This window comes from Streptopelia decaocto (genome assembly GCF_964273445.1).
Source record: "Streptopelia decaocto genome assembly, contig: HAP1_SCAFFOLD_138, whole genome shotgun sequence".
Taxonomy (NCBI): Eukaryota; Metazoa; Chordata; class Aves; order Columbiformes; family Columbidae; genus Streptopelia; species Streptopelia decaocto.
Window position 1 is genome coordinate 173586 of NW_028116027.1, and position 69600 is coordinate 243185.

At 53.4% G+C, this 69600-nt stretch overlaps 3 protein-coding genes across 3 annotated transcripts; 1 reads left to right on the forward strand and 2 right to left on the reverse strand.

Annotated features, from left to right (window-relative positions):
- Positions 1-5021: 5021 nt before the first annotated feature.
- LOC309452439 (la-related protein 6-like) lies at positions 5022-6923 on the forward strand (the record flags this gene model as incomplete). Its single annotated transcript, XM_082077063.1, has 5 exons — positions 5022-5188; positions 5440-5650; positions 5950-6036; positions 6148-6682; positions 6799-6923. The coding sequence occupies 5 exons, from the start codon at positions 5022-5024 to the stop codon at positions 6921-6923; spliced, it is 1125 nt and encodes a 374-aa protein (XP_081933189.1).
- A 2362-nt stretch (positions 6924-9285) lies between these two features.
- Positions 9286-41083, reverse strand: LOC309452440 (uncharacterized protein; the record flags this gene model as incomplete). Its single annotated transcript, XM_082077064.1, is given in 29 exon segments — positions 9286-9319; positions 11451-11600; positions 12246-12374; positions 12458-12646; positions 12939-13034; positions 13036-13061; positions 13064-13066; positions 13569-13727; positions 13803-13868; positions 14264-14380; positions 14479-14631; positions 14726-14767; positions 15367-15512; positions 15515-15806; positions 16035-16168; positions 16171-16212; positions 16215-16476; positions 35703-35804; positions 36270-36425; positions 36694-36870; positions 37313-37454; positions 37767-37921; positions 38116-38265; positions 39226-39315; positions 39639-39759; positions 39851-39930; positions 40067-40192; positions 40390-40469; positions 40963-41083. Coding segments are annotated over 28 exon segments (3435 nt in total). The 3' UTR covers positions 9286-9319; positions 11451-11521.
- Positions 41084-59013: 17930 nt separating this feature from the next.
- LOC309452441 (olfactory receptor 14A16-like) lies at positions 59014-59970 on the reverse strand (the record flags this gene model as incomplete). Its single annotated transcript, XM_082077065.1, has 1 exon — positions 59014-59970. One exon carries the CDS (start codon positions 59968-59970, stop codon positions 59014-59016), a length of 957 nt encoding a protein of 318 aa, XP_081933191.1.
- Between the last annotated feature and the right edge of the window lie 9630 nt (positions 59971-69600).

Genomic DNA, 69600 nt, shown 5'->3' on the forward strand with positions numbered 1-69600 from the left:
TGCACAGGGATGAGGCTGAGATCCAGGGACCTGGCCAGCAAGCGGTGGAACAGCGGGACCTGGCCCAATGCGTGGATGTTCCAGTGGCAGCACCAGCACCTGCAGGACTTGAAGCCACTGAGGCTCGTTTGGCAGGAGACAATGAGGGACAGGCCAGCACAGCCCCTCTCGTCCCAGCTGCAAAGGACGAAGAAGAGAACACGGTTTCTCCAATGTCTGCAGAGCATGGAGGAGAGACCAGCACAGACATGGCCTGCCCAGCGCAGGGCCCAGCTCCACGGCGACGGCCTTCCCGGTTCCGGAGGGCGCTGCGGGCTCTGCGCAGGGCTTTCCGCTGCAGCTGCACCGCGGGACAGCAAGAGGAGTAGAGCCCGGCTGCCAGCGCCACGCGGGTGCCTGCGCAGCGTCCACGCCAGGGATGGGTGCATGGACAGTGACCGCGGGATTCACCTGCCCTGAGGACATGGTGCTGCCAGCCTCTGCTCGGCCTTGGATTGTTTTTAGAAATCATTAAAGCCAATAAAAAAATGACAGTTTTCCCCCTGTGCTCATCTGTTCCTGCTCCACCTCGGGACAAAGAAGGCTGCAGGAAATCTCTGTCCTCGGGGTGTCCCGGCATTGGTTGCGGGAAGCCCTGGGCTGGTGCTGCCGCAAGCCGGCGGTTTGGCTGGATCCCCCTCAGGCTCCCTTCCCACCCGCCTGTCTCCAATTCCAGTCAAGGACTTGGAACATTTGCGATCTACTGCCGACTTGGCCTGGTTGACCTGCACCGTACGGCATCCCCTTCGTCTCACAAGGAACCTCCCCATTGCGGGGGTGTTTCGGAACACCTCCATGAGCCAATTGCCCCTCCATTTTTAAGTCCCTCGCCTCCACGGTGCTGGTGCTCTTCCATCAACGGCAGCAAGTGCAGCACTGTACCCTGTTAGTGAGTCCGTCCCGGCAATGCATAATCTTGGCTTTCGTTCCAGTCCCACCATCAGGGCATTCCCACTGCCCTTGGTCTCTCCTTTCACAGCCATGTCAATAACTTGCCAGGAGCAATCACAAGCCTTGTGTCTCTCATTCTCTGGACCACCACACAGCCCGGGGATGCCAGCAGCGCTTCCCTTAGGGACTGCTGCATGGCAGGGTGCTGAGCTCTTTCATGGATTCTCTGAATTAGTTTCACTTGATTTCTTCACAGCTGATGAGAATTTTCTCTGTACAGCCCATCCAGGGTCCCTTGCCCTAGAGACTGGAGGTCGTAGGTGTGCTCTGCTTCTCCTAGCCCAGCTGTGGGGCCCAGGAACAGCTGCACTGTGTGTCCTTCTGCACTTGCCTGACTTTTTTTCCTCCAAAGCTCAGCTGTTTGCCCCTCTCCCACAGGCTCTAGTCCCTGGAGGCTCTGCACTCCAGGTGGAGCAGCAGCAGCTGGGTGTTACACAGTATCACAGTATCACAGTATGTTTGGGATTGGAAGGGACCTCAAAAGATCATCTAGTCCAATCCCCCTGCTGGAGCAGGAATGCCTAGGTGAGGTCGCACAGGAACATGTCCAGGCGGGTTTTGAATGTCTCCAGAGAAGGAGACTCCACCACTTCCCTGGGCAGCCTGTTCCAGTGCTCTGTCACCCTTACTGAGAAGAAGTTTTTTCTCAAATTTAAGTGGAACCTCTTGTGTTCCAGCTTGATCCCATTACCCCTTGTCCTATCATTGTTTGCCACCGAGAAGAGCCTGGCTCCATCCTCATGGCACTCACCCTTCATATATTTATAAACATTAATAAGGTCCCCCCTTAGTCTCCTCTTCTCCAAACTAAAGAGACCCAGCTCCCTCAGCCTTTCTTCGTAAGGGAGATGCTCCACTCCCTTAATCATCTTTGTTGCCCTACGCTGGACCCTCTCCAGCAGTTCCCTGTCCTTCTTGAACTGAGGGGCCCAGAACTGGACACAATATTCCAGATGTGGTCTCACCAGGGCAGAGTAGAGGGGAAGGAGGACCTCTCTCGATCTACTAACCACCCCCCTTCTAATACACCCCAGGATGCCATTGGCCTTCCTGGCCACAAGGGCACAGTGCTGGCTCATGGTCATCCTGTTGTCCACCAGGACCCCCAGGTCCCTTTCCCCTACACTGCTCTCTAATATGTAATCTCCCAACCTATACTGGAACCTGGGGTTGTTCCTGCCCAGATGCAGGACTCTACACTTGCCCTTGTTAAATTTCATTAGATTATTCCCCGCCCAACTCTCCAGCCTGTCCAGGTCCCGCTGGATGGCAGCACAGCCCTCCGGCGTGTCAGCCACTCCTCCCAGCTTGGTGTCATCAGCAAACTTGCTGATAGTACACTCAATTCCCTCGTCCAAATCGTTAATGAATATATTGAATAATATTGGCCCCAGCACTGCCCCCTGAGGCACTCCACTAGATACTGGCCTCCAACTAGACTCCGCACCATTGACTACCACTCTCTGGCTTCTCTCCCTAAGCCAGTTTGCAACCCACCTCACTACTCTATTGTCTAGACCACACCTCCTCAACTTAGCTGTGAGGATGCTGTGGGAGACTGTGTCAAAGGCTTTACTGAAGTCAAGGTAGACAACATCCACCGCTCTGCCATCATCCATCCACCTTGTTACAGTCTCATAAAAGGCTATGAGGTTGGTCAAGCATGACTTACCCTTGGTAAAGCCATGCTGACTGCCCCTAATAACCCTCTTATCCTTGATATGCCTTGAGATGGCACCAAGGATAAGCTGTTCCATTACTTTCCCAGGGACAGAGGTGAGGCTGACCGGTCTAGAGTTACCCGGGTCCTCCTTCTTGCCCTTTTTGAAGACTGGAGTGACATTTGCTTTCCTCCAATCCTCGGGCACCTCTCCCGTTTCCCAAGACTTGGCAAAGATGATGGAGAGCGGTCTAGCAATGACTTCAGCCAGCTCCCTCAGCACCCGCGGATGCATCCCATCTGGACCCGTGGATTTATGGATGTCCAGACTATTTAATTGCTCCCTAACCCAGTCCTCATCGACTAAAGCAAACTCCTCCATTGACCTGGCTTCATCCGGGGTCTCAGGGGTACAGGGCTCCCCAGCACAGCCTCCAGCAGAGTAGACAGAGACAAAGAAGGCATTCAGTAATTCTGCCTTCTCTGTATCTTCTGCCACCAGGGCACCCACCCCATTCATCAGTGGGCCTACATTGCCTCTGGTATTAGTTTTATCTGCTATGTATTTGAAAACATTCTTTTTGCTGTCCTTGAGCCCTCTCGCCCGCTGTCATTCTAAGGAGGCCAATTTCATCCCCAAAGGGCTGTGGGGCATTGGAACAGGCTGCCCAGGGCAGTGCTGGAGTCGCCATCCCTGGAGGGCTGGACAGATGGACATGAGGTTCTCAGGACATGGGGCAGTCCAGGACTGGGTTATGGTTGGACTCCATGATCTTGAGTGTCTCTGCCAACCAATATGATTCTGTGATTCTGTTCTCCAGTTCTCTTGTTGGCTGCTTGAGCTTTTTCACCCCCTGCTGTAATCAGGTCACACCAGGGTTGGACACGAGGAGCTGTGAAACCTGCGTTGCGGTGCTGGACGATTGTTGGTGGTGAGTACAGCGCTTGGGTCACCAGAGCTGTCCCTTCATCCTCCTTCAGCAGCACTCAAGCAGTTTGGAGGAAGCCAATCCTCAAGAACTCGCTGGGAAAGGCCAAGCCAGGAAAAAGGAAAGGTTGATTGCAGGAAAGTATGAAATATATATGCAGGGAGCACTAAGTCAGAAAAGGCTTCCCACGGATGCACGAGCGAGGTGCCCTGGAGCTGTGCAGCACTGTGCGAGGAGGACAGCCCATCCAATGGACCAAATTCCCGGCTAAACCTGAATAGCAAGAAATGGGTATCAAATGCTCAGGCCTGTTCAAGGATTGTTGTGGTCCCATTTCTTCTTTAGTCACTAAAAGGTGTCGGGCGGATGCTGCGGCACTGGGGGGAGATGCAGGGTCTGGTCTGATTGAAGTGGTTTTGGCCGGGGATCCGGTGCGTGCAGGGAGGTGCATTCACTGCAAAACGGCGGCTGTTTTTGGGGGTGAGACCAGAATCCATGGAGTGGGAGATGGGGCTGCAAGAAGCATCTTGTAATATTGCTTCCAGACTGATTGTGGAGGATGGGAGCAGGACACAGGGACGTGACCAGCGACGGGTCCTTCCTGCTGGTAGAGCTCAGGAGGGGGAAGGTGTAGCCTCAGCCTCTCCCTCTGCACCCTTTTTCGCTCTCCCTCTGCATTGTGCCAGTCGTGCAGGGGTGGCTGGACCAGCCTGAGCCTCTTCCTTCAGATGCCGAGTCTCAGGGCCCAAACAAGGGGGTTATTTCCCCCTGGGGGGCTCAGCAGCACCTCCTGACCCTGAGCAAGAGGTGGTGGGTGAACCATCCCTGAGACATCCCAGGCCAGGCTGGACGGGGCTCTGAGCACCCTGAGCTGGTGAAGATGTCCCTGCTCATGGCAGGGGGGCACTGGGGAGCTGGGAAGGTCTCAACCCAAATCATTCTATGATTTCCACTTCACAGCAGCAGTTCACTGTTGTGCCGGGTGCCGATAGCTCTGTCTCTGCCCCTCCACCTGCTCTGGGTCACCGCAGGCCGGCCCGGCTGCTCCCAGGCTCAGCTGGGGCTGTTTAAGCCCTGACAGGTCTCACCTGGAGCCTGGTGGGTCCATAAGCACCCACTGGGCTCTTTGTGGGCAGCTCCCCTTATAAACCAGCAGCCTGCTTGTGCTGAGGGCTTTTTCTTTCTTTCTTTTTTCCCCCTTTCTTTTTCACTTTGTCTTTCAGGAACCTCACCTTGGAGATGGGGAGGGTTGGGCTTTGCTGCCTGTGGGTCTCTAGGATGCAGTATCAGGATTTTCTACCCTTCCCAGCACTGCCAAGCAGGTAAGGACACAGCAATGAGCTGCTTCTGCTCCCCCATGGCTGGGCTGGGCTCGGGGGCTCTGCAGTCAGGAGGTGTCCCAGCTCTGTCCTCCTCCTGTTTGCCATCCCAGATGAAGGACGATGTCGTCACGTAGCTCTGGAGTGGCCCTGGGGCTTGGTTCCCAGCCCAGCTGCAGCAACTCTCTGATAGCGCAAAGAAACTCTGTCCTGGCGCTGAACGTCCGTGCGTCCCGGAGCCGCTCGCTCACCCTGCTCAGCCGCGAGGGATTCGGCAAAGGCTTCAGCGGGTACGTGGCTGTTGGGATGTGCACAGGGTCTCACCTCGTGTTTGTCCCCAAGGGAACGTGTCTCCTCTCTGGGATGGGTTTAGATTCATGGTCTCAGCACCGGGAGCCTCGCAGGGTGCGGGCTGCTGTTCCCCTGTGTTCAGGGCAGAGCTGGTGTCCCTGGTGTCCCTACTGCCCTCATGGCAGAGACTGGGCAGTGCTGACACCCCAAAGGCCACCAGCTCACGCCTGTGTCCCCGCTGCTCTGCCAGGAGCTTCTGCAACGTGAGCGATGTGTTGGGGGCTGATCTGTTGGACCGCAGCTGCTCCATCCCCGACCCACAGCTGGTCCGGAGGATCGTGTCCCAGGTGGAGTTCTACCTTTCCGATGAGAACCTGGCCAAGGACGCTTTCCTGCTGAAACACGTCCGGAAGAACAAGATGGGCTTTGTCAGCATCAAACTGCTGACGTCCTTCAAGAAGGTAGGTGGCCCCTGGTGCCGGCCAGCGGGGCTGGGAAGCGGCCTTCATGTGGAGGGTGTCCGTGTGTCTGGGTGTCCTCTGGCTGCTTCTGCTGGGGTGTATGGGGAGGTCCAAGTTGCCATTTCCAGAGTCCATTGGGAACGTTCTCCTGCAAACCCCAAAGATGCTCATGTGGCATGGGGACGTTGCTTTGCTGTGGTTTCAGGTTGATGGGGTCGCAGCCTGCCCAGACAGCAGGCTTAGGGTGGTCCCTGCCTGAGACGCTCATGGGGACGTGGTGACCCCCGTCTCTTCCACGGGTGAAATACCTGACGCGCGACTGGCGGCTCACACTCTACGCCCTGCGGTTCTCGGAGCTGCTGGAAGTGAATGAGGAGGGCACCAAAGTGAGGCGGCGTGTCCCCATCCCCGAGTCCCTGCTCAGCATCCCCCCCAGCAAACTGCTGCTGGCCTGGGAGCTGCTGCCCCGCGAGCAGGACGTGCTGTTGCCGCTGCAGAAGAACTTCCTGGAGACCATCATGAGGATGTTCAGCCCCTTGGGCGCCATCGCCTCCATCCGCATCCTGCGCCCGGGCCGCAAGCTGCCCTCGGATGTGCGCAAATACGCGTCGCGCTTCCCCGAGCTGCTGAGCCGCTGCTGCGCGCTGGTGGAGTACGAGAGCCCGGAGAGCGCCCGCAGAGCCCTGGAGGAGCTCGGCCACCCGGGCGGCCGGAGCATCAGGGTGGTCCCGCTCAGCGGGAAGGGCTCCAAGAAGAAACCGGAGGCGGTGGAGGAGCTGGTGGATCAGCTGGGTTTGAAAGCGCAGGCGAGAGCCGTGACATTCCCCTACGGCCTCGATGGCTCCCTGCTCGGCAGCGCTCAGGAGCTGAACTCAGGTGCCTCAGCGTTGCCATCGCTCCTCCTGAACAAGGAGCCCTCGGAACCCACCTGGTCCAGCAGTGACTTCAATCCCAGCGACTGGAGCGACACCTTCACCGGATCGCTCCTCTGCAGCGACCTCTTCCCTCCCTTCGACGCCAACGTGGGCAGCGGCAGCTGCTCCAGCCCCAGAGCCCCCGCGGTGCCTGGGGCAGCGGGGCGCCCGCCGGGGCCCCCTGGGCCGGCAGCTCCTCTCGGGATCCCAAACCCCGCCCTGGGATCCCCCCAGAAACAACCGGGGGGTCCGAGCTCCTCGGGCTCTGCGACGGGGTCCTGCGCCTGCCCTGCGGCCACAATGGCACCGGCGGCTTCTCCAGCAGCATCGGGAGGGGAGAGCTCGTCCTGCAGCGCTGAGGCTTCTCTACATTTGGGTTTGGGGATTCTTTTTTTCTCCTTTTCTCTGTGCCCCCCCAGAGCTGTGGTGGGTGCTGCAGCTGCTCCAGGGACCCGAGTTTTGGGCCAGGGTGAAGCTCGGGGTGCTGAGCGGCAGCGGGGGCTGCACCGGCACCAGCGTCCGGGATGGGGACTCAGTGCAGCTGCTGCCGGCCGGACCCGCAGAGCTGGGTCGCCGGGTGCTCCATGGGCCCCAGGTTGTGGAGCTGGGGTGGGAAATGAGCAATAAAGGGAGATGAGATTTCCAGGCAATTTCTGGCCAGTGTAGTGATAGTTTGGTTGGTTGCAGGACCAAGGAGTGGAAAAACAGCTGCCCAAGGTGCAGCCAGACAAGGGCAGGAGGGTCCCTGCCCTGCAGTGCCTCCCTCGCCATTCTGGGGCTGATTTGGGGTTATTTTGCTGCAGCAGGGAGGCAAAGCTGGGTCTGTGGTTCCCAGTGCCCCTTCACCCCACCCCACACAGGCGTAGAGCAGATCCAGAAAAACAGCATTTAATGGAAAGCGAAAAAGAAAAAAGGTCCCATGAAAGCCACGCCAGCCCCCCTCCCCCCTAATGCAGCATCCCGCCCTCCCAAACCCCTCCAGACCCCCCCCCAATGTAGCATCGTATCCTCCCTAACCCCTCCAGACCCCCCCAATGTAGCATCGTATCCTCCCTAACCCCTCCAGACCCCCCCAATGTAGCATCGTATCCTCCCTAACCCCTCCAGACCCCCCCAATGTAGCATCGTATCCTCCCTAACCCCTCCAGACCCCCCCCCAATGTAGCATCGTATCCTCCCTAACCCCTCCAGACCCCCCCAATGTAGCATCGTATCCTCCCTAACCCCTCCAGACCCCCCCAATGTAGCATCTTATGCTCCCTAACCCCTCCAGACCCCCCCAATGTAGCATCGTATCCTCCCTAACCCCTCCAGACCCCCCCAATGTAGCATCGTATCCTCCCTAACCCCTCCAGACCCCCCCAATGTAGCATCGTATCCTCCCTAACCCCTCCACCTGCCTCCCTAATGCAGTATCCTGTCCTCCCTAACCCCTCCAGACCCCCCCAATGTAGCATCGTATCCTCCCTAACCCCTCCACCCGCCTCCCTAATGCAGTATCCTGTCCTCCCTAACCCCTCCAACACCCCCCCCCCACCCCGAACCCCATCCCCTGCTCATGTTCTAATCCCCCCCTCCCACGCCCGTCCCACGCTTGCTGGGGGGCTCAGATTCGGGGCTTTGTCCCTGTTCGTGGCCCCGTTTGCAGCCCCGCTGCTCTGCTGGGGCAGCCTGGGACTGCGGCTGCTCCACGTCTGCCCTGCGCTTGGTGGGGGGCTCAGACTCAGGGCTGTGCCCCCGTTTTTGGCTCCGCTCGCGGCCCCGCTGCTCTGCCGGGGCAGCCTGTGGCAGCTCCACTGTTGTGCTGCGCTTGCTGGGCGGCTCGGGGCTCTGCCCCCGCTCGGGGCTCCTTTTGCGCCCCAGCTGCTCGTTGGTCGTTGGCAGGTGCTGGGGCAGCGCCAGTGAGCTGGAGTCCCGCTGGGGCACGGCGGCCATGGTGACACCGGGCTCATCGCGCCTCGGGACATTCTGCTTCAGGGCATCTTTTTGAAGGCTCTTCTTGGGGTCCCCAGGGGCTTTGTTGCTGGGGGCAGCCGAGCAGCTGGGGTGGACATGGCCGCCCGGGGTTGTCCCCGCAGCGGTGGCCTTGTCGGAGATGCTGAGTTGTGCAAATTGCATCTCCAGGTTTCGGATGGCAATGGGCAGCACCGGAGTGACTGCGGCCACCGCTGTGCCCTGGTGGTTGTACCATTGTATGCGGAAGACACGCGGGTCGAAGCAGCACCCACATGGTGCCCTCAGCAGCCCTGTGAGGGGGAGAGGGAGTTGTCACGGGCTGGGGGGACCCTCCATGGGCTGGTCCCCATCACCAATGTCCCCTGGGTCTGCTGGTGGCCGGGACATCCCCATGGGGTGAGCTGCTGTGCAGGGAATGGGGCTGCAAAGCGGGAGGAGACTCGGTTCTGGGAGGGGAAATGGGAGAGATGGCCCCGGGTACTGGGGAAATGCTCAGAAAACAGGATTTTCTGGGCACACATGACCCAGGGCAGGGGTGGTGGGTGCTGGGAGTGCCCGGGGTCGGGGATGGCGAAGGGGCCGAAGGTGCCGGGGTGTCCGAGCAGACGGGGAGCCAGGGGTGCCGTACCTGCTGGTGGGGCCTGGCGGGGCGCCCGGGCTGCAGGGCTGGGCTGCTGCTGCATGGTTGGTGGGTGCAGCGGGGCTGAGCTGCAAGAGAGACAGGAGCCATGGCCGGCGCTCGTCTCCGCTCTTGCCCCCATGAGCGTCCTGGGCTGCAGGGGTCGGGGTGGGTTCCTACCTGTGGGAAAGAAGTTTTGGGGGAGCACAAACGGCTGTAGTAGCTGCAGGACCAGGGGAACGCGGGAGCTGTTCGCTCGGAGCACCGTGGTCGCTCTGACCATTAGTAACTAAGGACTCTTTGGGGTGTCCCAGGAAGGAATGTTGGGGCTCCCCGTGTTCCGCCCCAGCCCAAGAGCCTCCCCAGCTCCCCCTGGGCAGGGAAAGGGTTCAGGGGGTTCGGGGGGTGGTGGGTACAAATGCTTTTTGCTTCAAATATTATTTTCCCGGGGGAAAAGGAACAAGTCGATGCAGCCGAGCTGTGTGTGGGGACCAAGCTGCACCTTGTGCCACACAGTGAACACGTTTGTGACCATTGCCTGTGCTTCTGTGCACTGCAGTGATAGTGAACACGTTTGTGACCATTGCCTGTGCTTCTGTGCGCTGCAGTGATAGTGAACACGTTTGTGACCATTGCCTGCGTTTCTGTGCGCTGCAGTGATAGTGAACACGTTTGTGACCATTGCCTGCGTTTCTGTGCGCTGCAGTGATAGTGAACACGTTTGTGACCATTGCCTGCGTTTCTGTGCGCTGGAGTGATAGTGAACACGTTTGTGACCATTGCCTGTGTTTCTGTGCGCTGCAGTGATAGTGAACACGTTTGTGACCATTGCCTGCGTTTCTGTGCGCTGCAGTGATAGTGAACATGTTTGTGACCATTGCCTGTGCTTCTGTGCGCTGCAGTGATAGTGAACACGTTTGTGACCATTGCCTGTGTTTCTGTGCGCTGCAGTGATAGTGAACACGTTTGTGACCATTGCCTGTGTTTCTGTGCAGTGATAGTGAACACGTTTGTGACCATTGCCTGCGTTTCTGTGCGCTGCAGTGATAGTGAACACGTTTGTGACCATTGCCTGTGTTTCTGTGCGCTGCAGTGATAGTGAACACGTTTGTGACCATTGCCTGTGCTTCTGTGCACTGCAGTGATAGTGAACACGTTTGTGACCATTGCCTGTGTTTCTGTGCAGTGATAGTGAACACGTTTGTGACCATTGCCTGCGTTTCTGTGCGCTGCAGTGATAGTGAACACGTTTGTGACCATTGCCTGTGCTTCTGTGCGCTGCAGTGATAGTGAACACGTTTGTGACCATTGCCTGTGTTTCTGTGCGCTGCAGTGATAGTGAACACGTTTGTGACCATTGCCTGTGTTTCTGTGCGCTGCAGTGATAGTGAACACGTTTGTGACCATTGCCTGCGTTTCTGTGCGCTGCAGTGATAGTGAACACGTTTGTGACCATTGCCTGCGTTTCTGTGCAGTGATAGTGAACACGTTTGTGACCATTGCCTGTGTTTCTGTGCAGTGATAGTGAACACGTTTGTGACCATTGCCTGTGCTTCTGTGCAGTGATAGTGAACACGTTTGTGACCATTGCCTGCGTTTCTGTGCACTGCAGTGATAGTGAACACGTTTGTGACCATTGCCTGCCTTTCTGTGCGCTGCAGTGATAGTGAACACGTTTGTGACCATTGCCTGTGCTTCTGTGCGCTGCAGTGATAGTGAACACGTTTGTGACCATTGCCTGCGTTTCTGTGCAGTGATAGTGAACACGTTTGTGACCATTGCCTGTGCTTCTGTGCGCTGCAGTGATGCAGAGACAGGAAAAAGGGACGCGAGGGGGTGTCACACAGCGCGTGTTGCCCAGACCTCACTCCAGCAGTTCCCTGACCAGGAAACCCGAGCAGCCCTGGATCCCCCTCGGAGGGGCTGAGCTTTCGTGACACTTGGGAGGAGACGGAACCCACCACTGTGTGCTCCCCAAAAAAAGGGCTGGATGCTGCACATCTGCCCAGGTGCTGGGACTATTTGTGCTCTGCAGGACCCCGGGGATCGGGTCAGTACACCGTACATGGACCATTTGGCACCACCAAGGACATCCTGGGAGGAACAAGAGGGCTTTTGCTCCCACTATGTGAGCCAGGACAAGCGAGCAGGAGGCCAGAGCTCTGCGGTGGCCCGTATGCTGTTAATTAATCGCACTGTTCTCTATTAGCGAGGCACCGCTGGCCGCGAGGCTGGCTGAGCCCGTGTGCCCACTCGTGGCGAGGACTCTCGTTGGGGGCGTGAAGACAACTGGGCTTCTAAAAACATCGACCTTTATTTCATTTTGGAGCCAACCCGCCCCTCGACGCCTCCGCTCGACTCGCAGCCGCGGGAAAGGGCTCCTCAGCCCTGTCTGTAGGAATTGGCCTTGTGTTTGGGCAGGAAGGTGAAGCTGGTAGGTACAGGGCCCAGAAGCATCTCGCTGGAAGAAAGAGAAGAATAAAACAAAAAAATAAGGAGAGGTTTGTGTTCAGTGCACCATACACAGTTGTTTGATGGCCCCGTGGCTCTATAGCGATGGTGACTACACTCAGGTGTCTCAAATCAAGACTTTAATCTCCCTAGAAATGAAGGCTGCTGCACAAAAGCACCCACAGTGCTGAGCTTCAGCCCCAAACCACAGCCCCGGAGGGACGAGCCACCAGGTCAGGGCAACGTCCTTCTCGCCGGGGAGTCCCCAGGGTCGGTGCCGGGTTTGGTGACCTGACCGCGGCGTCACCGCTGGCCGGGACGTGCCAAAACCCAACACGAGCCTCCGAAAAGCTGCTCCCAACCTCTCGCTGTGCGTGTGCGGAGCCAGAACCCTGCTCGTGCCAAACTGCATTAAGGTCAGGTCCCAAAATGATGTAAGTCAGCGCTAGCGCGATCACATTTGGCCTCGCTTAAGACTTGAACTATCTCACACTTTGGAACACGCTGTATTTTCAGTGCACAGTAATTTTCTTTAGAGTTGAGGTGGTTTAACATATTTCCTGGATGCTGGTTCAACTACAACTTTCCATAAGGTGACTTTGTGCTCTGCCTTGTCCCTTCCCACCCATTTTACTGAAATTCAACGCTTTCTTACCTTATTTTAATCCAATCATCCACGTTCTGGCTTGCCATCAGCGTCTCCAGATAGTCTCTCCCCATGTAGTAAGGCGGTCGCTCGTTAATTTCCTGAGGTAGGTGTTCTAATAAGCCGGCTGGGATGTACCTGCAGTGAAACGCAGCAGCGGTGGGTGCGGTGGGTGGACAACGCGGGTTCCTGTGCTGAGCGACCCCGGCCGGCAGAGTTACCTGCAGAGGAACGAGAGCCATTCCAGCAGGAGCTTCCTCGTCTTCTCCACCCCCTGCGTGTCCGAGCCCCAATGCTCGAGGCCGTAGCTGGTGAAGTCCTTGAGGAACCCAAATCTCTCACTGGAAGAGATATCCCAGTGGCGCTGCTCCTTAATTTCAGTGAAAAGCCACGGTTTGATGAGCGCCCCTCTGCAGCAAAGAAGTGCATTGTTATTCCCCTCACTGATGCTTCTGAACATGCCAACTAATCTAAGAGGCTTTCCAGCACTCATCTGCCCGCCAGTGCCGCTTGAATCTTTATCTCAATTTCAACAGGAACCTGCTGGACGTTCCCACAGATGCAAAGTGATTTTACCAACTTTCAAAGAGTACTTTCACCAAGAAGAAACTTCTGGTGTTTTGGGTCTGTTCAGGTATTTAATTCCCTTTTTACTCTTGCACCGATGGAGCTCAGAAGCGAGGGGGGAACACAAGCACTTGCCTTGCGATCATGATTCCCGAAACGCCCATCTGCAGGGCTCGATTAGCATCTTCATAAGACAAAATATCACCGTTTCCTGTCCAGAAGAGAGAAGCCAGAGGTCAGAGCGATACAGAGGGCAAGTCAAGCTGAGCGAATCCAGGCATGGGAGAAAATTCACAAAGGACACGGGGTCCAAGAGCCAGACTGGCCAAAGAGGCCCCGCAGCTCATGTTCTGAGCCCCCCAGGGATGTTGCTGACACTCCACCTCCCTCAGGCTAATCCTCTTGAATTCAACACGCAGCACTTCTACTCCGGCCGTGGAGCTGGCGAAGAAACCTGCAGTGAGACCCCAAAAAACGCCCGGAGGAGGCAGAGCAGACTGGGAATAACGGGCTTCAGCAAAGGAAATGACACGGGCAGGGGTCAAGGATCCCTCTGAAATGAGGTTTATTGGGCTGAAAGCTCCCTCCCAGAGCACCGCAGGGACCATCTCCCTTTGTCATGCACGCAAAGCTCAGAAGCACCCACGAAAACGCTCCCCGCACCTGAATTTTTCACTGTCATGAGCAGAAAACACTAAAAGCTTGTACGCAGCTCGGCAAAGGTGTTTAAAAGAGCCGCTGGGCTGCGGGGAATGGTAAAGTCACCCCCGTGTTGCGCAGAGTTCCCCGGACACCGGCCAATGATCCCTGTACCGTGACCATGGACGCTCCCCACTCGTGGATCTTGGGGGTTATTTTGTGAGCCACGTTCATCTTCTCTTGCACCCCCGTCCGTATCTCCACAGTCAGCGGGACGTCCAGCACCTGCAGAAATGGAGGGTGAGGCAGGAGTCGGCTCCATCAGCTCATCCCCCGCTGCCGGCAGATGCGCCGACTCACCGAGTTCATCCCTCGGACCATCTGTTCAAACCTGTTGGTCCGAGTCATCAGGGCGCAGCCTCCTCCCTGGGGGACAAAAAGCGGGAGAGTCAAGATTTTCTGCCTCCTCGCATAGTGAAGATGCTGCTTGGAGCTGCTCCACAGCAGCTCTCTGCTCAGGGGATGCAGCTGAGACTTGGAGCATCTCAAGACTTCTGGAGCATCTCAAGACTTGGAGCATCTCAAGACTTTTGGAGCATCTCAAGACTTTTGGAGCATCTCAAGACTTTTGGAGCATCTCAAGACTTTTGGAGCATCTCAAGACTTTTGGAGCATCTCAAGACTTTTGGAGCATCTCCAGACTTTTGGAGCATCTCCAGACTTTTGGAGCATCTCCAGACTTTTGGAGCATCTCCAGACTTTTGGAGCATCTCAAGACTTGGAGCAACAGGACTCACAAAGCGTGCTAGAGAACATCTTACCTTCTTGTAGACCAGGTCAATGGGACACCCCACGTTGATGTCTACAAAGTCCACTTCAATTGTCTGGTTCAGGAGCTCTGCACATTTGGTCATTGTGTCTGGAAACGCCCCTTCCAGCTACCAAAGAGGGGACAGGTTGCCTGAGTTCAAGAAGCAGCTTTTCTCTTCAGAAGCGAGTTACCATTTTTTTAGGTTATCAAGGTGACAGCACTCACCTGCACCCCAAAAATATCTTCGGTGTGATGGCGTTTGAGGAGAGCCCACTCGGAGGACTGGCCCTGGAGCAGGTTGGTGCACACAGCCATCTCTCCACAGGTGACGTCCGCCCCGAAGCGCTTGCAGATCCTTCGGAAAGGGAGGTTACCACACTGGGAGAGACAGCAGAGACGTGGTTCTTCAGATCTGCCCTGCTCCAAATGTGGAACAGCAACATTTGACAAAAGGAGAGAATGATCTACTCACCGTGGTGAGTGGAGCCAAGTAGAGCTGGCCTTGGATTTCCAGCTGGGAAACAAGAGGGATGGAGGAAGATATTCCAGTCAGCAATTTTATCACTTGCCGTGAGTATAACTCAGTGGGAAAACCAGAAGATCACCGGTTTTGTTCAGGAACCTCAGATATTCCCTGAGAACGTATCGTTTGGATGAAAGAAGCAGAAACTGAACCGCTCCAGTTGTTTTCACTGCTCGGCTTGGAGAAAACTCAAAGCAGTTACAGACCGAGGGATGCGAGACTGGCCAACGGGTGCAAGGACAGAGGTGACGAGGAGGAGAGGCGGGAGGTGACAAGGAGGAGAGGAGGGCATCGTGCAGTGCAAACCAACCAGCCCCAGCCTCGACTCTTCCAGCAGCTCGTTTCCACCCTCACCAACAGCTCAGCTCCTCCACGTGCAAGGAGCCGCAGCTTCTCTTGCTTCTCCCCCTCCAAGGACACCACCACGACCCCAAGAGCTCACCTTCCCGCATCCCACCCCTCACAACAGTAACACGGTCCCCAGGCAGCTCTGTCCTCTGCCTCTCACCCAGCCCAGAGCTCCCTCCTGTCTTCCCAAGCACAATCTCAGCCACTTGACAAGAGACGGCAGCCCTCAACCAAACTCTCACCTTCTTCTTCTCGCCTGCCCGCAGCTCTATAAGATCTTCATCTGTCACCGGGCCGGCTGTTTTGATGGAGGAAGGCTCCTCGCCGCTCTGCCAGGCGTCTGGTTTGGGATCTTCTCCCTGCTCTGGTCGCACAGGACATTCGGGCCGTCTCCCCGGCCCTCCTGGGCTGTTGTGCAGTTGGGCACCTCTTGCTCCTCTGCAGAGCACCCGGTGGCTTTGCCGCCCTTCCCACCGTCGCCGTGGGGCTTGGCCAGACCGCGGAGATACTCATGGGCCTTCTTGAAGTTAAACTTCTCCTTGCGCAGCGGGTGCTGGAGGTCCTTGGAGAGGTTGTTCCTCATGCAGCTGCGGCCCAGGTCGCCCGGCTTCGCGGCCACGTACTCCCCGACATCGTGGAGGAAGCGGCACCGCGCGCTGAAGTAGCACTTCTCTGCACAGCCCTTAAAATGATAAAGAGCAGGGTGAGACCTCTGCCCTCTGCCTCCCCACCCAGGCATGCCAGGGTTGGAGATACACGAGACATAAAGACAAAGGACATTAACGAACTGGGTGAAGAACCCAGTTTTGGGACAACACCACTATCCTCCAGCACAGGTGAGGTAAGCCTGGGTCTGCCCTGGCCCAGAACTGCTCTGAGCACCCACCGCGCCCAGAGCCCCGTGTCCCGCCTGCGTGACCGACGGGCACAGCCTGTTCTGCTCGCCGTGGGTGGGTTTCGTGCACGGCTGGCTCTTGTTCTGCCCCCGCGCCCGCTTCCGCTCCGCCGGCTCCTTCTCCGCTGATCCATCCTCCTCTCGGCTCTCCCGTCCTGACCCGGCTCCTCCGGCCTCACCCGTTTGGCGGGGCCTCACTCTGGGGGCTGCCGACATCCTCATCCTCATCCTCATCCTCCTTCTTCTCCTCGACCTCCTCCCCATCCTCCCCACCCCCCCGGGCCCGCAGGAACGCGTGGAACTGCCCCTTGGAGGTGAGGAACCTGCGGGGACACGGCACCGGCTGAGCGGGGTGACCGGGACACGGAGCTGCCGGGGAGGGCACCGCCCGGGGGTTATGGAGGGACCGGGCACCAGCCGGGAGGGACACGGGGGGACCGGGCACGGAGTGGGCGGGCTATGGAGGGGGCGGGCACGTCCCGGGTTGGGTGTTGTGGGGATGACGAAAGGGGCGGGGCGGGGCGGGGCCACGTGACGGGGAGGGTATAAAAGGCCCGGCCGAGGCTCAGCGGCCTCACAGCGGCGGGCGGGGCGGGAGCGGGGGGGTGGGTGTCGCTCGGGTGGGACTTTGAAAACATTTCAACTGGAATTTTAGCAATTTGGACGTGAAATTGTAAACATGTGGACATGGATTTTGAAAATTCTAGAGAGAATTTTAAAAGCTTCAAGAGAATTTCAACAATTTTGAGAGGGATTTGAAAAGTTTCAATGGGAATGGGAAGAATTGGGACCAAAATTGGAAAATTTTGAAGGGACTTTGAAAAAATTGGCGTGAGGGGCAGGAAAATACGCCTGGGGCCTTTTGTTCCGTGACTTCTGAGGGGTCCCCTGGTCCTGGCCGGGGGGTCTGGCTGCTCTGCATCCCCAGAGCTCCCGGCTGGGGAGGATGGAGCTCTCTGCACAGATACAAGGCTCTTGCTCTCGGTTGTTTGGGTGTTTGAGGTTGTTTTGATTGTTAAGCAGTAAATACAGCGCCTGGTTTCTAGGCGTTCAGCTGGTGTGTGCCAGCTCCCATTGCACAGAGCCGTAAATCTGCCTTGGAGCCGTCCTGTTGTAGTTGAACTAACTTTTACTAAATTTAGTTGAGCTAACTTTCACTATATTCAGGGTTTTTCTGTGTTTGGTTGTGTGGATGGTGTCTAGGATGCTGTGTCCAAGGTTTGCGCTTGATGCTGTGTCCAGGGTTTGCGCTTTACTTAGAAGTTTTTTGGTTTGTATCCAAGTAGATGTGTATTCAAGCATAATCTTATATAACCAAACCCTATTCTTAAGATTGACATAGATTTATGACCAATTCTTTAAAAACAGGTAACTGAGAAACAGCTGCAGAACATGCGAAGGTTACTTTAACGACTGATAAACATGCGAATGTTGCTTAGATAGATGGTTTGTGTTAGAATAGGTGTGGAATATGCTAACGGTTGTCAAGAATTGTAATGAATATGTATGTAACCAAATTGTATAAATACAGTGCAGTTCAAATCGGTGGTGGAAGCTTTGGGTGCGAACCCCTGGTTTCCCAGCGCTGGAATAAAGCGCCGCATAGAACTGCGCCCGTGGTTCTGGGTCCTGATTGCCAACAATCCCATGGGCAGAATTCTGTTGTGGCTGCTGCAGCAACAGGGTTTTCCATGTTGCCCTTTGGAGACATTTGCAGCCGGACCCAGCGGAGGTGTGGGAGGGCTCTGTCTGTTTGCTGGGCCATAGGAGGAGCTGGTTTGTGCTCTGGGCCATAGGAGGAGCTGGTTTGTGCTCTGGGCCATAGGAGGAGCTGGTTTGTGCTCTGGGCCATAGGAGGAGCTGGTTTGTGCTCTGGGCCATAGGAAGGGCTGGTTTGTGCTCTGGGCCATAGGAAGGGCCGGTTTGTGCTCTGGGCCATAGGAGGAGCTGGTTTGTGCTCTGGGCCATAGGAAGGGCTGGTTTGTGCTCTGGGCCATAGGAAGGGCTGGTTTGTGCTCTGGGCCATAGGAGGAGCTGGTTTGTGCTCTGGGCCATACGAAGGGCTGGTTTGTGCTCTGGGCCATAGGAGGAGCTGGTTTGTGCTCTGGGCCATACGAAGGGCTGGTTTGTGCTCTGGGCCATAGGAGGAGCTGGTTTGTGCTCTGGGCCATACGAAGGGCCGGTTTGTGCTCTGGGCCATAGGAAGGGCCGGTTTGTGCTCTGGGCCATAGGAAGGGCTGGTTTGTGCTCTGGGCCATAGGAAGGGCTGGTTTGTGCTCTGGGCCATAGGAGGAGCTGGTTTTTGCTCTGGGCCATAGGAAGGGCTGGTTTTTGCTCTGGGCCATAGGAAGGGCTGGTTTGTGCTCTGGGCCATAGGAGGAGCTGGTTTGTGCTCTGGGCCATAGGAGGAGCTGGTTTGTGCTCTGGGCCATAGGAGGAGCTGGTTTGTGCTCTGGGCCATAGGAGGAGCTGGTTTGTGCTCTGGGCCATAGGAGGAGCTGGTTTGTGCTCTGGGCCATAGGAGGAGCTGGTTTGTGCTCTGGGCCATAGGAAGGGCTGGTTTGTGCTCTGGGCCATAGGAAGGGCTGGTTTGTGCTCTGGGCCATAGGAGGAGCTGGTTTGTGCTCTGGGCCATAGGAAGGGCTGGTTTGTGCTCTGGGCCATACGAAGGGCTGGTTTGTGCTCTGGGCCATACGAAGGGCTGGTTTGTGCTCTGGGCCATAGGAGGAGCTGGTTTGTGCTCTGGGCCATAGGAGGAGCTGGTTTGTGCTCTGGGCCATAGGAAGGGCTGGTTTGTGCTCTGGGCCATAGGAGGAGCTGGTTTGTGCTCTGGGCCATAGGAAGGGCTGGTTTGTGCTCTGGGCCATAGGAAGGGCTGGTTTGTGCTCTGGGCCATAGGAGGAGCTGGTTTGTGCTCTGGGCCATAGGAAGGGCTGGTTTGTGCTCTGGGCCATAGGAGGAGCTGGTTTGTGCTCTGGGCCATAGGAGGAGCTGGTTTGTGCTCTGGGCCATAGGAAGGGCTGGTTTGTGCTCTGGGCCATAGGAAGGGCTGGTTTGTGCTCTGGGCCATAGGAAGGGCTGGTTTGTGCTCTGGGCCATAGGAGGAGCTGGTTTGTGCTCTGGGCCATAGGAGGAGCTGGTTTGTGCTCTGGGCCATAGGAGGAGCTGGTTTGTGCTCTGGGCCATAGGAAGGGCTGGTTTGTGCTCTGGGCCATAGGAAGGGCTGGTTTGTGCTCTGGGCCATAGGAAGGGCTGGTTTGTGCTCTGGGCCATAGGAAGGGCTGGTTTGTGCTCTGGGCCATAGGAGGAGCTGGTTTGTGCTCTGGGCCATAGGAAGGGCTGGTTTGTGCTCTGGGCCATAGGAAGGGCTGGTTTGTGCTCTGGGCCATAGGAAGGGCTGGTTTGTGCTCTGGGCCATAGGAAGGGCCGGTTTGTGCTCTGGGCCATACGAAGGGCCGGTTTGTGCTCTGGGCCATAGGAGGAGCTGGTTTGTGCTCTGGGCCATAGGAGGAGCTGGTTTGTGCTCTGGGCCATACGAAGGGCTGGTTTGTGCTCTGGGCCATAGGAGGAGCTGGTTTGTGCTCTGGGCCATACGAAGGGCCGGGTTGTGCTCTGGGCCATAGGAAGGGCCGGTTTGTGCTCTGGGCCATAGGAAGGGCCGGTTTGTGCTCTGGGCCATAGGAAGGGCTGGTTTGTGCTCTGGGCCATAGGAGGAGCTGGTTTGTGCTCTGGGCCATAGGAAGGGCCGGTTTGTGCTCTGGGCCATAGGAAGGGCTGGTTTGTGCTCTGGGCCATAGGAAGGGCTGGTTTGTGCTCTGGGCCATAGGAAGGGCTGGTTTGTGCTCTGGGCCATAGGAAGGGCTGGTTTGTGCTCTGGGCCATAGGAAGGGCTGGTTTGTGCTCTGGGCCATAGGAAGGGCTGGTTTGTGCTCTGGGCCATAGGAGGAGCTGGTTTGTGCTCTGGGCCATAGGAAGGGCTGGTTTGTGCTCTGGGCCATAGGAGGAGCTGGTTTGTGCTCTGGGCCATAGGAGGAGCTGGTTTGTGCTCTGGGCCATAGGAAGGGCTGGTTTGTGCTCTGGGCCATAGGAAGGGCTGGTTTGTGCTCTGGGCCATAGGAAGGGCTGGTTTGTGCTCTGGGCCATAGGAAGGGCTGGTTTGTGCTCTGGGCCCGGGCTGCAGGAGGGCCGGAGGAGCTGTGAGATGGGGCCGTCGTGTCCCCGGGTTTGGGGTTTCCTTGGACATGGGCTGTGGGCAGCACAGAACTCCAGATCTGAGGGGCTGCCGCACACGCCTGTTGGTTGTGTTAACGAGGTTGATGAGCAGCAAGCAATGCTGGAGCTTGTGAGGCTGGAGCGCAAAGCCGGTCCTTGCCTTTGGACCGTGGGAGCGTAATAAGTGATGGTCAAAATTGTTATTGTTGAACAAATCTAGTGGAACTCAGTTATATTATGCATATTGTTGTAAGCAGTAACTGTGCTTGTACAAGTTTGATTCTGTTTTGTAGAACTTTGTAGTGGCAGTTAAACCAAGGCCTGAATGCCTTGGTGCAAACCCCCCCCTTTCTCCTTCCCCCTCTTCAGTCTGGAAGGAGCAGGCACATCTCCCTCTTTCTCTGGTACTTGAGGCCAACAGCTTCTTTTGTTTGGCCCCAGACACCCTGGCCAGGGCCATTAGAAGGGAGCGCCGAGGCGCCACTGAGCGCTGGATGCCTGCGGCCAGTGTGGGGGTGTTTGGAGGCTCCAGGGGCACCCACTGTGGGGGTGCAGAGGACGAGCACCCCCCCAGTGACTCAGCTTTTTCAAGCCAGAAACCAGCGACATCCAAGTGGCTCAAAAGGCAACATTTTCCACAGCAAATCTTTCCATAGCAACACCTTCCACCAATCCGGAGAGCTGCTGGAAGCCCGCGAACAGCATCAACCAATGCATGAACACGTGTAAAAACGTATATAAGCACCCACGAAGACTGGAGGGGGTGCCCGTGGCGGAACCGAGCTTCCCCCGGTCACCCAGCGCTGTTTTGCCTAATTGCTTGCTTGCTTTAAATTCGCTTGCTCAATAAAATTGATTAATTGGCTTAGAAACTTGTCTTCATTTATAACAGGTGGAAGCTCAGGCTGAAAACCAAACTTGACGTGTTGGATGCGAGATGGCACCTGCTGAGCTCTGCTCCCTCCTCTATACCCACCGCGTTTTCCCGTGTGTTTAGGACTCTTGTTACAACCTTTCCTGGTCCCCATCCCTACCCACCAGAAACAGCCTCGGCTGCGACGCTCTCGCTCTGGCTGGTGTGTGGGCCTTGGGCAAGAACTCGTAGCGAGGGGGCTCGATGTCTCATGGGGCGACGTGTTGGCAGCTCTCCTGGATGAGGTTCCCTGCCCAGCTCACGTCCCTTCTTGTTTGACTCCTGCTTGGCCCGGGCTACCAAGGGGGTGGGAAATAACCCTGGAGTCCAAATGCAAACAGACCGTGCTCCACCTTCTTCCCTGTGCCCTGCGCTGGATCCGCGGGCTTTGCAAAGCCCTTGTATTGAAATAAGAGCACAGGGAAGCAGGCTGGAGCGCAGCTTCGACCCCGCATTGGAGCGCAGGCACCAACAAGAAAAAACAAGTTTCTCTTTCGGTGAATTTTGCCTGTCAGCTAAAGCTTCATATTAACTGCACTTTCCTGGAGAACCAGACCCATGTTTTGGTAAACCTAGCAATGGAATGCAAACTTATTGATAAGCATGGATGGACATCTCGCGAGAGGGACGACGAGAAACAAGTGACCAAGAAACTGACCAACTGTGTATAACATTCCATTCACGTGAATACTTCATATAAAAGTGGGAGACCACGAGGATCTCGTCCCTTTTTCCTTATGGCCGACATTAGGAGAGGACCTTGCTGGTCGTCCCTGCGAACTGAGGCCTAGTGAGAGACTGAATCCAGCTCCGGTGGCTGCAGAGTCCAGTCCAGGACTTTGGGTGCCGGCTCTGCAGTTGCTGAGACTTTCAAGATTGGTTTTGTATATTTGTATTATTTTCTCTATTCTTATTAGTAGCATTAGTAAAACATCTTTAATTTTTCCAGCTCTCTTCTCTCTGTCCTTCTTTCCCTCCCGATCGCCTGTCCTGAATGGGAAAGGGGGAGAGGGAGGGGCAAAAGGGGGAAGTGGGGGGAGAGGGGGTTAACAATACATCTGCCAGGGTTTTATTGTCACCCTGCAATCTTAACCCTCGACAACATGTTTGGAGTTCACTCCAAAAATTGGGAAATCCCGGGGAAACTTCGGAAAGTCTCCGAAAATGTTCCAAATCCCCGACAAAACGGTGACACTATGGGGACCCATAGATTTGACCAATGAGGGACCCAGGCGTCCGGGCCCCATAGATTTGACCGATGAGGGACCCAGGCGTCCGGGCCCCATAGATTTGACCAATGAGGGACCCAGGCGTCCAGGCCCCATAGATTTGACCGAGGAAGGACCCAGGCGTCCGGGCCCCATAGATTTGACCAATGAGGGACCCAGGCGTGCGGGCCCCATAGATTTGACCGAGGAAGGACCCAGGCGTCCGGGCCCCATAGATTTGACCAAACAGGGACCCAGGCGTCCGGGCCCCATAGATTTGACCAATAAGGGACCCAGGCGTCCTGGCCCCATAGATTTGACTCATGAGGGACCCAGGCGTCCTGGCCCCATAGATTTGATAGAGAACGGACCCAGGTGTCCAGGCCCCATAGATTTGACTGATAAGGGACCCAGGCGTCCGGGCCCCATAGATTTGACTGTTAAGGGACCCAAGCGTCCGGGCCCCATAGATTTGACCGAGGAGGGACCCAGGCATCCGGGCCCCATAGATTTGACACAGGAGGGACCCAGGCGTCCGGGCCCCATAGATTTGAGAGCGAAGGGACCCAGGCGTCCGGGCCCCATAGATTGGACCGAGGAGGGACCCAGGCGTCCGGGCCCCATAGATATGAATGAGGACGGACCCAGGCGTTCGGGCCCTATAGATTTGACCGAGGAGGGACCCAGGCGTCCGGGCCCCATTGATTTGATAGCGAAGGGACCCAGGCGTCCGGGCCCCATAGATTTGACCGAGGAGGGACCCAGGCATCCGGGCCCCATAGATTTGATAGAGAAGGGACCCAGGCGTCCGGGCCCCATAGACTTGACCAAGGAGGGACCCAGGCGTCCGGACCCCATAGATTTGAATGGAGAGGGACCCAGGCGTCCGGGCCCCATAGATTTTAAAGAGAAGGGACCCAGGCGTCCGGGCCCCATAGATTGCACTGAGGAGGGACCCAGGCGTCCGGGCCCCATAGATTTGACTGGAGAGGGACCCAGGCGTTCGGGCCCCATAGATTTTAAAGAGAAGGGAGCCAGGCGTCCGGGCCCCATAGATTTGATAGCGAAGGGACCAAGGCGTCCGGGCCCCATAGATTTGACCAAACAGGGACCCATGTGTCCGGGCCCCATAGATTTGACCAAGGAGGGACCCAGGCGTCCGAGCACCATAGATTTGACTGACAAGGGACCCAGGCGTCCGGGCCCCATAGATTTGACCAAAGAGGGACCCAGGCGTCCGGGCCCCATAGATTTTACAGAGAAGGGACCCAGGCGTCCGGGCCCCATATATTTCACCACAGAGGGACCCAGGCGTCCGGGCCCCATAGATTTGACTGAGGAAGGACCCAGGTGTCCGGGCCCCATAGATTTTACAGACAAGGGACCCAGGCGTCCGGGCCCCATAGATTTGACCAAGAAGGGACCCAGGCGTCCGGGCCCCATAGATTTGACCAAACAGGGACCCAGGCGTCCGGGCCCCATAGATTTGACCAAACAGGGACCCAGGTGTCCGGGCCCCATAGATTTTACAGACAAGGGACCCAGGCGTCCGGGCCCCATAGATTTGACCAAACAGGGACCCAGGCGTCCGGGCCCAATATATATTGGAATGAGGAGGGACCCAGGCGTCCGGGCACCATAGATTTGAATGGGGAGGGACCCAGGCGTCCGGGCCCCATAGATTTGACCGAGGAGGGACCCAGGCGTCCGGGCCCCATAGATTTGACCGAGGAGGGACCCAGGCGTCCGGGCCCCATAGATTTGACCGAGGAGGGACCCAGGCCTCCGGGCCCCATGGATTTGACCAAAGAGGGACCCAGGCGTCCGGGGCCCATAGATTATTGCAGTGAGGAGGGACCCAGGCGTCCGGACCCCATAGATTGCACTGGGGAGGGACCCAGGCGTCCGGGCCCCATATATTTGACCAATAAGGGACCCAGGCGTCCGGGCCCCATAGATTTTACAGACAAGGGACCCAGGCGTCCGGGCCCCATAGATTTGACCGAGAAGGGACCCAGGTGTCCGGGCCCCATAGATTTTGCCGAGGAGGGACCCAGGCGTCCGGGCCCCATAGATTTGACCAAACAGGGACCCAGGCGTTCGGGACCCATAGATTGTAATGGGGAGGGACCCAGGCGTCCCGGCCCCATAGATTTTACAGAGAAGGGACCCAGGTGTCTGGTCCCCATAGATTATTACACTGGGGAGGGACCCAGGAGTCCGGGCCCCCTAGATTTCACCAAAGAGGGACCCAGGCGTCCGGGCCCCATAGATTACACTGAGAAGGGACCCAGGTATCCGGGCCCCATAGTTTTGACCAAGAAGGGACCCAGGCGTCTGGGCCCCATAGATTTGACTGAGAAGGGACCCAGGCGTCCGGGCCCCATAGATTTCACCGAGGAGGGACCCAGGCGTCCGGGCCCCATAGATTTGATGGATGAGGGACCCAGGTATCCGGGCCCCATAGATTTGACCGAGGAGGGACCCAGGCGTCCGGGCCCCATAGATTTGACATATAAGGGACCCAGGCGTCCGGGCCCCATAGATTTGACCGATGAGGGACCCAGGCGTCCCGGCCCCATAGATTGCACTGAGGAGGGACCCTGGCGTCCGGGCCCCATAGACTTGACCGGAGAGGGACCCAGGCGTCCGGGGCCCATAGATTTGACCGGAGAGGGACCCAGGCGTCAGGGCCCCATAGATTTGACCGGAGAGGGACCCAGGCGTCCGGGGCCCATAGATTTAACCAATAAGGGACCCAGGCGTTCAGGACCCATAGATTGTAATGGGGAGGGACCCAGGCGTCCGGGCCCCATAGATTTGACCGAGGAGGGACCCAGGCGTCCGGGCACCATAGATTGCAACGAGGAGGGACCCAGGAATCCGGGCCCTATAGATTTGACCAATAAGGGTCCCAGGCATCCGGGTCCCATAGATTTGACCAATAAGGGTCCCAGGCATCCGGGCCCCATAGATTTGACTGAGAAGGGACCCAGGCGTCCGGGCCCCATAGATTTGACTGAGAAGGGACCCAGGCGTCCGGGCCCCATAGATTTCACCGAGGAGGGACCCAGGCGTCCGGACCCCATAGATTATTGCACTGAGGAGGGACCCAGGCGTCCGGGCCCCATAGATTTGATGGATGAGGGACCCAGGTATCCGGGCCCCATAGATTTGACCGAGGAGGGACCCAGGCGTCCGGGCCCCATAGATTTGACATATAAGGGACCCAGGCGTCCGGGCCCCATAGATTTGACCGATGAGGGACCCAGGTGTCCCGGCCCCATAGATTGCACTGAGGAGGGACCCAGGCGTCCGGGCCCCATAGACTTGACCGGAGAGGGACCCAGGCGTCCGGGGCCCATAGATTTGACCGGAGAGGGACCCAGGCGTCAGGGCCCCATAGATTTGACCGGAGAGGGACCCAGGCGTCCGGGGCCCATAGATTTAACCAATAAGGGACCCAGGCGTTCAGGACCCATAGATTGTAATGGGGAGGGACCCAGGCGTCCGGGCCCCATAGATTTGAGCGAGAAGGGACCCAGGCATCCGGGTCCCATAGATTTGACCAATAAGGGTCCCAGGCATCCGGGCCCCATAGTTTTGATGGATGAGGGACCCAGGCGTCCGGGCCCCATAGATTTTGCCGAGGAGGGACCCAGGCGTCTGGGCCCCACAGATTTGACCGAGGAGGGACCCAGGCGTCCGGGCCCCATAGACTTGAGAAATAAGGGACCCAGGCGTCCGGGACCCATAGACTTGAGAAATAAGGGACCCAGGCATCCGGGCCCCATAGATTTGACTGAGAAGGGACCCAGGTGTCCGGGCCCCATAGATTTTAGAGAGGAGGGACCCAGGCGTCCGGGCCCCATAGATTTGACCGAGGAGGGACCCAGGTGTCCGGGCCCCATAGATTTGACCAAAGAGGGACCCAGGCGTCCGGGGCCCATAGATTTGACCGAGGAGGGACCCAGGCGTCCGGGCCCCATAGATTGCAATGAGGAGGGACCCAGGCGTCCGGGCCCCATAGATTTGACTGAGAAGGGACCCAGGCGTCCGGGCCCCATAGATTTGATGGATGAGGGACCCAGGCGTCCGGGCCCCATAGATTGCACTGAGGAGGGACCCAGGCGTCCAGACCCCATAGATTTGACCGAGGAGGGACCCAGGCGTCCGGGCCCCATAGATTTGATGGATGAGGGACCCAGGCGTCCGGGCCCCATAGATTTGACTGATAAGGGACCCAGGCGTCCGGGCCCCATAGATTTTACAGAGAAGGGACCCAGGCGGCCGGGCACATAGATTTGACCAAGGAGGGACCCAGGCATCCGGGCCTCATAGATTTGACTGAGGAGGGACCCAGGCGTCCGGGCCCCATAGATTATTGCACTGAGGAGGGACCCAGGCGTCCAGGCCCCATAGATTTGACCAAAGAGGGACCCAGGCGTCCAGGCCCCCTTGATTTGACTGGAGAGGGACCCAGGCGTCCGGGCCCCATAGATTTGACCGAGGAGGGACCCAGGCGTCCGGGCCCCATAGATTTGACCGGAGAGGGACCCAGGCGTCCGGGGCCCATAGATTTGACCGGAGAGGGACCCAGGCGTCTGGGGCCCATATATTGCACTGAGGAGGGACCCAGGCGTCCGGGCCCCATAGATTGTAATGGGGAGAGACCCAGGCGTCCGGGCCCCTTAGATTTGACCAAGAAGGGACCCAGGTGTCCGGGCCCCATAGATTTGACCAAAGAGGGACCCAGGTGTGGGCCCCATAGATTTGACTGAGAAGGGACCCAGGCGTCCGGGCCCCATAGATTTGATTCAGGAGGGACCCAGGCGTCCGGGCCCCATAGATTTGACCAAGGAGGGACCCAGGCGTCCGGGCCCCATAGATTTGACCGGAGAGGGACCCAGGCGTCCGGGGCCCATAGATTTTAAAGAGAAGGGACCCAGGCGTCCGGGCCCCATAGATTTGACCGAGGAGGGACCCAGGCGTCCGGGCCCCATAGATTTGATAGCGAAGGGACCCAGGCGTCCGGGCCCCACAGATTGGACCGCGGAGGGACCCAGGCGTCCGGGCCCCATAGATTTGAACGAGAAGGGACCCAGGCGTCCGGGCCCCATAGATTTGACCAAAGAGGGACCCAGGCGTCCGGGCCCCATAGATTTGACCGAGAAGGGACCCAGGTGTCTGGGCCCCATAGATTTGAACGGGGAGGGACCCAGGCGTCCGGGCCCCATAGATTTGACTGAGGAGGGACCCAGGCGTCCTGGCCCCATAGATTTGATGTATGAGGGACCCAGGCGTCCGGGCCCCATAGATTTGATGTATGAGGGACCCAGGCGTCCGATCCCCATAGATTTGAGGGAGGTGGGACCCAGGCGTCCGGGCCCCATAGATTTGATAGCAAAGGGTCCCAGGCGTCCAAGCCCCATAGATTAGACCAAGAAAGGACCCAGGCGTCCGGGCCCCATAGTTTGCACTGAGGAGGGACCCAGGCGTCCGGGCAGGAGAGGCGTGGCTCGGGCCGCCCGCCACTGGCGCGGGACACTGCCCGGCGCGGGGGCCTCGCCCGGCCCCCTAAGTTTGGCGTCGGCGGGGGGGCGGCGGAGCCCGCTCCCCCACCCGCCGGCTCTCTCCCCCCCCGCCTCTTCCGCCGGGGAAGAGGGAGACGAGAAGAGGCGCGGCGGGGAGAGGGAGCCGCTGCTGCCGCCGCCACCGTTCGCCGGACCGGAGCGGACGGGAAAGGACCGGACTGGACCGGGAAATTGGAGTGGACCGGACCGGATCGGACCAGACGGGAAAGGACCAGACCGGACCGGGAAATTGGAGTGGACCGGATCGGATCGGACCGGAGCGGACGGGAAAGGACCGGACTGGACCGGGAAATTGGAGTGGACCGGACCGGATCGGACCGGAGCGGATGGGAAAGGACCGGAGCGGGAAATTGGAGTGGAACGGACCGGATCGGATCGGAGCGGACGGGAAAGGACCGGACTGGACCGGGAAATTGGAGTGGACCGGACCAGATCGGACCGGAGCGGACGGGAAAGGACCGGAGCGGGAAATTGGAGTGGTGTCCCCGCCCCCCAGGCGCCCCTCCCCCCCACACGCAGACAGACCCCTCCCCCGAGTCATCCTGGTAGTGTTTCTGTTCTAGTGGTAACTAAGCTTTGTGAACTGTATCCAAGATTCTTCCCTTATCTTGAGGCTTTGCAGGTTGCATACAAAGAGAGAACTGAAGGTTAGTCCTCAGTGAGTCCTTGTCTTACCTTGAAAGGATAGGATGTGCTGAGAACGCACAGCTAAGAAATCGGAGTATTTTACAGGATTTCACAATGAGCACAGGAATAGCGCATGGCGGTGCCAGAAGGTGACAAGTCCACGGGCGCAGCAGACTCCTGCCTCCATCCTGCAGAGCCCTGAGCGGCCACCAGAGGGCGCTGCGCATGCTCAGAGCAGTTCCGAGGGCTGCAAGTGATATTGGGAAATAGTGGGGAAATCTGATGAACATGCAACACATACGTTGTAACCCTGATGAATATGTGTGTAACCAAATTGTATAAATGTGGTGGAGTTCGAACCAGTGGTGGAAGCTTTGGGTGCGAAGCCCTGGTTTCCAACTCACACCTGAGGTTTGCACACAGGGGCACTGAACCAGCCCCAGCAGCATCCCGGGGCTCCGGAGACACTGGTTCAAGCCCAGTTTCCCCAGCCAGTCCCTTCCCCCCGCAGCGCGTGGAAGCCTCCCCCAGGGTGCTGGAGAGGCCCTGGCCGGGGCGCCGGGTCCTGGGCTGCGGTCGGCGGTGTCGCCGGGCGCTCGGGCAGCTCCTGGCGGGCTGTTCACGCGGCTCCTCTGCTGAGCCGTGAACAGGGAGAAAGGCGGGAGAGCAGCCGTCAGAAATGCTCCAGGGCTCGGGCGCCGCGGCCCCAGGCCCAGTGCGGAGGGTGAGGAGACACCTCCCCGGTGCAGACGCTGCTGCTGCAGGACCTGCTCCTCGTGTGGCCGCTCTGGGTGCAGAGCAGCTGCCCCCGGCCCTGCAGGGCGCTGTGTTAGCGAGTGCCTTAAAGGACATGAATCCACGGAGCAGTTGCACGACCGGAGTTTGTTCTACTAAGAGTTCTGTTCTGATAAGTTGGCGGTTTGGCATGATTTAGGAGCTTAGCCTAACTAGGCCTCAGTGCCTCAATAGGCCTCAGTGGACACTGCTGGTCATGAGGGAGCGGCAAGGACACTGCGACCTTGGCAGAGTTTCATAGATGACTTTAAGAAAACATGCATAGCTAGCGAGCCGCAAGCTGGAGGACCATGCAAATGTCATCGTTTCATAGATGACTTTAAGAAAACATGCATAGCTAGCAAGCCGCAAGCTGGAGGACCATGCAAATGTCATCGTTAGAGCTTAAGCCAATTAGTGAGTGACAAGTAGGCATAATTATTGTAGACTCTATAAGTATGCGCTGTTTGAACTAATAAAGTGAACTATGCTTTATCGCTCACATTGAGTCGTCTCAGCTTGTTCCTCCGCCGCTCGCATCGCTGCACAAGTTCTCCGTGTTCTCGATGAAGACCCAGCGACCTTGGGCAACAGATTTCTGCCCTCAAAGACGGACTCCATCGTTCCAGGTCAAATTTCCAGTTTCTACCACCACTGCATGTTGGTTTTCACATCACAGAATCACAGAATCACAGAATCACAGAATCACAGAATCACAGAATCACAGAATCACAGAATCGACTGGGCTGGAAAAGCCCTCAGAGATCATCGAGTCCAACCCTTGGTCCAACTCTAGTCCGTTTACTAGATCATGGCACTAAGTGCCATGTCCAGTCTCAGTTTAAAAACCTCCAGGGCCGGTGAGTCCAGCACCTCCCTGGGCAGCCATTCCAATGCCGACCACTCTCTCTGCGAAGAATTGCTTCCTAATCTCCAGCCTAAATTTCCCCTGGCAGGGTTGAAGCCCATCAAATCTCCACAATTAACAGCTGCAAAATGCTTTGATATAGTGCTACAGAAATAGGAGCAGTTGAAAGAAGGGCAGAATGTCTGCTATCAGCATGTGGTTCATTAGTACTGCTTGTTTTTGTCCTCAGAGCAGTATCACTGTCTTCTCCTTTGAGTTCCTATTAACCAAGAGAATGGTGTCAGTGCTGGGGATGGCACGGAGGCAAAAGGAGTTTCTGCAGGGCAGTGGAGGAGGATGTGCTGGAACACACCAGGATGTCTTCTGGAAAGCTGAGGGAAGCAGAGGCTCCAGAGAAGGACGAGCGACTTCCTGCAGTGTGGGCTGCTGATAGAATGCGAGTAAAGAACCGCGATGGTAAAGCTGTAGGGTTAGTGCAGGACTGGAGAGGAATCAATAAAATTAAACCTTACACATTGTTAACCAAATTATGGTGATGTTATCGAACCAACATCAGTAAACTCTGTCTTGCAGTACGTTATGGGAAACCATATTAGAACACAGCGAAACTCACTGGGGAGCTGATGCTCTATCCCAATATCTGATTAAAAGGAAAGAGTGAATTTATGTAGTATTTGGAAACAAGTGACCCAGCAATGTGAACTATGTCTAGAAAACAAGCTTAATATGATAAATATGGTACAAATGCAAACAATTAGAAAAGGAAATGTAGCAGGTCAACATTAGCAACTAGATTTCTCCAAACTCCCTAGAAAAGGGGGTTTGCTGGTGTTAACAGAGACCTTCTCAGGCTGGCCAGATGCATCCCCTGCCCAGCTAGTAAAGCTGGAAAAGTATCTAAAGCTTTGTCAGGTGAGACCATACCCCGATTTGGGGTCCCCGCTCTGCTGTCCTCCGCTAGAGGACAGGTAAGTTCAAGCCACAGCAGCATTGACTGGATCTTCAGGCATTAAAGTGCATGACGTTCTAGGGTCACTGAGATCAACGCTGAGAAAACTGGAAAGCGGCAGGTCCTACTGGTTCCGACGTCTGTTTCTTCTCTGCTGCTTTCTTCACCCTTGAACAGTGAATGCAGGCGGGTTGTTCTCTAATCGTGATGGCAGTAAAGGCGTCAGCAACAGCTGAACAGTCCATTCCACTTCTCTTCTCGAGGCTGACATGAAAAAGCTTTCACGGAAACTTCATCTAGTGGGTTGAAAGAAAAGACTTCCGTTTTCCTCAGCTCAAGGCTTCCCTCTCATTCTGAGCAGCGCTAAAGGTAGTGCTTGATGGTACTTCCAGTTAGTTTCCTGGCAAATTCTGTTTGCCTGCTGTTCCATTCAATGATTCGTTTTCTATTCTACCTGCCCACTTGCTTAAGGCTTGTAGGGAGTCCGCAACTGCCAATCGATCTCTAATGCTTTACTGACTTGCAGCACTACCTGTGCAACAAACGGGGCCCTCTAGCAGAGGACATCACGGCGGGTACCCCAAATCGGGGTACGGTCTCATTTAACAAAGCTTTGGTTACTGTTGTAGCTTTACTAGTTGGGCAGGGGATGCTTCTGGCCAACCTGAGAAGGTCTCTGTTAACACACTGCAAGGCAGAGTTTACTGGTGCTGGTTCGAGGGGCAGCGTCCGGGCTCAGAGACATCACTCACATTGCTCTCTCTTTTTTTTCAGCAGCTCGTCTCGCAGTATCAGCTGCCAGTTTATTTCCAGTTTCCTGACCAGTGTCTCCTTTGATGCTCCTTGAAATGCATGATGGCAACTTTTCTAGGAAGAGCACAGCTTCTGACAATTGTAGTATCACATTTAATCTGTTCTCCTTATGCTGTTAATAAACGTGGCCCTTTTCAAATGCTCCATGGCATGCACCACTCCCAAAGCATACTTGGAATCTGTCCAGATATTAATCTTCTTCTCTTTGGATAATTTTAAAGCTCATGTGTGTATAGGTGTCCAGGCAGAAGTCCCAGAAGACAAAGGTTTGGCTTCGATTACCTCGTGTCACCAGACACACTCCGCTGAGCTCTACACCAGCGCAGATGCACATGTGCGACGAAATCAACAGACATGCTTGTGGAGGGAAAGACATGGACTCAGACGTGTGTGGAGCGACGGATGGATACAGCAGGCGCTAACAAACACAGACTGACTTACAGGCACACTGTCTCCACGCCAACAGGGTCCAGTCTGCAGGTATCCTAGATGTTGACAGCCGACTCCACCACATGTAACTGTTCCAAACAATCAGACACTTACAGGAAAGACACATGCTCTCACACAAGCACACAAGTGTTTGTCCTCAGCTTCTATATCAGGGACAAGCTTGTGCAGAGACGCTCTGCTGGTCTTTCGCATTATGGTGTGGTCAGTCTCCTTTCTCTTGTAGATCGATTGCTGAGCATCTTTCCTCGGGCCACTGTGAAGCATTTGCCATGGCAGAGAAGTACCATGGAGCAGCATTCGGTACTGCCTGTGACTTTGTTCCCTTAGTAGCTGAGCTCCCTTGCATCTGTCCGCATGAGAAATGCAGGACTGTGCAACTAGATATACGCAGAACTTTTCCACCAAAGAGCACAGCAGTACACGCAATCAAACTAAAGCATGAATGGAGCCCACCTCAAGGCACACGCATTGGCACCAGCATTTCTAGGCACAAATGCTTTCACACACAGGGCCTTCCAGGAACAGGCACATGTCTTTAGGTACCCACCAAATGTGTGTTCTAGTGCATGCCCTCAATAGACACTAGATGGCAGCAAAGACCGTGAAATAATTGACATCACGCTCACCCAGGTATATGCACTTCTTTCTTACTATAGCTGTGTTGTATGTTACAAGTTCCCCCAAATTGTAATGAATGTGCAATAATTCTGTGAATACAAGCATCGCAAGTGCGTCCAGTCTTTGGAGCACTTATGGTGCATGACAAAGCCAGACAGAGCCTGACAGAGCCCGACAGAGCTCTAAAGGGTTTGACGAATCCCGACAGTGCATGATAGAGAATGATAGAGCACAGCAGGGCCTAACAGAGGCTGACAAAGTGCGACGGATGCAAAAAGAGCTCAACAAAGCATTACAGAGCCTGACAGGACCTAACACGGCTTGGCAGAGCCTTACAGATCTCCACAGAGCCTGACAGGGCCAGACAGTACTGGAAAGAGCCAAACAAAATCTGATAGGAACTGACTGAGTCCAACTTAGACCCACAGAGCCTGAAAAATCTTGACAAGGCCCAAGAGAGCCCAACAAGGACCGAGAGGGCCCGACAGGGCTCAGCAGAGCTCGACAGAGCCCGACAGGGTTCATCAGAGCCCTACAAAGCCCTACAGAATCCAGGAGAGCTCAACTGAGAACGACAGGGTCTGACAAGACCTGGCAAAGACTGTCTGACACTGGCAGGTTCTGTCGGGCTCCTTCGGGACCTATCGAGCTCAGTCGGGCTCTGTCGGGCACTTGCTGTCACACAAGGACACAAGTGTTTGTCCTCAGCTTCTATATCAGGGACAGGGTTGTGAAGAGATGCTCTGCTGTTCTTCTGCGTCATGGCATGGTCTGTTTCCTTTCTCTTGTAGATCGATTGTTAAGAGTCTTTCCTCGGGCCACTGTGAAGCATTTGCCATGGCAGACAAGTGCCGTGGAGCAGCATTCAGTACTGCCTACGACTGTCTTTGTTCCTCGACTAGCTGAGCTCCCTTGCATCTGTCCACATGAGAAATGCAGGACTGTGCAACTAGATACAGGCGGAACCTTTCCTACAAACAGCACAGCCGTGCTCTGCACAGCCGCACACACTGCTGTTCTTGTGCTAAATGACCTGTTTGGAAACCTTTCTCTGGCAGATCTACTGCTCAGCTTTTTTCTCATGTAACTGTGGAATATCAGCGCAGGGAATCTCTCTATATCAAACACACGCTGGGAAAGCGTCTCCAGGAAAGGGTGAAAGCACCGGGCGGCAGCTGCTGGCGAGGAGGGGAGGGCAGCGCGAGAGACGAGGCCCGGCAGCCCGGAGCAGAGGGTCTCACTCGCTGAGACGGCGCTGTGGAAACCCTCGGGGGATGGCGGGAGCTAGGGGCAAAACAGTGGGAAACAGCTCCTGAGGCGCTGGGACCAGCCCTGCTGTAAAACTGCGTGTCTTTGCTGCCCCCATGCCTGCCATGCCCGCATGGCCTTCTGCCTCCCCGGCCTCACCCTGCAGGGCAGGGCCTGGGGGCCAGCGAGCGCCCGCCCGCCGGCACCGTGACTACGCCTGGAACCAGGCTGTGCTGAGGGACAGACGTCCCGCGGCAGCAGGAGAGCCCGGGAACGACACCGTCTGCTCAGCACGCTCAGGGCGCTGCACATCTGAAGGACACCAGGGCTTTGGCATTCTCCTCCAGCTTTATTAAACTCCAGCCCTCCTCCCGAGAAGAGCTGCACCTCCGCCGGGCTTAGCGGGGCCAGCAGCACAGGCCTCGTAGGGTCCATCGCCATCGTGGCTGCTCCCTTGGGTTGCCCAGGATGTGGATGGTCTGAGCTGCCAGGGAGCGGATGGAAGGTTTACTGTCCTTCTTCAAGGGCCGAAGGGCTGCAACAGAAAGAAGCAGAGCCCAGATGAGCTCCCACGTCTGCAGAGACCCCCAGGCATCCCCTCCCGACCACGCTCCCTACTCACCACTGCAGATCTCAGCCAGCTTCTCCTCCTCCCTTCGGTCCCTCAGGGGCCGCGCAGCCAGCCCTGGGCACAGAGTTCCATCAGACCCCTGTTCCCTCCCCGTCATCAGAGCTGGCCCCAGGGGATACCCCAGAGCCGACATAGCGGGACTGAGCAAGGCAGCCACCAAGCCCACCTGTGTGGGCAGGGCTGGGAGAGGGAGGCCAAGGCCCTGCACAGGGCAGCCGGGGCTCTGGCAGGCACAGGGCTGCTCCTTGTGCCAGGGCAGTGGTGGGGACTGGTGCTAGGCTGCCGAAAGAGGGACCCGGGGGCTGTGACTCACCGATGAACCTCACGGCCGCCTCTCGCAAGCTGGCCTGAGCATCCCTCAGGTATGGCAGGCTCTGACTCAAAAACTCTTGAGCCCTGCTCCTGTTCTGCTCCAGCTGGAGAGAGCACAAGGGTGTGAGCATGTCACTGTCTGCCCCCCACCCCGAGCTGGCTGGACCAGTCCCTCCTCCCAGTAACCCAGGTTTCCCTTTTCCCCCAGGCCACTCCTGCCCCCAGCCAGTAGCCCTGTTGGGCTGAGGCTGAGACAGACACAGGAGAGTGGTCCCAGGGCTGCTGAGAGCCCTCCTTCCCGCCGGGCGTGGGGCAGAGGGAAGAGCCCTTGGGGGTTCTGTTCCTGAGGACAGGCAACAAGGATGCAGCTCGGGGCTGCAGCAGGGCGGGCGAGGCACATCAGCAGAGCCCACAGCACAGACATGTGGGGCAGCCCTCAGTCAGCCTGGGCCTTCGTTGTTCTCACCAAGCTCTCTCCAATCCTCCATGTCTGCTGAGTCTGCACGAGGTGTTTGAGCTGCTTCCATTTCAGGAGCTCTGCTGCACCAAGGAGGGCTTCCCTGGCGGCCTGCGGAACAGCAGAAGATGGGACATGGCACCCACGGTCTGCATAAGGAGACCTGGCGTTCTCCCATTCTTGGCTTTGTTCCTGGAACACCTGCCCTTTGGGGGCAGCGACATGCCCTGGCCCAAACATCTGGGGCTCTCTTGGGCACAGCCCTGGGGGACAGGGACTGAGGCTCAAAGCTCGAGACCCAACACCTGCAGGGACAGCTGAGGAGCCCATAGGGATGCGCCTGTTCAGGCCTCGGTGGCCACAGGCTGCTGCTGAGCCCTGTGAGACCAGCCATGGCAGGTGGTGGAAATGGCCTTGGCAGCTTCCCTACTGCTACTCGTGCTGGGTCTGTAAGGATCCTTCCTATGGGCTGGAGGAGGCTGCCAGTTGCCAGCAGCCCTGTCCCCTGGTGCCCAGGCCACCTGTGTGCTGTCAGCACACCCTCTCTGCCTCAGTGCTCAGTGTGGAAATCTGTACCTTGGCCACGTTGTTGCTCTGATCGCTCAAACGAAAGAAGAGGGGGAGCAGTGCACGGTGCACGTAGCTCTTAATCCTCTTCTTGTCGTGCACCATCACTGACTGCACCCGCTCTCTGAAGAGGCGGATGGAGAGCGCTCGCAGCTGGCTGCACTCCTGGGAGGAAGGAGGAAAGCCGGACTTCAATCCCAGCAGCTCTCTGCCCATGGTGAGCAGGGGCAGTATCGGGGCTGACGTGAGGGGAGATGCTCCAGGGTCAGGTTGTGCAGCAGGGAGCCGTGCTGGGCTGCAAAGCCCAGAAGCCATCCCACGAGAGCCCAGGGGAGCAGAGCCTGCTCCCAGTGCTGCCCACGGGGCTGGGCTGAAGGGCAGCTGTCACTGCAGCTGCCCATCCCCAGGGCTCAGTCTCCGTCATCAGCCTTACATCGTCAAAGAGGGACAGGAGCTTTTCCTCCAGCTGCTCGACAATAGGGCTGGCCTCCTCCCTCTTCAGGTGACCCATCATGCTGCGGAAGAATGTCAGGACCTTCTTCTTGATTTCTGTGTTGCCGTAGTCGAGCAACTCCACGACTTGTGGCAGGAGGGACTGTATTTTTCTGGCCTGTATGAAAAACAGTTTCCTTTTTGTGAAAGGGTCAAAGACCACCCTGGCAAAATGCCAGTCACCGAGCACCAGCCTCCTGTCCGGCTTCCTGGCAGGTGGTGGCACAGGAATCTCTGTGGCAGCCTCCTGGCAGGTGGTGGCCACGGGCACACCCATGGAGATGTGGGAGAACAGGGCCGGGGCAGGGAGGGAAGAAAAGTAACGACTCCCTGTGCTCTGCTCAGCCGTCCCCTTTTCCCACAGGCCCCCCTGGGCAGATGGCCTAGAGAGCCTCCATGCCTGGAAAGCTCCCCAGACAGCCATCAGGCCCCAGCACGGCAGGGAGGGCATTTGGAGCTCTCACGCACTGCCTGACCCCCAGCCGAGGCCCAGCCACCGCCTCAACTGCTGCCCCACCCCCAGCTGCCAACATGGCTCCCCTTGAAGCTGCCCTGCTCACCATCTCATGTCTTTCTGACCCCCTGATAAGGCCTTCAGGAAACGTGGAGTCTATGACCAGGAATCTTTTACGCAAGTTTTTTAAGATCTTCTTCAGAGGCCGCGGCGTGGAGATCATCACCTTCCACATGTCTAGGGCAGTGCTGCAAGAGAGCGCTCTGTCAGCAGGGCAGCCTGGGCCACAGCAGCGTGTCCGGCTCCGCGCTGCAGGACGCCTGGGATGCCCTGGGCAGCAGCAGAGGCTGAGCTGGTGCTCCCGTGGGGCTGGCAGGAGCGCAGTGGGGGGCTCTGGGCTGGCTCGCTCAGCTGTGGCTGCTGCGGGCCTGGCTGACCCCAGCGCTGGCAAATGTGGTGGGATGGAGGGTCCTGCTCCTCGGGGGTGTCCTGCAGGATTCCTTGGCTCTGTGCCCCTCTCCCCACAGGGAACAAGGCCTCATGGCTTTTGGGGTCAGTACCTGTCTCCTGGTGGAGCGATCCTCAGCAGCGTCGTGAGCATCTTCCCAGGTCTCCTATCAGCCATGAGGAGAAGCAGGGACTCCACGCCCTGCCGGGCTGGTGCTGTGTTGATGCTGTCCAGGTTTTTGTGGATGCATCTCAAGATCTTTGGCACCTGGAGGGGACACAGGTGAGAATGGTGCTGCCACTGGAGTGCAGCCATTTCCTCAGCTGTCCTTTCCATCCCTCTCTGCCACCTTCATGTGGCTTCAGTTTCCTGAGACACCAGGGACTGGGAGGGAGGGATGGAGGGAGGAACAAGGCCTGACAGGGCTGAAAGGCAGGGCAATCCAGCCACAGGCCACTTACATCCACCAGCCAGAAGTCAGGGAATTCCATGAACAAGTCCAGCAAGTCTGTTGCATGCTTCTTGTTAAAGGTGCTGGTGTCTCTCATCACCTCGATGAACGCAAGGACGATGTCTGTCCTCTCAGAAGTTCTCAGGTATCTTGCACAGGACTGTGGGAGGAAGGAAAGAAAGGAAGGAAGTGAAGCCAAATCACACCCAGTGCCCTGATGCTGCTGCTTAGCCGGGCAGTGCCAGCAACCCTGCAGAGACACAAAACAGTGCTGCGGCAGTGCCCACAGCAAAGCTGGCAGCAGGGGTGGCAGTGACTGCACACGGAGGATGAGAAGAGAGGCCCTGGGGTGAGGGAGGAGGAATGGACTTATGGGCACAGGGTGCTGGCCCTGCCGTGAACCAGGGCTTGCTGGTGGCCAGGAGGACTGGGGCTGCTGCTGGGACACTGGTGCCAAAGCCCTGAACCCAAGCGTGTGTCCAGGGCTGGCTCTGTGGGCCGTCAGGGCTTTGCAGGCCCGTGCCGGCCACAGCTCCCAAAGCAGCTGCCTGGGCAGCAGCCCCCGTGGGGAGAGCTGCAGGCTGCTCTGGAGTGCAGGGATGGGGAGACAGGCTGGCCGGAGGGTGCCTGGCTCCTTACCGCCAGTGTGGGGTGTCTGGATAGTGCAGAGCTCATCTTCTCAATCCTCCCCACAGCCCTGTCCCGCACACATTCTCTCTCAGAGTTGGTGTATGTCAAGAGCATCTGGGAAGAGAGAAGCTGCTGGTGAGCTCTGGGAGCAGCCAGCACTCCAGCAGAAGCAGCACCGCTCAACTCCTGGGCTGGACTCTGATGTCGACCAAAGCCTGTAGTGGGGTTCCTGCCCTCGGGTCCCTGGCAGGCTTGGAACAAATGCCCTGGGCCCGCCCTGTGGCCACGCAGGAAGGCAGATGCCACCCTCTGCGGCCACTGTGCTGCGGAAGAGCCTGGCGGGCAGCCCCTGGCTCCCCGGGGAGGTGGGCACCCTCCCGGCAGCGCTCTCTGCATGGCACCGGGTGGGACTGTCACCTCCAGAGTGGACACCCAGTCCCCCAGGGTGAGGAACAGCCCTTGCGAAGCCCACTCTTTGCACACCCCAGACCTGGAAGATATTCTGGAGCAGCTCACTGACTCTGGAGGCTGAAGAGCCGAGCACCAACGCCTGCAGCATGTTGTCCATGGCTTCCACGGTCTGCAAGAAGACAACGAGTTTTGGCCGTGTTTCCTGCCATCCGTTTCACACACGGGGGACTGATCTGAACTCTCAGTGCCAAGATGCAACTCCTGTGCTGATTTGCTGTGCCTGGGAGAGACTCAGGGGCAAATAATCTGCTACGGGCGGAGCAGCAATTGGCACTGGATGTGGCCAGGCCAACTGTCAGCAGATGAAGGCATGAGAGTGTGAAAGCAGAGCTGAGACCAACCCTGCCTTGTCTTTCTGGTTATATATCAGCACGGGGTGAACAGGGAGCAGCCAGAGGGACTGTTGGGTCCTGTAGTTCACCAAGCACTTACTTTTAAGAAGAGATAACGGCCCATATCCTGCATTTTCTCTTCTGGAGGAAGCAAGAAGACACTAGAAAAGCAGGCTTGGAGGAGGCTTGCCTCCTTGCCCTCCAGCGCCCTCTCCACTGCGCTGCAAAGAGAGAGGAGCCAGTCACACTTTGGTATTTGGAGCAGTGCCTCGAGATCTCGTGCAGGGGTCCCCGGGAGGGATGGGCAGGTACCTCAATTCGGCAATGGCAAGCATGGCGTTCCACCGCACCGCCGTGCGCAGTTTGTTCCTGGGCTCTTCTTCCAGCAGCACCTGCAGAGCACAGCCGGGATGGGACCTGGCAGCTGCCAGCACCCAGCGCCACCAGCCCCTGGCCCTGCCCACCGCTGTCCTCACAGGGTGCCGGGGGCATCGCCCCCTTCCCCAGAGACGCCACGTATCCCCTCACCTTGATATTCTCTGCCAGACCGTATCTCTGGCAGAAGAGATCTAGGCCCTGTGGAGGGCCGCGGCGCTTGCTGTTGTAGCACAGGTCACAAATGTTCTGAAGAAATGGAATCTTCTGGCTCTCCTCCTGGCAGCCAGGGGACAGACAGACAAACAGGGAGTGTGAGATGGGGACACACAGCCAGCGGCACCACAGCATGGGGGTGCAGTGCCAATTAGCGCCCTGGGAGCAGCAGCTCTGCCCAGCCAGCACCCTCCAGTCCCCGCAGCAGAGCCCCTGTCAGCAGACACGGGCTCAGCCGCCTTCCAAACAGCCATGGTTACCTTTTCTGGGCTGCTGACAAAGGACACGATGGAGTCCACGCGTGTCCTTTCGAATTGGTAGACAGGTAACCAGGCAGCATCTAATAAAGGAGGAGAGCAGGGAGGGCTGCAGAGAGGGTCTGCAGGCAGGCCAGAGCAGAGGAAGGAGATCTGCCCCATGTCCATCCCTGTGCCCGCTGCCCTGGCACGGTCTTCCCATGCGTGTCAGGGCTGCAGGGTGCCCGGCAGACGGGCTGCGATGCTGGAGCCAGGCAGGACGGGGAAAGCGCCCGGTGCAGCGGGTGAGGAACTCGCTTCAGACGGGCAGGAAAGGTCCCCGTCCCGCAGCACGGCTGCCTCCTGCCCGCCCAGCTGCCTCTCGCTGCCCGTGCCCTGGAGCAGGAGCTGGGTCCCCTCTGCCAGCACAGGCTGTGCTGGGGCCGGCTCCCAGCTCCGAGCAGCCCTGGGCTTCAGGGAGCACAATCACCACCCATGGGAACCCCCTGCCAGTGTGAGGGAAACGTGATCCCGGTGTGGAGCAGAAAGCGATAGCTGGGCCCCACCCTGGCCAGACAATCAGGGCCCCTCACTCACCGATCTTCAGTGGCTGGACCACATCAACCTGGTTGGGGTCCAGTGGAGATCTGACCTCCTGGGGAGCCCCAACCTCCTCCTGCCAGGCCAGCCTAGGTCGGCTGGGGGGTCTCTCTGCCATTTTGCAGACAAAGACAAGGACTAGGGATGGGGAAGGCGGATGCTTCGGCAAAACGCCTTGGTGCTGCAGCTCTGCCAGAGGCAGCGATGAAAGGTGTGGGCTGCGCTCGTGTGCTCCTCGTTGGGGAAAGATGTGAGCTGCGCTCAGGAGCTCCTTGCTCCAAGTCTGCCAGGGGCAGCAGACAGTCTGCCGGGGGCAGCTAGAGCTAGGTTGTGGTTGGACTCGATGATCTTAAGTGTCTTTGGTCTCTTCCAACCAAAAAGATTCTCTGATTCTCTGAAAGACGTGGGCTACGCTCGGGGCTCTCGCCAGCTCCGTGCTCACACCCTGTCTCGTCACCGTCCTGTCGGACAGTGTGGGCTGGGCCCGCAGCTGCGCTGAGCACGTGCAGGGCAGTGGGTGTCACCAAGTGAGGTCACAAAGGGCCCCACTGTGACCCTGCACCTGGGGAGGGAGGCCAGGGTGTGCCCTTGGGAGGCACAGGCCAGCTCAGCCCTGGGCACCTGTCTGTTTCAAGTTCCAGCACCCATTGTTCTGAGCACAGTCTATAACAGTCTGCTGCACCGCTCCATTTTCCCAGCAGCTGCTGCATGGTGGGGATGTCACAGACCTACTCAATGCCACGGTCCTTGCTCCAGGAGCATCCATCTATGAGGATGTTGTGGAAAGGAGTCCCGTTGTCTGGCTCAGTTCTCTCTGGGCTGCCAGGGGTGGCAGATGCACTCGATCCCCCAATCGCCCCCAGCCAAACCCGCAGCAGCTGGGTCCAGGCTCCAGAGGAGGGAAGGGCCTGAGCCGTAACCAGGTGTCCTGGTTTTGCTAAAAACCAAGTTTCTCTTTCAGTGAATTTTGCCTGTCAGCTAAAGCCTTCATATTAACTGCATTTTCCTGGAGAACCAGACACATGTTTTGGTAAACATAGCAATGGAATGCAAACTTATTGATAAGCATGGATGGACATCTCGCGAGAGGGACGACGAGAAACAAGTGACTAAGAAACTGACCAACTGTGTATAACATTCCATTCACGTGAATACTTCATATAAAAGTGGGAGATCACGAGGATCTCGTCCCTTTTCCTTCTGCTTATGGCCGACCTTAGGAGAGGATCTGGCTGGTCGTCCCTGAGAACTGAGGCCTAGTGACAGACTGAATCCAGCTCTGGTTGGCTGCAGAGTCTAATCCAGGACTTTGGGTGGCAGCTCTGCAGTTGCTGAGACTTTCAAGATTGGTTTTGTATATTTTGTATTATTTTCTCTATTCTTATTAGTAGCATTAGTAAAACATCTTTAATTTTTTCCAACTCTCTTCTCTCTGTCCTTCTTTCCCTCCCGATCGCCTGTGCTGAGTGGGAAGGGGGGAGAGGGGGGGGCAAAAAGGGGGAAGTGGGGGGGGAAGAGGAGGTTAACAATACATCTGCCACGACTCCTCCATTGAGGCTCCACGGGACTGGGGACAGTACAGCCGTCCCTCATGGCATGCTGGCCAGTGCCTGGCTGGGGCCAGGCTCAGGGGTTTGGTGCAGTCTGTGGCCCTGTGCTCATGCTCTGTTTTATCTCTTGGGGCCAGCGTCTCTGATCAGGTGAAAGAAGCTGAGACCAACAGCCCCATGTCTTCACCAGTGACAGGCCAGGTGAGTCCTGAAGGCTGTTCTGGGCCAGAGCTGCAGGGAGCTGCTGCCCCTCTGCCTGCTCTGCGAGGGCAGGTGTGCTGCAGCTTGGCAGGGAGGCAGGCACTGCACCCAATGGACAGGGGTGAGGGGGATGACTTGCAGGAAGGATCCTGCTCAGTTAAGAGTTGCTGTGTGAGCTTGGAGGGGATGGGACTGCAGTATCACCCTGTGTCCTTGGCACAGTGATTCCGCCTGGAGGCCCAAAAAGCTGCTCGCCCTCCTGCAGCTGCCTCCTGTGCCCAGAACAGTTCAGAGCTCCTGCAACACCAGCAGCACAAGTGGGGCCAAAGCAGAGCTGTCCTGGCAGAGCTCCTGGGAGAGCAAGCAGCCACCTACCTCACCCAAGCTGCTGGTGGAGCCCATCCCCAGCCAGGAGCCCAGGGGCAGTGGGGAGAATGCTGAGACCCTGGAGAGGGACTCCTGCAGCAGCGGTGCTGCCAGCCCAGTGCACGGCACAGCGGGGATCTGCCCAAAGCATCCCAGAAGGCCCAGGGTGGAACCAGCAGCTTCTGCACCTCTCAGGAATCAGGCTGTGGCATGGACCTTCCTACTGGCTCCAGCACCAAGATGGCTGCACCCAGAGACTCCAAATTGGCAAAATTGAAATCCTCCCTGTTGGCCAGTGCTGCTTGGAGCTGAACATCACCATGTCACCACCACCAGCCATGAAGCTGGTGCATTCTGCCAAAAAGTGAGTCTGAGCTTCTGCCTGGAGTCTTCGACAGGTGCCTTGTGTCTTCTGAGCTGGAGATTGTGTTGGGGAGAGTGTAGACTGGATGCTGGGTGTCTTGCTAAGCTGGAGGCAGACAGGGAGAGCCCCTCAGCCCCAGGGCTGCAGCGGTTGCTCTGGTTTGGGGTACAGGGCCAGGTCCCCGCTGTTGTTCCCATCCCTGATTAAGGCTGGAGAAACGCCTCCTGTCTTCTTGCTCAGGACAGAGGGGCGGCTGTGCCAGTCCCTGGAGCGGGGTGGCCTCACCAATCTTCTCTGAGTGTCCTGTCCCCTGGGGCGATGGGAGCAGGTGACTCCCCAGCTGGAGGCTGCAGAGTCTCCTCCTCCCCACGCAGGGGCTGGGACCGGCCCTCTGGGCGCCGCTGTGCAACCAGGGCTCAGGACAGTGCGCTGGCGTTTCTGTTTAAATTTCCTTCCTTCCTTTTTTTCGTTTCTGCTTCTAAGAGAAAACACTTCTGATTTGTTGACCAACCCCACTTTCCTCTCCCCTCCTGTGTCTTTACCCTTCCTTTTTCTCTGGGCTCACCTTCTTGTTTTCTTCTCTTGGCTCATGGAAACCTCTTTTCTTTAGATCGCCAAGTTTGTTGGTTTTTCATTTCATGTCAATAACTGCAGGCAGCATCCTGTGGAAGGTGAGCAGAAGTGACCGTTGCACACCACCTCATTCACAATTTGCCAACCACAGCTACCCCATGGACACCACCCGCCCCAACTCCTTGGCCTTTTGGCAAGTCGAGGTAAGTGGTGCCAGTCGCTCCCAGGCTCCTGCACGGCAGCAAGGCCAGTAGTCCACGAGGCAACTGTCTGACATGGCAGGTGGCCCGGGGCAGTGATTTCAGCAGCCACCTCTCCTGTTCTCTTGGATTGGCTGAGATGGTGGCAGTTGGGTGCTGTGCTTGTGCACTGTGGAGTGTGGAGGAAGAGGGGGGCTCCTGCTCCTGACCTGGCCTTCAGGTCATGTCAGCCTCTTTTCCTGTTCTGCAGGCTGTCCTCATCTGCTCTCCGTTGGCCAAATCCTGAAAAGCCGACCTTCAGCTTCATCCTCAGCTCAGCCCTTTGGCTCCCAGCCTCCCCGTGACCAGCTGTTCCACTGCCCACCCTTCGCACCACCTTCCTCCCTGCAGCAGCGAGAAGGAGCCCAGCCAGGTCACCCCTGGTTCCTCCAGAAAGTGTCAGTGTCAGCAGCACTGTGGAGCAGACAGCAGCCCCTGTGCTCTGGCTGGGAAGGACAAGGATCAAGTCTCCAGCCCCCAGGGAAGAAGAAGAATCTCACAGGAGGGCTCAGTGTCCCCTGCAGGGAAGGAGGTGGCAGGCAAGGGTCCCAGCGGTGGCAGGGAGGCACCCAGCTGTCAGCACCGAAAGATCAGGACTGGTGCAAGTGTCAGGCCCCAGGACCTGTCTGGACACAGGGCCCATCTGCCCCTCAAGAGGAAGAAAAGAGGAGATGGAGGAGACTTAAGAGTGCTGCTCAGGGTTAGAATTAGGTTTAGCATTAGGGTTACAGATTGTGGGTAAGGGTTAGAATGAAGGCTTGGGTTTAGGTTTAATGTTTGGGGTTTGAGTTAGTGATAGGGTTAAAGTTAGGTTTAGGGGTTAGGATTAGGATTAGAGTTAGTTTGCCGTTAAGTGCTAGGGTTATACTTGGGGTTAGTGAAGAGTATTATGGTAAGTAGTTAGGGTTAGGGGTAGGGACAGAGTTCAGGTTGGGTTTTGGTTAGAGGTAGGTTTATGGTTTAGGTTTAGAGTTAGTGGTTAGGATTAGGGTAGGGTTAGGGATGAGGAATTGGCATTGTAGTTAGTGGTAGGGTTTGTGGATAAGGGAAATGGTTAGATTTTGGGTTTGGGGTTAGGATTAGGGGTCTGGTAGTGCTTGGAATAGTGGTTAGGGTTAAGAGTTAGTCTTAGAGCGATGGGTAGAGTAAGGGCTGGAATTTGGGGCAGAGCTGGGGTTAGCGGTTAGGACCAGGATCACAGTTTTGCTTAGGGTTATCATTTGTTGGTTATTGTTTCTTGGCTAGCGTGTATTAGTTAGATTTAGAGTTAGGATTAGTGTTTAGGGTTAGGTTTCAGTGTTAGGGTTAGGGGCTAGGGTTAGAGGATATGTTAGGTTGAGAATTAGTGCTACAGGTTAGAGTTAGGATTAGGTTTGTATTAGCGTCAGAGGGGGCTAGTGTTTCGTCAGATGTAGGGATAGGGCTTTGGGTAAAGCACAGGATCAGGATTAGAGTTACCAGTTAGGGATTAGGAGTAGTGTTAGGTTGAGGTAAGGTGTATGGTGAGGCTTAGATAAGGGTTAGGGGTTTGGGTGTAGAGTTAGAGTTAGCATTGGGTAAGGTTTCAGGTTAGGTTTAGATTACAGGTAGGTTTAGGGTTTAGGGTTATAGTTAGGATTAGGGTTTGCGGTTAGGGTTAGTGGTTAGTTGTCGAGTTCTAATTAGAGGTAGGGTTAGACTTAGCCTTAGGGAAAAGAACTAATTTTAGTTGTAGGGATAGGATTTGGGTTAGTGTTAAGGTGTAGGGGTTATTGTTAAAGTAAGTATGAGGTTTAGAATTAGGCTTGCAAGCTAGGGTTGGGGTTAAGGTTTAGGAGTTAGGTTTAGAATAAGTATTAGGGGTTTGTTTTTGTGGTTAGAGGTAGAGTTAGAAGTAGAGTTAAGGATAGGGCTATAGTAAGCAGTTAGGATTTAGGGTCATGGTTATAGTTAGGCTTAGGGTTAGATTAGGGTTATTGTTAGGGTTTGGTGTTAGGGCTTTGGTCAGGGCTAGAGTTAGCATTAGGTTTCAGGTTTAGTCTTAGGGTTACGATTTACAGTAAAGGTTAGAGTTAGGGTAAAAATTAGGGCTTAATTTAAGGGTTAAGTTAGGGTTAGATTGAGAGTTAGGGTTAGGGTTAGGATTAGGTTTAGGTTTAGCATTTAGATAAGGTTGAGGGTTAGTGTTAGATAAGGTTTTGGGTTAGGGGCTAGAGTTAGGGTTAGAGTTTGGGATAGGCTTAGGGAGCATGGTTAGGGTTAGTGTTTGGGGTTAAGGTTTTGAGTGAGGGTTATGGGTCAGGTTTTGGGTTAGAGTTAGTCTTAGAGCTGGGATTAAACTTTGGGCAAGCGGTTAGAGTATAGCGTTAAGGGTTAGGGTTAGGAGTTTGTGTTTGGGTTATATGAGGTTTAGGTTAGGGTTACATGGTAGGGTTAAGGTCTAGGGTTAGATTTAGGGTAAAGGTAAGTGTTAGGAGTTACAGTTAGGGTTAGGCTTAGGAATTAGGGAGTGGGGTTAGATTTTGGGGTTAGGGGTTTGAGCTAGGGTTAGGGGGAAGGGTTACATTTAGGGTTAGAAATAGGGTTAAACGTAGGGAAGGGGTCAGAGTTAGGGTTAGAATTACTGTGTTTGAGTTAGATGAGGTTTAGGATTAGGGGTATGTGTTAGAGTTAGGCTTTAGGGTTAAGAGTTATGGTTAGTGCTAGAGTTAGGAGCTAGGGATTAGTCTGAGAGGTAGGATTTGAGGTTTGGGTATGTGTTTGCATTGGGGTTTGGGTTAGGTGTTCAAGTGTTAGGGGTAGGATTTGATTAGTGTTAGAGTTCGAGAGTAGTGTCAGTGGAAGTGGTTCGGGTTAGGGGTTAGTTTTAGGAGGTAGGGCTAGGGTTAGGGTTATGTTTAGAGTCAGGGTTAGGGTTAGAGTTAGGGGTAGGGTCAGGGTTTGATTAGGATTAGGGTTAGAATTAAGGTTAGGGCTTTTGGGTTTGGGTTAGGGGTAGAGTTTGGTTTTAGAATTCTGTTGGAGATAGGGGTTCAGGTTCATGTTTAGGGAGTAATGTTATTGTAAATGGTTAAGTTTAGCATAGGAGATTAGGTTTAGGGGTGGGTGAGGCTAGAGTTAGGGTTAGAGTTAGGATTAGGATTCTGTTTAGAGGTCAGGTTAGGGTTAGATTTCATGTTAGGTTAGTGTTGGGTTAGGTTGGTCGAAGGGTTATGGTTAAAGTTAGGTTAGTGATAGGGTTATGGTTAGGTTAAGGTTAGGGTTTAGGTTTAGTGTTAGGACTAGGTTTCAAGTTAGGGTTAGAGTTAGTATTAGGGTTTAGGCTTACCGTTAAGGTTATAGTTAGTGTTAGGAGTTAGCATTAGAGTTATCATAAGTGTTGGGTTTGTCTTAGGGAGCAGTGTTACGGTTAGTGGAACTGGTTAGGGTTAGGTAGGGTTAGTTTCAGGATTTAGGGGTTATTGCTCGAGTAAGGGTGAGGTTTAGAATGATGGTTACTGGCTAGGGTAATGGTTAAGGTTTAGGGCTGAGCTTTAGAGTCAGCTTTAGGGGATTGGTGTTAGGCTTAGGTATTAGGGAGAAGAATTAGGGTTAGATTGAAGGATAAGATTATGGCTAGGATAAGTGGTTAGGACTTAGGTTTAGAGTTATAATTCCTTTTAGGGTTAGATTAGAGTCAGTTATTGGGTAGTGTTACCAGTTAGGGAGAAAGGTTAGAGTTAGGGTTTGATGTTAGCGTTAGATTTTGGGTTGGGGGTATTGTTAGGTTAGGGTTTGGATTTCTGATCGTGTGATGTTAGTCTTAGGGTTAGAGTTAGGGGTTTGTCTTAAATTTTAGGATTAGATTTAGGATTAGTATTTAGGTTTACATTTAGGCTTAAGTTTTAGGATTTGGTTTAGGGTAATGGTTGGATTAGGGTTAGCATTAGGGGTTCCGGAGTTGTCTTAGGGGTAGAGTTAAGTTTTGGGGTTAGATTTAGGGGTAGGGTTAGATTAAGGTTTAGGGTTAGAAACAGGGTTAGGGCATTGAATTAGTTTTAGAGTTAGGGTTAGAGGTTGGTCTTAGATTTAGCCTTTGCTTTAGGATTACAGTAAGTGATTGGACTCACATTAGAGGTTTAGATTTAGGGATAGGTGTTAGGGGTAGTGTTAGGGTTATTATTAGGGTTTGATTAGGATTAGGTTTAGGGTTTATGGGTAGGGATGTGGTCAGTGGTAAAGGTTAGTATTAGGATTAGTGTTAGAGGTAAGGATTAAAGTTAGGGGTTAAGGAATAGTGTTGGGTTAGTGTTATGGGTTGGGGATATGGAGTAGTGAAAGTGGTTTAGGTACTAGGGTTAGATTTAGGTTTAGAGTTTGGATTTACATTTTGGGTTTGGTTAGTGTTCAGGTTAGAGTTAGGGTTGGTGGTTAGTGGTTAGTTTTAGATTTACAGTTAGGGTTAGGTTTAGGAGTTAGGGTTGGGGTTAGAATTGGGGTAGGGGCTTGGGGTTACAGTTAGATTAGTTTTAGGTTAGTGTTAGGGTTGGTGGTAGGGGTTTATTTAGGGTTAGGGGTTAGGGAGTAGCGTTATTATAAGTGGTTAGGATTACTGTAAGGGGATAGGGTTAGGGGTGGGGATAGGGTTAAGGTTAGAATGATGGGTTATGTTGCAGTTAGGGTTTGGGATTGGGGGTAGAGTTAGGTTTCGGGACAGGGGTTTGGGGTTCAGATTAGATTCAGGGTTAGGGTTTAGGATAAGGATTAGGCTTTTGGTAAGTGTTGCGTTAGTGTTACGGGTTGGGGTTACGGAGTAGTGGAAGTGGTTAGGAGTAGGTTTAGGTACTAGGGTTAGATTTAGGTTTAGGGTTTGGATTTACGTTTTGGGTTTGGTTAGTGTTCAGGTTAGAGTTAGGGTTAGTGGTAAGTTTTAGATTTACAGTTAGGGTTAGGTTTAGGGGCCAGGGAGTTGTGTCAGTGGAAGTGGTTAAGGTTAGGGGCTAGTTTTAGGATTTAGGGTTTGAATTAGGGTTAAGTTTCAGATTAGATTAGAGTTAGGGGATGGTGTTTCCAGTTAGACTTATAGTTAGGGGTTTGGATGAGGTTTACAGTTAGGATTAGATTAGTGTTAGAATATAGTTAGTGTTAGGGCTAAGCATTAGGTTTCAGAGATAGGGAATAGTGTTAGTGTAAGCAGTCAGGGTTAGGTTTTAATATTAGGGTTGAAGGGTAGGACTAGGGTTAGGGTTAGAATTATGGGTAAGTATTAGAGTTAGATTAGGTTTAGAAGAGGGTTAGAATGTAGGGTTGGAGTTAGTGTTAGGGGTTAGTTTTATGTTTTGGGTTAGAGTTAGGATTACGTTTTAGCTTTAGCTTTAGGTTAGAGTTAGGGATGGGGTTAGCACTAGGGTTAGGGTTAGTGTTAGGGAGTAGTGTTAGTGGAATGGTCAGAGTTAGGTTTTAGATTTATATTAGAGATTGAGGTTGGGGTTGGCATTAAGGGTTGCAATTCTGGTTAGTGGTTGGGGGTAGTGTTAGTGTAAGTCGTTAGGATTAGTGTAAGGGGTTAGGGGTCGCGATAGCTTTAGGATTAGGATAATGGGTTAGGGTTTGAATTAGGGTTAGTTTAGGGTTAGAGTCAGTCGTAAGAGTTGCAGGTTAGGATTTAGGGTTAGGGCTTGCTTTAGTTTAGTGTTTGGTTTAAGGCTGGTGTTAGTATGATGGGTTAGGGTTAGTTTTAGGGTTAGGCTAGGGTTATGGGTTAGAGGTCGCATTAGGGTAAGATTTCAGTGGTTCGAGTTAGGGGAAGGGTAGAGTTAGGGTTAGTTTGAGTGTAAGTGGTTAAGGTTAGGGGTAGGGATAGGCTTAGGTTTAGGGTTAGGTTTTGGGTTATACTAGGGTTAGTTTTCGGGTTGAGGGGGTTTGATTTAGGTTAGATGTTGTGCAAGAGGTAGGGTTAGGGTGGTGTTTGGGTGAATGTTATGGTTAGGTGAATGATAGGTGTAGGGTAAGTTTTAGGTTTAGGGGTTAGGATTATGGTTAGGATAAGGGATGGATAAGTGTTAGGGTTACGGCTTAGGGAGTTTTGTTATTTGAATGGTCAGTTTTAGATTTATATTGAAGGGTTAGGGATAGGACACTGGGTTAGGCTAGAGGTAGTGTTAATGTTATTTTTGGGATAGGGGTTTAGGGTTATAGTTATTCTTAGAATGATGGGTTAGGATTTAGCATTAGATTAGAGATAGGTTTAGGTTAGGCCTTAGGGTTAGGCTTAGAGGTTGAGTTAATGGTTAGGGTTAGATATTGGGGTTGGGTTAATGTTAATTTTAGTCTAAGTGCTTACGGTTGGTGGCTGGGTTCATGGGCTAGGGATATGAATGGGGCTAGGATTAGATTAGGGTTATGTTTAGGTCTAAGGTTTCGGTTAGAGGTGAATTTAGGGGTTAGGTGTAGATTTCAGGTTAGAATTAGGGTTAGTGTTGGGTCTGTGTTAGCATTAGGTTAGGTTAGTTACGGCTTACCATTAAGGTTAGGTTAGTGATAGAGTTAGTGTTAGGTTAGGGTTAGAGTTTAGGGTTACTGTTAGAGTCAGGGTTAGGGCTCAGTTTTAGATTTATGGTTAGAATTAGTGGTAGGGGTTAGGATTAAGGTTAGGGTAAGGGTTGGGATAGTGTTAGGTTTGGGGGTTAGGGTGTAGTGTTAGGGTCAGTTGAAGTGGTTAGGTTTAGAGGGTAGGTGTATGGGTTAGGGACAGTGATTGGGTTATGGTTAAGTTTAGATTTAGATTTAGGTTTATGATTAAAGTCAGAGGTAGGGTTAGGGTTTGAGTTTAGGCTTAGACTCAGGCTTTGATTTAGGATTAGAGTGAGGGTATGGGTTAAGCATTATGGTTAGATTTTTTTAGGGATAGGTGTTAGGGGTAGGCCTACAGTTAGGATTAGGTTGTGAATAGGGTTAGGGTTTGGGGATGGGGGTAGAGATTAGGTTAGGGTTAGAGTTATGGTTTAGAGGTTAGGATCAGGGTGGAGGTTTAGCAATGAATGTTCATATATGTGGTTATGGTTAGGGGTTAGTTTTATGGGTTAGGGGAAGGGTTAGTGATTAGGGAATGGGTTAGTATTATAGTCAGGGATAGGGTTAGGGTCAGCAGTTATGACTTAGGGTTAGGGTTTCAGCTAGGGTTAGATGATGGTTAGGGTTAGAGTTGGCATTACCAGTTGGGGGAAGGGTTAGAGTTAGGGTCTGGTGTTACGGTTTTGGTTAGGGGTAGAGTTAGCGTTAGATGTTTAGGTTTAGACTTGGAGTTAGGGTTAGGAATTACAGTTAAGGTTAGTGTTGGGGTACAAGTTAGGGCTTAGTTTAAGGGTTAAGTTAGGTTTAAGAGTTAGGATTGCATTTAGAGTTAGGGTTAGCACTAGGGTTATCATTTAGATAAGGGTTAGTGTTGGATAAGGTTTAGGGTTAGGTTTAGATTAGGGTTAGGGAATAGAGTTAGAGTCAGGGTCAGGATTAGAGTACAGGTTAGGTTTAGGGGTAAGGGCCTATGGTTAGTGCTTGTGGTTAGGCATTTGAGTTAGGGATAGGGGTTAGTTTTCAGGTTAGGGTTAGGCTTACTGTTAGGGTTAGGCTTAGGGTTAGGAGTTAGGGTTAGGGTTGGAATTGGGGTAAGGGCTTCGGGTTACAGTTAGATTAGTTTTAGGTTAGTGTTAGGGTTGGTGGTAGGGGTTTATTTTGGGGTTAGGGGTTAGGGAGTAGCGTTATTATAAGTGGTTAGGATTACCGTAAGGGGGTAGAGTTAGGAGTGGGGATAGGGTTAAGGTTAGAATGACGGGTTGGGGTTGCAGTTAGAGTTTGGGATTAGAGGTAGAGTTAGGTTTCGGGACAGGGGTTTGGGGTTCAGATTAGATTCAGGGTTAGGGTTTAGGATAAGGATTAGGCTTTTGGTAAGTGTTGGGTTAGTGTTACGGGTTGGGGTTACGGAGTAGTGGAAGTGGTTAGGAGTAGGTTTAGGTACTAGGGTTAGATTTAGGGTTAGGGTTTGGATTTACATTTAGGGTTTGGTTAGTGTTCAGGTTAGAGTTAGGGTTAGTGGTAAGTTTTAGATTTACAGTTAGGGTTAGATTTAGAGGCCAGGGAGTTGTGTCAGTGAAGTGGTTAAGGTTAGGGGTTAGTTTTAGGATTCAGGGTTTGAATTAGGGTTAAGTTTCAGATTAGATTTAGGGTTAGGGTTAGATTAGAGTTAGGGGATGGTGTTTCCAGTTAGACTTACGGTTAGCGCTTTGGATGAGGTTTACAATTAGGATTAGATTAGTGTTAAGATATAGTTAGTGTTAGGGCTAAGCATTAGGTTTCAGAGTTAGGGAATAGTGTTAGCGTAAGCAGTCAGAGTTAGGTTTTAATATTAGGGTGGAAGGGTAGGACTAGGGTTAGGGTTAGAGTTAGGATTATGGGTAAGTATTAGAGTTAGATTAGGTTTAGAAGAGGGTTAGAATGTAGGGTTGGAGTTAGCGTTAGAGGTTAGTTTTATGTTTTGGGTTAGAGTTAGGATTACGTTTTAGCTTTAGATTTAGTTAGAGTTAGGGATGGGGTTAGCATTAGGGTTAGGGTTAGTGTTAGGCAGTAGTGTTAGTGGAATGGTCAGAGTTAGGTTTTAGATTTATATTAGAGATTGAGGTTGGGGTTGGCATTAAGGGTTGCAATTCTGGTTAGTGGTTGGGGGTAGTGTTGGTGTAAGTCATTAGGATTAGTGTAAGGGGTTAGGTTTGGGGGTTAGGGGTCGGGATAGCTTTAGGGTTAGGATAATGGGTTAGGGTTTGAATTAGGGTTAGTTTAGGGTTAGAGTCAGTCGTAAGAGTTGCAGGTTAGGATTTAGGTTTAGGGCTTGCTTTAGGTTAGTGTTTGGTTTAAGGCTGGTGTTAGTATGATGGGTTAGGGTTACTTTTAGGGTTAGGGTTATAGGTTATAGGGATATAGGGTTATAGGTTAGGGATAGAGGTAACATTAGAGTGATATTTCAAGTAAGAGTTAGGGGAAGGCTAGGGTTAGGGTTAGTTTTAGGGTTAGGGGGGGTTTGGTTTAGGCTAGATAGGGTTAGGGTGGTGGTTGGGTTAATGTTATGGTTAGTTTTAGGTGAATGATAGGTGTAGGGTAAGTTTTAAGTGCAGGGGTTAGGATTAGGGTTAGGGTAAGGGATGGATAAGTGTTAGGGTTAGGGCTTAGGCAGTGGTGTCAGTGGAAGTGGTTAGGGTTGGGGTTTAGCTCAGGGTCCCAGGGGGATTTGTCAGGTTCCAAGGCCTGGATGAAGAGCTCCCTTCTTGGTCGCATACATCCACAAAGACAGGGACACGTCTGTGACTGATCTGCCTGGCGCTGTCCCACCAGCAGTGGCAGATGCATCCTGGAGAGGAGCAGAGCTGCCAGGCACTGTCAGAGGATCTCCCTGAGGTGCCACTCGCTGCCCACCCAGACTCACACACTGTCCCTGGCTGTGACAGATACATCAGCTACGAGCTCTGGACACAGGACACAACAGTCCAACAGCAAAGACCATCTCTCCTGTCCTGAAAGACTCTTATGACCCCTGGAGCCCAAAGCCATGGACCACATGAACTCATTGGACATTTTAGAGGTGTGGCCTATAGACTGAGGAATGAGATCTGTGTGTATATCCAGAGAGAGGAAAAGTGCTGTTGATTACCTGGAATGTATTGGAGAGTGTGGGACCCGGGCACAACACAGATGGTACAGAATAAGGGGGGGGCACTGTCCTGGTTTCTGCTGGGAGAGAGTTAATTTTCTTCCTAGTAGCTGGTAGAGTGCGGTGTGTTGGATTTAATCTGAGAAGAATGTTGATAGCACAGGGGTGTTTTGGTTGTTGCTAAGCCATGTTTATACCAAAGCAAGGACTTTTCAGCAAGGAGGCTGGAGATGCACAAGAAGCTGGGAGGGGCACAGGCAGGACAGCTGGCCCAAGTGGCCAAAGGGATGTTCCACACCATATGATGTCATGCTTGGTATGTAAACTGGAGAAAACTTATCTGGGGGACCGCTGTTTGGGATCTGGCTGGGTGTCACTCAGTGGGTTGTGAGCAATTGCATTGTGCGTGACTTGGTTTATATCTCCTGTTATTATTATTACCATTTTTGCAATTACTACTATTACTACTGCCATCATTATTATTATAATTACTATTACTATAATTATTTTATTTATTATCATTATTATATTATATTATATTTGTTGTAGCTGTTGTAGCTGTTGTAGCTGTTGTAGCTGTTGTAGCTGTTGTAGCTGTTGTAGCTGTCGTTGCTGTTGTTGCTATTGTTGCTGTTGTTGCTATTGTTGCTATTGTTGCTGTTGTAGCTGTTGTAGCTGTTGTAGCTATTGTAGCTATTGTAGCTATTGTAGCTATTGTTGCTATTGTTGCTATTGTTGCTATTGTTGCTATTGTTGCTATTGTTGCTATTGTTGCTATTGTTGCTATTGTTGCTATTGTAGCTGTTGTTGCTATTGTTGCTATTGTTGCTATTGTTGCTATTGTTGCTATTGTTGCTATTGTTGCTATTGTTGCTATTGTTGCTATTGTTGCTATTATTTTGCCTTTCTGTCTCATTAAACTGTCTTCATTTTAACCCAAGATGTTTGTTTCTTTCCTGATTCCCTCTCCCATCCCACTGGGCTGGAGGCAGTAAGAGAAGGGCTGTGTGTGATGTTCAGCTGCCTGCTGGGTTAAACAAAACAGTCCTGGTGAAAGGAGTGATCATGCAAGGTGTCCCAGAGGAAGAGGTGAACCTGAGGAGGGCACAGGGTAACAAGGGCCCTTCAATGCCAGGACAGGCTGTGAGGAGCCAGGATGCCAAAAGATGTCAGACTGGAGAATGTTTCAGGACACCATCTTGGTTCAGCCCTCCCCTGCCCTTTGTGCCATGAGAGACACCCCATGGTCCTGCCCAGCCTTGTCCTCGGCTCCTGAGCCAGCTGGGAAGATGGAAAGGGCTCAGCAGCAGTGATCCTCATCCAGTTGGGTCTGTTTCCCAGCCCAACCAGCGTGGCCAGAGCAGAGTCACCCATGGCCCCAGGGCACCACAGCCCCTCGCTCTGCAGAGCAGCATCGCCAGCTCAGGGCCCTGTGGGGAGTACAGGGAGGGAACCAGGACCAGCTGGCCAGGCCAGGCTGGACACCCTCACCTGGGGAAAGGGATGTCCCTGGAGAAGAGCAAGGGAGCATTTCTGTGCCTGCAGGGAGGAATCCAGGAGGAAGAGAAACCTCTTTCTGCAGACACTCATTTGGGTCAGGCTGCTCTGTTGCTGGAGCAGGACTCTTGTTCTGGTCTGAGGAGAGGGGCTGGCACTGATGGACACAGGTCATCTGTGGTGGGGATCTGCTGGAGTTGAATCTGCTTTTCCTGTCTGTCCACACCTCCTCAGGAGACACTCTGCATCAGTATCCATTGGAGAATTCTACTATCACATCTTCAAAGTGCTCATTCAAAGTGTCCTCTTTATCTGCTCTCCTGAAACCTCTCTAATTAACTCTATAAGCTTTGTAGAGCTTGAAGAAAATTATGCAGGAGACGTGGCTTGTGAGAGCTTGGGGCATTTTAGTGAGCTCATGCTGCATTTGAGGCTGAGTCCATGAACCTCAGGTACTGAGAACAAACAAAGCTCTCAAGGAGGCAAAGTCAGAAACAAAACTTCAAAGCTCCTTGAAGCATTAATGAGGCCTGTTCCTGACAAAGGCTCCCCAGGGATTCGTTGGAGGCTGTGATGACAGGTGGGCCAAGGCCCTGTGCAGGTGGCTCTGATGCTGAGGAACTCCTTGGTTTGCTTTCTGAAGCAGAAAGGAGACCCATGAGCTCCAGGCAATGTGAAGGGGGATCCTGTCCCTCACACACGGCTCAGGGCTCTTCCTGGGACCGTGGGATGTGTGTGTGCAAGGCCCAGGGAAGGACAACACTGGTACAACAACTTCCAGCTTCCCCATGGGGCTGCAAGGAGGCACCGAGGCCCCAATGCCATGAGGACAACATGTCTTCTCCTGGGCCTCAGTGGGAGAGACAACTGCCATGGCCAAGGGGACAGAGACCTGGGTTCTATCGATGCCTCCCAGCCTTGACAGTGCCTTTTGCCATCTCCACCACCGGCTGCTCCACACAGTCCTACACCTTCCCCTCTTTCCCTGCAGGCTATAGACGCCCATCTCACTTCCCCACCTGCTCTCACCCAGCATTTCTGCACCTTCACTGCTGTGTCTGCACCCTCACTGGCTGCTCTTTGGAACACAAACCATGGGCTGATCCAGCTCCCTCTGGGCGACCTCTTGCACCACAGCACTGCCCTTCCAGTGACATTTCTTCCTCCTCATATTCAGTCTCTGTCTTCCAAGTTGCTCTTCTTGCCTTTTTTTCTCCCTCTCCTGCATTTTCCCACTACCATGGAAAGCTCGACTATCTCAGAAACTGCCCTTCAAGCAGGGAACCCAACCTGTCAGGCTTCTTGTGGTCTTTCACCTCACCACACAGAAGTAACCTCACCGTGATCTTGTAAAACCCATGAGTGCCTTTCAGCTTCTCTGGTAGACATGACCATATACCAGCTGCTGTCCTGTCATGTACTCAGGCAGAATGGACATGACAGCCCATCTCCAAGTCCTCTTCGTGGACAGGGCCTGTCCTAGTGCAGAGGTTCTTTCCCAGCCACGTCCCTGCTGCTGGTCTGTCACCTCCAGAGCCAGAACTGACCCCATGGTCCCCTCCACAGCCACAGGCTTTTTACTGGATTATGAGTTTCTGAGACACAAATTACCTCATAACACCATCCCCATCCATCGCCCTCCTTACAGCCCAGGATGTGACCTGACACAAGTGTACTTGTTTTATCAAACTGATCAAATATATTTCATCCTCCTGATCTGAGTGGAGAAACATTCTTCACAGGAATGGCTTTATTTATGTTGACAACTTTTCTATGTCCTTCTCTGTCTTTTTTTTTTTTTTTCTTCCTCCATCTATTCTCTCTTCAAAAACCTCTCCAAGGGAAAAACTCTTTGAATCACAGAATTACTCAGGTTTGAAGAGAGCCCTGAACATCATCTTATCTCACTCTCCTGCTCAAGGCAGAGTGAACCAGGTGAGGTTGTTCAAGGCCTCCATCCAGCATTGCATCATCCACAAAGGAGCTGAAAGTGCGCTGCATCACATCATACAGGGGGAGGAAAAAGACATTCAACAGTGCTGACCCAACTGCTGGTTACTGAAAGGTGCTGCACGTGGTAATTGGCTGCACAGAGAACTTTGTACCTTTGATGACGTTTGAGCTTGATGGTTCAGCCAGCTTCCCACCCAGCATCCACTTCTTCAGCCCAGACAGCAACAATCTGGCTATAAAGACACCACACATGACCATGTTTTAGGTCTTGAAAAACTCCATGTATACAACCATGCCTCTCTTTTCCCTGCCCAGTTTGGTTCAGCAATCTCTTTATTGTCCTTCAAGTGCCTGGAAATGGATGCAGGAGAACATATCCCATCCGCTTCCCAGGGATGGAGGTAGGCTTAGCAACCCCTAAGTCACCCAGTTCTTATTCTTGCCTATCTTGAAGATGGCTTTGATATCTGTCTTTTCCAAGGATCCCAGAACCTCTCTGATTGCTTTGGTTCTTATGAGAGCACAATCCAGCACCTTGGGCAAGGGTGACGTAGCAGACAGGACCACTTGCAATGAGCCTGTCCAAGGCAGCTGAGGTGAATCTCACTGGGCCAGTGGGGTTTGTTCCTGGAGTCACACACAGAAATGTCAGGGTTCTGTCAGGCTTCCACATCTGAGCTGGCTTTGTGGAGTTCTTCTGCACCCAGGGATGTTCAGAGAGTCTTTCCCTTTTACTTACAGAGGTAGGATTCACGGTGTGTCTCTGGCCTTCTTTTGCCACTCCCAAAGGATGGGACCACTTCATCCCTGTGCTGTGTCACCATACTCTAAACTCTGCTGGGATGCCCCACCTCATTAGCAACGGACATAGGCACCTCTGTTCAGGGCAGTAAATGGGCCACTCCATGATAATTGATCTGGGGCAGACTCCCCAGGGTGTCCAGCACACATGGGCAGAGACCAGACCCTGCTTTCCTGGTCCTTCAAGCCTGTCACAGGAGGCCTGGCTGTGAGAACACGTTTGTGTGCTCCAACCCTGCACACCACACTGTTTAGCTGTACAATGGTGTTTTGACCTGCAGGCCACTTTCTTGGGAAGACTCTTGAGATAAGCTTTGGAAGAAGACCTAAATCTTCAGGAACTGCCCTGAGGAGATCACCTTTCTTTGTGGAAGTCTGTTATGGAGCCCAGCGTTGTCACAGAAATGCCCATTGCCTGTCCCTGTCTATGGCCACAGCACTGCCACACAGCAGGGCAGTGACCAAGCTGCCAGAGCACTCAGGCCTTGCACCAGTGCCAGAGATCAGAAAGAGTGTGTGGGAGTGGAAAGAGAACAACTCAGGAGACCAAGTGCTGGTGTTCCCTGGCAGTGCTGCCATGACAGAACATTGTTCTTCTCCACCCATGAACAAAGGAACTGTCCCTTGAGCTCCAAAAATGCCTTGCAGGTAGGATCTCAGGAAAAAAAAGTCACTGCAGGGCCCTTTATTTTGTTTAAACACAGAGAGCACAGCTCCTTATTTAAACAAACACCCGCTTGGAAAATAAAAGCCGACAGTGAATTAGAAAGGAGACGATACTACCAGAATCGAAAAAACAACACCACCACCACCAACAGAAAGAAGCAAACAGTCTGAGCCTCCAATGAGTTAAATTTTTGCTGTTATGCAAGATAATATGGGCAGAAAACCTCCAGTCATTTGTTTGCACAGGGCATCCTTGAGCTCCTGGTTCCTCATGCTGTAGATGAGGGGGTTCACTGCTGGAGGCACCACTGAGTACAGAAGCGCCATCATCAGGTTCAGAAATGGAGACGAGGTGGAGGGAGGCTTCAAGTAGGCAAACATGCCAGTGCCAAGAAACAGGGAGACCACAGCCAGGTGAGGGAGGCATGTGGAAAAGGCTTTGTGCCGTCCCTGCTCAGAGGGGATCCTTAGAACAGCCCTGAAGATCTGCACATAGGACAGCACAATAAAAACAAAACAGCTGAATAGTACTAAGAGACTAACCACAATCAGCCCAGCTTCCCTAAGGTAGGCATCTGAGCAGGAGAGCTTGAGGATCTGGGGGATTTCACAGAAGAACTGGTCCACAGCATTGCCCTTGCAGAGTGGTACTGAAAATGTATTGACTGTGTGCAGCAGAGCATTGAGAAACCCAGTGGCCCAGGCAGCTGCTGCCATGTGGACACAAGCTCTGCTGCCCAGGAGGGTCCCGTAGTGCAGGGGTTTGCAGATGGCAACGTAGCGGTCATAGGACATGATGGTGAGAAGATAAAACTCTGCTGAAATGAAAAATCCAAACAGAAAGAGCTGTGCAGCACATCCTGTGTAGGAGATGGCCCTGATGCCCCAGAGGGTATTTGCCATGGATTTGGGGAGAGTGGTAGAGATGGATCCCAGGTCGAGGAGGGCGAGGTTGAGCAGGAAGAAGTACATGGGGGTGTGCAGGTGCTGGTCCCAGGCTATGGTGGTGATGATGAGGCCGTTGCCCAGGAGGGCAGCCAGGTAGATGCCCAGGAAGAGCCAGAAGTGCAAGAGCTGCAGCTCCTGTGTGTCTGTGAACAGCAGGAGGAGGAACTGGATGATGGAGCTGCTGTTGGACATTTGCTCTTCCTTGACATGGAGGCACTGTTTTGAAAAAGGAAATGACAAACAAGGGAAGACTCCTCTGAGATGGCCACTGCATTTTTTCATAGAAATCACCCAGAACTGAAATGCATTCCCTTTCTCTGGTCTGTGCTGGCTGAGTGTGCTGCCAAACAACGAACTTTGCTGCAGTGGGGACCTGACAGCTAGTTTGTGACAGTTTCAGCATTTACAGGGAATGTCAGACATAATCCATCATTAATAAAAAAGTTCAATATCTGCATTCATGATTCTCAGGAGTGTGGGTTGGAGAGGGGAAGCTTAGCATGTCTTTATTATAGTTTTGTCTGTGTTTTTTATTTCCCACCACCCATCTTGCGAGTGGGGTTTTTGGTGTAGAAATTCTAATTTTAATGACTGAAAATGTGAAGATTCTTGAGACAGAACATGCAAAAGGGCTCAGCTATCTGCAGCTTAGTGCAGAGTCAGGTGAGCACCAGTGTCCATCAGAATTTTTCTCATCTGCCATATGCTTTCACCTGTGGCACCTTGAGATGAATTCACACAGAAATTACCCTTAAAAAAAAACCCCAAAACTGGACTCCTATGGGAGCAGGGGAGCACTGTTCAAAAGGGCAGGTCTGCTAATCTTCTCTGTCCGAGCCCAGAGGTGGAGATGTGATGGAGAGAGCAGGACATGACCCATCCCAGAGAGAAGCAAAAGCCTCTGAGAGAAGAGTGCCGACCCCCAAGGAAAGGCTCAGCATTCCTGGGATCCTACAGCAGAGCTGGGCCTTTCTGGGGCAGCTTGCAAACCCAGCAGGACAGGCAGAGCAGAGAGTCAGGGCTGCTGAAGATGGGATGTGCTCAAGGGACAGTCAGATCATTGCCCAGCAGACAGCACCCAGCATCATCTGCAGAGAAGGACCAAAAGAGCTCCTGAACACCCCCTGCTCTGCTGCCTGGAGCTGTCCCTGCCTGCAGCTGTGTCTGTGTCCCCAGGTCTCCTCCTGTCACTGTCACAGACCCCATCCCACCCACTGTGTGCTCAGCTCTGCCCTGCAGACCCCTCCCAGCAGCCAGCACTGCCCAGGGGCAGCTCTGTGTGGGCGGCTCTGATGGGAACAGGAGCCCAACCTGGGGGGCTGAAAAAGTAATCCTGATACTGTCTGCAAGCCACAGTGTGTTGATTTCTGATACTCACAGGTTTATTCACCTCTCAGAGTAACAGTTTTGAAATTTCAGTGCCTCCTCCTGAACTGAGACAATAATTTCTGTGTCCCATTGCCCAACCAGACAACTCAGAGTAGGTGACTGATAGAATAGGATCCTTCCCTTTCTGGTTGCCCCTGTTTTGCTGTGCTTCTTTAAAAGTGCCCTGGAAGATGTGTTTTAGTGTTCTGGAGCTGTGAGCAGCCCTGACTCATGCAGTGCTCTCCCAAGAGCAGAAGGACCCTGCATTGACCTAATCAGAAGCTGTTCCTTTCATGCAGAACTTCTCCCTATAGAACCATGGGGATCTCCATGGGCAGTCTGAGTGCTGACCCTGACCAGCAGCAGAGTCCTTGCACCAACATACAGATCCTGGGGTGCAGGGACCGTGCTTTGAAGGACAGCCCTGGGCACCCTTATTCAAAATTTCTGAACAAGAGCCCCCTCTTACAGATCCAACAAGTTCTGGGTTTAGGAGATGCCTCCAAGAGCTACAGTTGTATTGCCTTCACCCAGTGACTTACCGTGACAAGGACTGAGAAAATTTCTCTTCCAGTGAGCTCTCAGTCATCCTTCCAATCCTGACCACCTTTAAGCTTTCTCACTGCCTGTCTCCTCTGCCCTCGGTGCTGCAGGCAGAGCCCTCAGCCCTGCTGTGTGTGCAGAGGAGCTGCTCCTGGGCAGAGCTGTCTCTCTGCAGCTCTGCTGCTTCCATGAGCTCCCTGTGTCCCAGGAGCCCAGCCCAGCTCAGCAGCACAGGAGCAGCCTGAGGCATTTTAATGACCCTCTGGTGTGTTTGGTTCTGAGTCCATGAACCTCAGACCCTGAAAGGAAGCTGAAGAAACTTCTGAAGAAGTCCAAGTCAGATCAAAACTCCAATATTTCTTGTAATGTTATTGGGTCCCACTGAGGGACACAACTGAGAAAGTGTTCCCAAGGTGTGGTTAGAGCAGAAAACTAGAGGCAAAGATGGCAGATCAGGGAAAGCAACGTAAGAATGTCTCTGAGGCTGAGTAAATCTGGGTATGGTACAGGCTGCCCAGGGCAATGGTAGAGTCACCATCCCTGGAGGTGTTTAAAATGCATTTAGATGAGGTTTTTAAGAACATGGTTTAATGCTAGAGTTAAGCTAGGTCATGGTTGGACTCAATGATCCTGAGGGTCTTTTCCAACTGAAATGATCCTACGATTCTATATTTCATTAACACAATAGTGCATGTTATAGAGAGGAAGAAGTTGTGAAATAGAGGGTAGTGGGACGGTGTCACGCTGAAGTGAAATAGATTGAGCTTTGATTTTGAGGCTGCAGAAGAAGGAGAATGTGCTGGGATATGGACAGAAATAGAGGATTCAAATGAGTCAGGGGGCTGGGACATCTCAGGTGTTTAAGGAGCACTTGCAGGGCCTTGGAAGAAGTTGCAAAGCTTATCGGGAACTCACAGCCATTGGCAAAACATCAGAAAATGACCGCTTTGTGTTTGCACTGATTGTCAGTGAGGAGACAGTCATCAATAAACTGGGGACATGATGGGGTCAGAGTGAGGTGAGGGAGCAGGGGTGTTGGTTAAAATCTGCCGAGATGGAGGCACAGGCATAGGACAGTGTAGGACAGCCTGGGGTGGGGATGGTCACTTTGTGGGGGCTGGGATCCCACAACAGAACAGAATTCCTTGTCCTTTTGGCTATGGCTGCTGTGACTCCCACTGAGGCCCCTGAGAAGACACCAGTTCCTTGCAGCTCCAGTGCTTTGTTACAACCTCCTCCACCCTCCAGAGAGCCTAGGAGGAATCCTGTCACTGTCCTGCCCTCAGCATTGCACACTCCACATCTCAGTGCTTCCAGGAGGAGCCCTGAGCATCCCATGAGGGAAGAGATCCCCATTTCTAGAGTATGGGGGTCAGGACTTGACATCCTGCTTGATGAAACACATCAAAGGCTTTCACAGCAACCTCCACTTTTGATTTTCAACCTGTAATCAGTGTCTCTGGCTTTACCAGCCCCACGGGAGGGCAACCTTGTCTGCTCATTCTCTCCATGGTCTCTTCTGTGATGGCCCTCAGTGGGGCCCACTAACACCCTCAAAACCTTGGAGCTTTGCTGCTTTTACCTCTGTAGAGGCTTGTTCAGTCCACTTTCAGGATCTGCAGTTTATCAACTTGGCACCAGAGGGCTCATGAACATGCAAAATGCCCCACAAGCCAAATTTCTCAGCAGTGTTTTCTTAATTCCTCAGTTCTTATCTGGTTAATTAGAGAGATCTAGGAAGTGAAAATATTTCAATAATAAAAGACAATGAGAAAAAAATGTATCCCACTTTTCTTCATTTCTCGGCTTACACATTCAGTGACATCATCAATCTACAAATGGTAATGAAACCAAACGTCTCCAAATGAAAACTGAATATGTAGGGAAGTCAAGACTGGCACATGTTTTACTTGTAGAAGAAGCTGCACATAGATACAGAAAGATGTTTCTTAGCTGACAAAAAAGAAAAAAAAAAAAAAAAGCACCACAGGTTCAATAAAAATGAAATACAATGAAATACACTTCTCTGATGTAAAGTAAGCCCATATTCTCTCACAGCAAGTCATCAAGTCATACCCTGAAGTCACAAGCTCCCTTGATTTACAGAGGGAAGCAAAGAGACAAAGTGAATGAAATGCTCGCTTTTGCAGCACTCCAAGCTGAGTGCATTGTTTGTTCCTGTTCACAGCAGCAGCTAGGCTCAGCTCTAGATGAGCTTAGTCCTTTCTGATTTTCTCCCTGCATGACTTCATGGCATCCTTTTATTCCTCTTGAGTAGTCTGCCCCTCCTTCCAAAGGTTATAAATTCTCCTTTTATTCCTAAGTTCCAGCTACAGCTCTCTATTCAGCCAGGCTGGCCTTCTTCCCTGTGGCTTGCCTTCCAACACATGGGGACAGCCTGCTCCTGCGCCTCATAGATTTCCGTCTTGAAGAGAGACCAGTCCAGGAAACTGGACTGCTTTGTCCTTCAGGACTGCCCGCCAAGGGACTCTGGCAGCCAGCCTCCTAAACAGGTCAAAGTCTGCCCTTCAGAAGTACAAAGTAGCAGTTCTGATGACCACCCTCCTTATATCTCCAAGAATAGAAAACTCGATCATTTCACAATTGGTATGCCCAATGTGAACCAACATGCCATGAATCCTACTCTACTCACAAACATCAGGTCCAGTGGGCATCTTCCCTAGTTGACTCACTGACCAGCTGTGTCAGGTAGTTGTCTTCCATAAACTCCAGAAGCCTCCTACAGTGTTTCCTCTCTGCTGTGTTGTATTTAAGCAGACATCTGGTAGGCTGAAGTCCCTTACAAGAACAAGGGCTGGAAACGGGGAGACTTCTCCCAGATGCCTGCAGAATATTTCATCTGCCTCTTCATCTTGGTTGGGTGGTCTGTAACAGACCCCCCTCACCAGGATGTCTGCCTTGTTGGCCTTCCCCTTGATTCTTACCCATAAACACTCAACTCTATCATCACCTTCAGCAAGTTCCAGACAACCAAAACAAATCAATGAGCCCTGCTAACTTCCCCCAGAATCCTTTTCCCGCTTTGAGAGAGGTGTGTCCCATTTGTCGCTAGCAGGCCAGGTGCCATGTAAACCAACCCATGATCAAAAAACCCAAAATTCTGCCACTGACACCAGTCCCACAGGCAAGTCTTCCTGTATGTGCTGGGTCTTCCTGCACCTTTCCTTGCCATACCCTGCAATGGTAGGGACAGAGCAGAACACTACTTGTGCTCCTGATCCCTTAGCCAGTCATCCCAAGACCCTGAAGCCCTTCTTGGACTGCCTTTGGATTTCCCTTTCCAGTCTTATCACTGCTTACCTGAAAAATCAGTAGAGGATAATAATCTGAAGGCCTAACCAGGGGAAGAAGTTAACCCACTCCCCAGGGAGGCAGCAGCCTTCCCTGACAAGTGGATCTGGTCTGCATATTGAGCCTTCTGTCCCCTTTAGAAGGGTCTCTCCTATGGGCGCAACCTGCCTTTTTTTTTTTCTTTTTCTACATCAGCTGTGTTGACGGAGGATGCACGGTTACTTCTCCTCTGCAGCACCTCCAACTTAGTTGTACCACCTTCCTCAATGTTATTGTTTGGTTCCACTTGCAGAGCTTGATACCTGTTTTGCAAGGGAACCTGGGAAGGTGGGTTGGTCACAGCATAGACCCTCTTACTTCTGCACTGGGCAGGAACCTGTTGTCATTGCCCCCTGTCTTGCCAGTCACTACATTCCACTGTGCAGAGAGAGAGTAGTGAGTCCTCTGTACCGTGTCCCCTGTCTACCTGCTGGGCCTTTCCCTGGGAAGGTCAGGTTTGACTCCACTGGTCTGTCTACCTCTCACACTCTCTGATGCTCCTCAACGTCCTCACCTCCTCTTGAAGCTCTGTCACTAAGTGGAGGAGTTCCTCTACCTGGGCATGGATCCCACAGCTCTGCTTACGGCTGCCATCCAGTCCTGGTGTAAGATCATGGCTCACCCTAGAGCCCAACACCTGGGTAGCAGTGTCTGTGCACAGGGTAGCTCCATCAGTAGTGACAGGGGTCAACCTTGCGGAGGCTATGGCTTTCTGCACAGTAGTCACCATACTCCCTGGCTGAGCTGACAGAGATTCCCCGCCCTTTCTGCGTATCTTTTCACGTGAACTGTCATGAAAACTACCTTGTCCTGCTCTGTTTGCCTGCTCTGTTCACAGTGCTTCTGGTCCCGGCACTTCCTGGGCTGCTTTTTATAGGCATGGTCACCATTGCCCCAGCAACGCTCAGGTCTCGTCAGCAACTCTTGCAAGCTCCCAGGGCTGCCCCAGCAGTCCCCTGACTTGGGAAAATGCTGCCTGTGCCTAAAAGCTGCCACTGTTTCTGCAGATCTGAATCAACTTCACAGCAAGTCCTCTCAGCAACTGACAAAAGTCAAGGTTGGTTGTTCATCCCCCTTTCTCATATCCTCTTCATGGTCACACAAGCAAAACCACAGGGTGCCTCATGGTGTGTACCCTCTATATTTGCTCTCTTGCACAGAAAAATGCTCCCTTCTAATAACTGAGATACTGGTCCATACAGGTATGGCGTACAACATACCCTCTTTGAATCACCAAAACTACCAGGACACTTTTTCAGCTATCATGACCAGTAGTTTCTCCACAGCTGAGAATGGGATTAAGAGAGATCAGGAGGTTACTATCTCATTTTCTTCTTCCTCTTCCTCTTTCTTCCCTTCTCTTGATGGTCCTGCTTTTTCATCATCCCTTACTTAGTGAGCTGACTTTCTTTGAAGCTTTTTTCTTTTTCCTAGGGGCAACTGATATTGGCAGGGATCCATCCTCTTGCCCATCTGCAGTGCCTGTCAGCCTGGGGTTTGAGTAGCAGCAGCTCTGGTCAGCGGGTTGGAGCAGCCACAGTGATTATTACATTGTTGTCAGATCTAGAGCCCTTCTCTTCCTCTTGGGGGTACTGAACGATGTTGAACAGGGCTCAGCAGATATGGGCCAGGCTCCAGCACATTGCAGTGATCTGTGTCTCCCTGGAACTGTCAGGGTGACAGCTCACCTCTTCTGAATATTCTACCAATTTTTCAGGATTCTTTACTTTTTCAGGGGTGCAGTTCCAAAACTTGGGACATGCCCACAATCCTAGGCATTTGCTGACGCTGTTCCACATACTCTGTCACTCGTAACTATCCAGCATCAGGGCAGATCTCTAGATGGTATTCTTAAATTGCTTGCTAACCTGGGCCAAAACAATATTTCCAAGAGATACCAATAGAAGTATTTTACCTACCCAAGGATGTTGAAGGTACCAATAATTTATTGTAATGAAGGAGGTGACATCACAGAAGAAAGTAGCAAATATGCCTTTCTGTATTTCGTCCATAAAAAAACTTCTCAGATGAGGCGTAGTTTCTAATTGTCTCCACAAGATGGTGTCGGAAGTACAGTAATGGCTTCAGTACAAATCTCAAATGCCAGATTAAACTCAAGGTCACTATTCTAATAGCCAATTTCCCAGGTAAAACATCACTAAACGTTGCAGAGCACCTCAAAGTGCAAAAGCCAGCACCAGCCTTTAACATGTACAGTAAAAACAAGAGTAGAGTTCAGATCAATCAAACTGATATAAACAACAGATTAATCAATATCGTGACCCATGACTATCAACAGATACAAATCCGTTATCACCCCTCAGTTAATATGCTGTTATCTCAAGTTCTTCTTGCAGCATGTTGGATGCTGAAAAGGACTGTTATGGCTTAATCCCAAGTGGCAAGTAGGATCACACAATCTGTCGCTCAGTCCTCCTCCCCACATGGGATAGGAGAGAGGATCAGAAAGGAAAAAAACCTCACGGATTGAGATAAGAATAGTTTACTAGAACAACAAAAGAAGATAAAACAATAATAATGACAATAACAGCAACAGTAATAATAACAAAATAATAATAATAATTTGAAGAGGAGAGGAGACCTCACATCGCCCTAGGGTGGAATCAATGTGCTCAGCTAGCTCCCTGAAATGCCTGTACACCAATGCGTGCTGCACAGGGAATAAGCAGGAGGATATAGAAACCTGTGTTCAGTAAAGAGATTATGATCTGGTTGGAATTACAGAGACATGGTGGGACAGCTCACATGACTGGAATGTGGTCATGGATGGCTATGTCCTTCTCAGGAAAGACAGGCCAGCCAGGCGAGGTGGTGGAGTTGCTCTTTATGTGAGAGAGCAACTACAATGTATTGAGTATTGTCCAGGCATGGATGAGGAGCAAGTTGAGAGTCTGTGAGTGAGAATTAAGGGGCAGGCTGGCAGGAGTGATACTGCTGTGGGTGTCTATTACAGGCCACCAGATAAGGATGAGGGAGTTGATGAGACCTTCTACAGACAGCTGAGATCAGCCTTGCAATTACAGACGTTGTTTGTCATGGAGGATTTTAACTACCCTGATGTTTGCTGGAAGGACCATTCAGCCAGCCATCCACAGTCCAGGAGGTTCCTCCAGTGCATTGATGAGAACTTCCTGATGCAAATGGTGGAGGAGCCGACTAGGAGAGGTGCACTGCTGGATCTCATCCTCACTAACAAGGAGGGTCTGGTTGAAGCAGTAAAGGTTGAGGGCTGCCTTGGCTGCAACGACCATGAGATGGTGGAGTTCAGGATCTTGTGTGGCAGGAACAGAATACCAAGCAGAATCACGACCCTAGAGTTCAGTAGGGCCAACTTTGGCCTTTCAAGCAATTGCTAGGGGAAATCGCATGGGCAAGGCTACTTGAAGGTAAAGGGGCTCAAGATAGTTGGTTGACATTCAAGGACTGCTTCTTCCAAGCTCAAGATCAGAGAATCCTGACACATAGGAAGTCAAGGAAGAGAGCCAGGAGACCTACTTGGTTAAACAGGAAACTGCTGGGCAAACTTAAGTGGAAGAGGATAGTTTACAGATCATGGAAGGAGGGGCTGGCCACCTGGGAAGAATATAAGGCTGTTGTCAAAGGATATAGGGAGTCAAGTAGGAAAACTAAGGCCTCCTTAGAACTAAACCTTGTGAGAGGGATCAAGGACAACAGAAAGAGTTTCTTTAAATACATGGCAGATAAAACTAACACCAGAGGCAATGTAGGCCTACTGATGAATGAGGTGGGTGCCCTGGTGACAGAAGATACAGAGAAGGCAGAGTTACTTAATGCCTTCTTTGTCTCTGTCTCCGCTGCCGGAGGCTGTTCTGAGGAGCCCCGTACCACTGGGGCCCCAGAAGAAGTCAGGACAATGGAGGAGTTTGCCTTGGTTGAAGAGGAATGGGTTAAGGAACAATTAAGCAGTCTGGACATCCATAAATCCATGGATCTTGATCAGATGCACCCGTGGGTGCTGAGGGAGCTGGCTGCAGTCCATCATCTTTGCTAAGCCATGGTGAACAGGAGAGGTGCCTGAGGACTGGAGGAAAGCAAATGTCACTTCAGTCTTCATAAAGGGCAAGAAGGAGGACCCAGGTAACTATAGACTGGTTAGCCTCACCTCCATCCCTGGAAAGGTGATGGAACAATTTATCCTTGGCACCATCTCAAGGCATAAGAAGGATAAGAGGGTCATTAGGGGCAGTCAACATGGCTTCACCAAGGGGAAGTCATGCTTAACCAAAGTCATAGCCTTTTTTGAGGACATAACCAGGTAGATAGGTGATGGCAAAGCAGTGGATGTGGTCTATCTTGATTTCAGTAAAGCATTTGACACCTTCTCCCACAGCATCCTTACAGCTAAACTGAGGGAGTGCAGTCTGAATGATCGGGTAGCAAGGTGGACTGTGAACTGGCTGAAGGGAAGAAGCCAGAGAGTCGTGGTCAGTGGGGCAGAGTCCAGCTGAGGCCTGTATCTAGTGGAGTCCCTCAAGGGTCAGTACTGGGGCCTGTATTATTCAATATATTCATCAATGA